Source organism: Melozone crissalis, unplaced genomic scaffold, assembly GCF_028551555.1.
Source record: "Melozone crissalis strain CALT ecotype California unplaced genomic scaffold, PUWL_Pcris_2 ptg000198l_1, whole genome shotgun sequence".
NCBI lineage: Eukaryota > Metazoa > Chordata > Aves > Passeriformes > Passerellidae > Melozone > Melozone crissalis.
In genome coordinates, this window is record NW_026535962.1 from 2,246,723 (window position 1) to 2,297,798 (window position 51,076).

The window sequence follows — 51,076 nt, forward strand, 5'->3', positions numbered from 1 at the left end:
CATTGCCAGGAGGACAAGCAGGGGTTGAGGACATGGATTCCCCCTTGCCCAGCCCTGTCCCAGTCCAGCAGGACGTGCTGGGTTTGAAGACGCCGCCGTCGCTGAGCTCTGGGGATGCTCAGGAGCCTGGATGGATCAGCACGACCTGGGAGTGCTGAGTGTGACCCTGGAGCGATGCTGTGGGACCAGAGCCCTTCCCTGCGTGCCAGGCTGGCATCCAGAGGGACGCTGGAGCCGTGGCAGAGATTTGCTGCCATCCTTGGGGATCCATCCACGCTGGGCTGGGCCGCGCCTCCCGGATTCCCCATGGAAGAGCCACAGAGGGGGATATTCCTGAAAAGAGGACATCCTAAAAAGAGGATATTCTTGGGAAGAGGACATTCCTGGGAAGAGGATGTGGTGGCTGGACGTGGCTCATCCAGGTGACACCAAGAAAGGGACCACAGTGACTTTCCGTCTTCAGCACAGAGTCCTGGTGAAAAGCGCTTCCCGCAGCCGAGGGATGCTCCTGCTTCTCCTGCTCTCTTCCCAACACCTCAAATATGAAATGCAGCCCCCACTCCCCTCCGTGGGCACCCAGCAGCATTCCTAGATCCCAGCATAGCCCTGCTGAACACGCTGCTTCCCACATTTTAGCGGAGAAATCTGCGGGGTTATTCCGGAGCCGCGTTCGTCTGCGGGGCTGGGTTTGCTCCGTGGCGGTGGCAGGTGCCCTGAGGAACCAGGAGATGCTGAGGCTGGCCGTGGAGAAGCCAGGCTGTGCAGGAATAAAATCAGGGAAGCTGTTTGGAAGTGTGGAACCGGGCTCTGGCAGGGCTGACAGACGGATCCAGCCTCGGGTCACGCTGCCTCCGATCGGGATGCGAAGAAAAATGGACTTCAGACCAGGAGTTTGAAAATGCCCAAGGACAGTTCTTGCCCCCACTGCTTTTTTCCTTCTCCCTCCTCATGAGCAGCATAATTTTTGGATGGAAACCAGGCCTCTTCCTGCATAGGAATGGGATTTGCTGTGGAAAGCATCGGGGAGTGCATTAACCAGAGCCTTTTCCAGATGAATTTTTGCGCAGACACGACGGAGTCTGGGAAAACTTGTGCCATCCGAGTTCCTCCCTCCTGCTCCATAGGTACCATGCCTGTTTTTTCCTCCCCTCTGGATTATTTGAAGGCCAGGAAAGACTTTTAGCAACTTCCAGTCTGACTCCCCACGAACTCAGCTGGAAAATTTCCCTCGGGGTAGGACGTGAGAGGCCGAGCCCGAGCCCTGACATCCAGAGTGTCCCTCACCTGCTCCAGGGCATTTCTTCCTCCCTGGCTCCATCCTTGCTGTTTTCAGCCTCTCCTGATGGGATGGGGATTGGGGAGCTCCTGGAGTTTGGGGTTTATTTTGATTTAAGATCGCTCCCCTTTTCTGGGAGCTTTCGCCTTCGCAGGGATCGAGTCGGGACATTTTCCTGTGTCCCTGCTCTTCCTCACTGCCACAGGGCACTGTCCTTGAGCCTCCATCCAAGAGGAAGATGCCTCCTCTTCCTCAGGTGTCCCAGGCTCTGGGAGGCAGGTGTGGGACCATCCTGGCTGGGAACAGAGGAGATTTTGGCCGGAGCTTTCCGTGTGCTCCGGGTGGGATGAGGGCTCTGGTGTCTGCAGCAGGAATTCCAGGTGGGATTTGCAGCAGGGGGATGTGTCCCCAGTGTGTGAATTTTACAAAAAAAGTGTGAGCTGGGCACCGGGCGTGTGGGAGAGGCTTGAAGCGAGCTGGGATTTACGGGGAGATGCTGGAAAAACCTTTGGGAAAGGTGTGGGTGATGCCGTGTTGGTTACAGCTCTATCCCACACCAGCAATGGGAGCTGCCGGCAATTATTTAAATGGGATTTTGGGGGGATTGTGCTGAAAACCTCATCCCAAATCCTAAAACCCTCATCCCATGTGCAAGCATAGAGCAATGGATGGGAGTTGTGTGTGATGGGAATCTCACTTTATCCTGTGGGTTTGGGATTTTTTTTTCCCTGGGAGTTTGGAGGGTTTTTTTTTTTTAATTTTGTTCCCTCTGAAATTTTTTCCCCGCCGTCTTCATTATCATTTTTGTTAATTAGATTGTGCTGGGAAACAGTCTCTATTGAAAAGCAAAAAGCTCTGAGATGGGTTTTTCCAAGTGCGGCTGCGTTCCGGGGCTGGGAGAAGGACGGGGAGTGGGGGAGAGCTTGAAAGAAATACAATTTTTTTAAAAAAATAATTTCTTCATAAAGCTCTTTAAAAAGAAAACCCCGGGCCCCCTTCCCCCACCACGGCCACCTCCCCTCTTCCCCCACCCTCCCCAATTAAACGATTTGAATTTCCACGTTAACCGCTTGGTGCTTCCTCGGCGCCTCAGATGATTAGAAAGGGATATTCATTTATGCCTTTTAAACGCCGCCCCGATTAAAATCAGAGAGATTTTTTCCTTCATCAAAATCTAACATCCTTGAAAAATTAATTTGATGCCTCTTGTTATCAATTAATTGAATCTCGTTGGGAGAGAGGCTCGTGCGGCGGGTGGTTGGAGCCGGCCCTTCTGTTCTTAGTTGCTTTCCCCCTCTCCGCTCCCTTCCGCTGCTTCCAAACACTGGGACATTATAAAACTCGGCCTTTTCTCTCTTTTTTTTTTTTTTTTTTATTTTAAATATATTATTTTTACTCATCTCATAAAATAAAATAAATGAATAAAACTTGCTCTCGCTCTCTCTCTCTCTCTCTCTCTGTCTCTCCCCGCCCTCATCCTCCATTCCCCCCGAGTTCCTCTCGGATGAAAGACCCTTTTTTCCCTTCCTTTCTCTCATCCCTCTTTCCTATAACTTCTGAGAAAGAAAAGTTTGGGCTTTCAGCAATTTCTCGGCGGCCAAGGTCCGTCTTTCTTCCTTTCTTTAACGGGGGATATTGGATATTTCATTTGAATCTCCTTTTTTTCAATTAAAAGTGCCCCGTTCCTTCTCTTCCAGCTGCTCCATTCTCCTGCCCTGGCTCGGCAGCCGGAGAAGCGATTTTCCTTTCTTTAATATTTCAGCTCTTCCCCTGAGACGGGCTGCCTGCCTTATTTTTTTTTTTTAATAGACTTTTTCTCCCTCTATTAAACTTTTCCAATCTTCGTCCCTTTATTTTTTTTCCCTTCCCACCTCTTTAAACAAAAAAAAGAAAAAAAGAAAAAAAAAATCTAGGAAAAGTTATAAAATGGGAAGAACTGGGTCATTCAGGAAGTTATTGAAATAACTTCAAAATTAGGCTTCACTTTCACTCTCCTTGGAGTGGTTGTGCCTTTGGATGCAGTCTCCTCCCTGGTGGCTCTGTTATTGATGTCCAGGTGGGAATTTGGGGTTGGAGGTGTTGGGGGATCACCCAGATGAGAGCAGAGAGGTTGGTTTTGGTGATTTGGCGTTTCTTTGAGGGAATGATGTGGGATTTGGTGGGGGTGTCCCATCCAAGGGCTCCTCAGGGATGGTGAGGGGATGTGTCCCCCCAGCCCGGTGCCCTAAGGGGTGATTCGGTGTCAGGACCCCGGTGTCACCTCCCCCTGTGCCCTGTCCCCTCACTCTTGTGGGTTTGGGATGTGACAGGTGAGAGGCTCTCCCAGCCCCACCTGTCCTCACTGAGGGCCTCTCCTGCTCCTCTGTGCGGTCACCAAGGATTTTGGGGCTGGGGAGAGGGTAAGGAGATAAGGAGACCCTTATCCACGTGCACAGAGGGAGTGTTTTGGGATCTTTAAATTCCCATTGGGATCGTGTTGGGCTGAAGGAAAGCAAGTTTTTAGGGGGATGAGAAATGAGGGGATGCAGGGCTGGATCTGGCACTGTGGTGGCTGATGTGGCTTCATGGGGACGTCCTGGATTTTGGGAAGTCCAGTGGGAATCCTGCAGGATTTGGGCACTGGGCCTGCATCCCAGACTGATGGGACAGAGGTGCCAGGCCTGTATCCTGGCATGATGGGACACAGGTGCTGGTCCTGCATCCCAAACTGATGGGACACAGGTACCAAACCTTTATCCTGTCCCACTGGGACACAGAAACTGGTTCTGCATCCCATCCTGATGGGACACAGGTACCAAACCTTTATCCTGTCCCACTGGGACACAGAAACTGGTTCTGCATCCCATCCTGATGGGACACAGGTACCAAATTTTATCCTGTCCCACTGGGACACAGAAACTGGTTCTGCATCCCAACCTGATGGGACACGGGTGTTGGACCTTCAGCCACACCTGATGGGGCACTGGTACCAAACCTGACCCATTGGGATGCGGGTTCTGGTTCTGCATCCCAACCCACCAGGACATGGGTACCAAACCTGCAGCCCAGCCTGGTGGGAAGCAGGTTCTGAATCTGCATCCTGACCTGATGGGACACAGGCATTGGACCTGCATCCCAACCTAATGGGGCTTTGGTACCAAACCTTCATCCTGACACATTGGGACATGGATACCAGACCTGCATCCCCACCTGATGGGACACAGGTGCTGGATCTGCATCCTAAGCTAATGGAACACAATTGTTGGACTTACAACCCCACCTGATGGGGTAGGGGTACCAGACCTGCATCCTGACCCATTGGGACACAAGTTCTGGACCTGCATCCCAACCTGACGGGGTTTGGGTGCCAAACCTTCATCCTGACCCACTGGGATGTGGATACCAGACCTGCATCCCATTGTGATGGGACACAAGTGCCGGATCTGCATCCTGACCCACTGGGGCATGGATACCAGACCTGCATCCCAGTCTAACAGGATATGGGTACCAAACCTTCATCCTGACCCCCTGGGGCATGGATACCAGACCTACATCCCAATCTAACGGGATATGGGTACCAAACCTTCATCATGGCTCAGTGGGACACAGGTACCAAACCTGCATCCCCACCTGATGGGACACAGGTGATGGATCTGCATCCTGGCCCACTGGGACCAGACCTGCATCCCAATCTAGTGGGATATTGGTACCAAACCTTCATCCTGGCTCAGTGGGACATGGATACCAGACCTGCATCCCAATCTAGTGGGACATTGGTATGAGACCTTCATCCTGACCCACTGGAACATGGATACCAGACCTTCATCCCAATCTAATGGGATATGGGTACCAAACCTTCATCCTCACCTGGTGGGACGTGGATACCAGACCTGCATCCCCACTTGATGGGACACAGGTGGTGGACCTTCATGCTGGCCCACAGGCTGCTCCATCACCCCAGCAGTGATCCAGAGACCACCAGCACCCCCCGAGGGGCTGTCCCCGGGTCCCCACGTGTGGTGGCTCCGGAGCAGCGAGGTGGGAGCCCCGTGCTCCACGTCACTATTTAATTAGACGTCCCTGATTAACAAAACTTGGCGTTAGGCTTCCTCCTGCCCTCATCTTTCCTGGCTCCGAATCAATGGCTTTGATATGCTAATTAGGGAGTAATTTAATTTCAAAAGGCCGCAATTAACAAGGGTGTTGTGGACATGCTGTAGTTAAGCGGCGTAATCTAATTTGCATTAGTAACAAGCAGGGACTAATTAGAAGCTTAATTAGACACTTAGACGGCTCTTGTGTTTACTTTCTTAATGAGATGGAGTGGGGTTCCTTTTTTTTTTTAATCTTTTCAAGAGCACAGCGAGGGAAGCAGGGATGGAGCAGGATGGGGCGGCCGGGCGCGTGCTCCGGGATGGAGCAGCAGCTCCACAGTCCCAACACCGGCCTGGCCACCTCCAGCCAGTCCCACACCCACTCTGGCAGGGGTTTTGTGTTCCTGGAAGCTTGGAAGGGAGTGGGAGAGGTGCCAGGCGGGTATTGGTGTCTCTGGGGATGTGTGGGATCTCCTGTGGGGTTGGCTGCACTTGGGGCAGCTCTGGAGAGCAAAGGATGCTCCGGGGGTGACAGGTTCTGGAGAGGCAGGTGGGGCTTGCCAGGAGCACAGGAACCATCCCAGGCTTTCCCACGTTGGAGTCCTCACAATTCCAGGTGCTCTCCAGCTCTCTGATCCAAGGATCCCCCATTTTTGGGGGGCAGGAGAACCTCGCTGTGGCTCTCAGCAAAGGCTCCTCACTGCCTGCCCGTCCCTGGTGCCCACGAGTGTGGCTGGGCTGGGCTGGCACCGAGGCAGGTGAGGAGAGCCACGGGGTGAAGGTGAAGCACCAGAGGTTGGCTCTTCCCAAAGAAGTTGCTGGGAGCGAGATGAAAGTGGGAGATGAAAGTGCCCAGAGGTGAGATCCCATTAAAGCAGTGCCTGGGCTTAGCCGGTCCCTGGTTCCTTAAATATCTTCTAATTTACAGTAATGCTCCGGATTCGTCTCAGCTCCCCCAGACTTTTATTTTAATCCCCTTTCCACATTTCCATGTGTTTATGTGTTAATTAAAGGGTAAAAAGCCACTCTTGGAGCAATCCTGAGCTGCTGCTTCTCTTCCAGCGAAGCCTTTTAGGATTAGCAGCCGCTTCCTGAAGCCTGGCGGTGCCGGAGCGGGACGGGCAGGTTGCTCAACTTTCTGTAGCTGGGAGCAGATCCAGGGCCTGGGATCCAGCTTTCCTGAGTCCTCTTCTCCTTCCAGCTGTGCAGAGGAGCATCCTGCAGATTTCTGAGGGCTTGCTGGGTCTGTGCTCCTTTGGGATCCGCTGGTACCCAGGGCCTGCTCCCCTCCTTGTCCTGGCTAGGCTGGAGAAGGGAGGAAGGCCTGGAATACTGCTTTGGGACTGGGATGACTCTGGAATACTGCTTTGGGACTGGGATGTGGTGGGAAGGGTGGAAACAGCCTCTGGAACCTCTCAGTGTCAGTTTGTGTGTCACCTGCGCTGTCCCAGCTCGTAGAAAGTTTTCCCAGTGGTATTAAATCCTCATCCCTCCCCGGTGGGTAATGGTTTAGGAGCTCTTGGAGTTTGTGGCTGGGGACACTCAGGGCAGGGTAACCCACAGTGGTTGGGGATGGGGGCTCGAGGACAGGGACAGCAGGGTGGAGGTGACACTGGGTCCGTGCGTGGCCCACGAAGGGCAGCCCAAAATTACAGAGCTGTCGAGGATAATGAAAAATAGGGAAAGCTGCTGAAATTGGTGTTGGGGCAGTGGTTTCTGAGGAGCTCGTGGTGTGGCTGTGGCTGTTCCAGCAGGTCCTGGAGGCTGGGAAGTGCCACTGAATTTTCCTGTCCTTGGAATCAGGTGGAGCAGTGGCATCGCTTGGAACGGGTCTGGATGGGCCAAAATTCCTTGTGAGTTTTTTTGGGGGGGAAAATCACTGCATCATCTGCTCTTGCTGCTCCTAAAATCCCACATCCATCGCTTCGAGCCCGTGGTTTTGGTCACCTCCATGTTCATCCTTCCCTTCTGGAGGGCTCGGTGGCAGTGCCAGGCTCCTGGCATGGCACACTCATGGTGTTCCCATGGGAATTGTGGCACAAGCAGTGGGAGCCGCATCCCCAGCCCCTCCCTCCCAGGGAAGCTCCGGGCATCCATCAGCCCGTTAATTGCGCTAATTAGAGAGTGCGGAGGTGTTAATTGGAAAACCCTGGGATCGTGCCTGTTTGCGGGAGGGATGGATGTCAATAAAGCGGAATTGATGGCTGGGATGGAGCGTGCTCCGCGCAGGTTAGCGGCGAGTCGGGGGATGTCAAGGAAATGTTACTGCTCAGATGAAGCAATTGTTAATTAAAAGCCGCGGTAATTAATACACCCTCGTTGCCATATGGTCCTGCCGAAGGCAGGGGGATTCGTTGCTCCGTTTGTAATTCTCCGTTTCCTTCCCTTTGTCCTGTGGAAGGTGCGTGGTTGGATGAAAGGGGGGAACAAAAAACGCGGAGCGGTGGTTCAGCGAGTCTGAAATGGTAATTAATGGTAATTAACGATCCATTTGTGCAGCTTCTGTTGCTGTTGCCGTTGGAGGGGGCTCCTCCCTCCCCTTTTAAGCAAACCCACCCTTTCCCTCTGGATGTGGGTGTTGTTGGATCTTCCCGCTGACTGTCTGGGCTCCGTCCCTGCCGCTGTGCCTGGGGGAAGGTCTGATCCTGCCCAGCCCCTCTGCATGCCGAGGAGGAGAATCCCTGCAGCACTGCTGGTGTTGGAACTGCGAGGGATGAGCAGCAGGAGCGGGGATGCTGCGGATCCCCCCCGGCTCTGTGCAGGGCTGCACGTGTGCTCTGGCATCGCTCAGCCCAGCTCTGCTCTTCCCACTCATCCCAGATCCGTCCTGGCTGCAAAAGTGCTTGTTGCTAATTTAAATCCACTTCATAACCTCGCAGACACCGGCTTCGGTTTTAGTTTTTCTTTTTCTTTAAGGTTTTGCGAAACTTTTTATAGGAATGGAAACATTTCCATTATTATGATGATGACTTTCTTTTATGACTTCCCTCGCAGCGTTGTTGGGATCCCAGACACTGCAGCGTCCCAGAGGGGTTTGGGAACGGGAAGTGGAGTTTTACAGGACTTGGAGAGGGAGCTCAGCTGGCCCGGTGTCCCCAGCTCCGGGAATCACCCTGGCTGCAGGAATCTGCTCCAGCATCCCGCTCTGGCAGGGGCTGGAACCACCAGAGCGAGCCCACGGCTCCTCCACCAGCAGAGATTTCCTCCTAATTCCCAACAGTTAAACTCCAGTTTATGCCCGAAGCCAGGAAAGTTTTATATCCTTTCCAAAACTGTCTTCATTTCTTTTTTTTTTTTTTTTCCCCTTTTTTAATACTTCCTGTTGTAACTCTGGATATTCCTGTTCTCCGTGTAAAAGTCAAATCCCTGCTGGAATCCTGATGAGTTTCTGACCCTGGTGATGCCGTTCGAGGGTCGGACACGAAGCGTTCCCCGTGGGGCCTCGTGGATTTCAGAGGGAAAACGGGAATAGGAACAGCAATAATTTCTTATTTCTGAACTTGAAATCCTTGAAATTCAAAGTTGGGAAGGAAATAGTGTAGTTTTAAGGAAAAAAAGTGAGGGGTTTATTCTAGATTTTTGCTGCTAAGGTTGGAGCAGCTTCCCATCGTTGTGAAGCTGCTCCAACCAAACCCAAATCTCAATAATCCCCTTAACCTTGAGCTGTCCCACAGCCACCGGTGTGTCACCCCCAGAGCCCTGGGACAGTGGGAGGGAGCCAGGAGCTCCCCTTGGGAATGGATGTCACTCATATCCCCTGCGGAAATGACTTTTGAAATGCAGATAATCTCCAACATGCAAATGAGCAGCTCGCTGCTCCCTGTTTAATATGAATGATCAGCCCCTGAATAGCGATTATTACACGCCACATTTCAGCAATTATGTTGTTCCTGGTTTGTCTCGCTGCCTTTTGGGGTGTGGAGGGGGGAAATAGGGAAGAAAAGAGGGTGGAAAGAGAAAGGGGGGGTGGCGTTTTTTCATCCCACCCCTCTGGTTTTGTTCCCGTCTTGTTCCAAACTCCGCGAGCGGCGGTGGGTGAGCGCCGAGCCCGTGCTGGTGGGATGGAGGGGTGTGGAAACAAAACTGCTTTTCCATGGAGGAAAACAAGAGTTGGGAAGGAGGGAGAGACCCTCACTCCTGGGTGGATTCTGTGCTGCCAGTTTTGTGTGTCAGGGCTGGATGTGGCAGAGAGCAGTGCTGGGTGTGCTGGTTCCGTTTCCTCCGGTGCCAGCCCAAATCCAGGAGTTTCTCCTAGAAAAAGGCACCTTCAGCTTCACAACCACCAACCTGCCACTCATCTGAGCCCACTGAGCAAAAACTGGGAGAAGGATTTTCCAGTCTCGGTTTTGCTGGGCTCTCGTTCCCACATCCCAGCTCTGCCGTTCCTCTGGGTTTCCTCAGCCTGGCACCTTCTGCCAGGTGGTTTTTCCAGCTGGGAAGTGGTGGTTTGCTGGGAGATCAAGCACTTGGAGGGAATGTTTTGACTTTGTTAGGATTTTCAGGGTGGAATACGAGGTGCAGGCTCTCTGTGTCTCGCTGGGGCTTCGGGTGTGCTCTCACCATGAAATACTTTGAGATTTGGGGAAAACAAACGGATTCCTGGATCTCTGTGTCTTGCTGGGGCTTCAGGTGTGCTCTCACCATGAAATTTGGGGAGAACAAATGAATTGCTGGAGCTCAGTGCCTTGCACCAGGCTCAGGGAAAGCTGGAATTGTGGATTTTCCTAAGGACTGGGTTGCACTTGCTTTGCCTAGGGACGTGCACCGTGTTTGCAGCAGCTCCACATTTATTTTTTGGGGTGCGAACCGAGCACAACTAAAACCCAACACAATTTGACACCCGTCCCACCGGGATCTCATCCCCCATCCTCAGCCTCTTGTCTCCCCTCTCCAGGTCCTGCTAGCGAGTCATGATGGTTGAATCTGCCTCGGAGACGATCCGCTCCACGCCCTCGGCGCAGAACGGGGTGAGCAGCCTGAGCAATCAGCCCGATGCCGGCGGCGGTGGCGGCAGCGGGGGCGGCCCCGGGGGCGGCGGCCGCGACGGAGCCGCCGGAGCCGAGGCCAACGGAGAGATGAGCCCCGTGGAGCTCCTGCACTTCCAGCAGCAGCAGGTAATGCAGGCTGACCTGTTCCTTCAAGCCCGGCTTGCACAGGCAGCGGGGTTCCGCAAGGATGCGGTTTGGGGACAGCATTGGGTTTTGCAGTGATTTGTGCTCAGGGTTGGGTTGCACCAGGTTTGGTCATTCGTGGTTGAGGCGCCCCAAAAATTCGTGGTTGAGGTGCCCCAAATATAAGGTCTGGCCATTCGTGGTTGAGGTGCCCCTGCTTGCACAGGCAGCGGGGGTCTTCAAGGATGTGGTTTGGGGATGACATTGGGTTTTGCCGTGATTTGCGGTCAGGGTTGGGTTCCATCAGGTGTGGCCATTCGTGGTTGAGCTGCCCCAAATCAGGGGTTTGTCCTTGTCCTACATGCCTTGGGAAGCGGAGTCCATCCACCCAAACCTGTTCCTTCAAAGCTGGCTTGCACAGGCAGCGGGGTCCTGCAAGGATGTGGTTTGGGGACAGCACTGGGTTTTGCTGTGATTTGTGCTCGGGGTTGGGCTGCACTAGGTTTGGCCATTCGTGGTTGAGTGCCCCAAAAATCAAGGGGTTTGTCCTTGTCCCACATGCCTTGGGAAGCAGAGCCCATCCATCCAAACCTGCTGGTTTTTTCCTGCCTGCTCTGCCCCCATCAATCCATGGGCTGAGACACCAAAAACCTTGGCTGTAACACAAGAAGCAGGTCCTGCCTGAGAGGATTTGGCTTTTCCAGGATCTGCTTTCCCATTCCCAGCACTCCTGGAGATTGAACCTCACCCACAGGACACGTGTGACAGTGACATTGTGTGTGCAGCAGCTCTGGATGTGCCCTTGGGGTAGCCCCTGCCACACACGTGTCCCCTCTCAGCCCTGAGGACGTGCCTGCAGCTTACCTTTCCAAACAAACTTTGGCGAAAAAACATCAATTTCCCTGCTCAGCTACTAAATAAGGCAATGATCCCTCTCCTCGTACGGAGATCGCCTCCCTGAGCCATAAATTCCAGCATGAAAGCTGTAAAAAATTGCTGTGTCTGATACTTTAGTAGGGAGTGCTGTAAATCCATTACCTGGATAACAGGCGTTCCGCACGCCGCTAAGCCCCTGTTCCCCGCATCCAAAGGGTAATCATGCGTGTAATGCTGCTGCCAGTGCCCCTCTGAGGAGCTCCCTGCTCTCCCTCCTGGAATTCCAGCGGATAACGGGAGATCCATGTGTCCCCCCAGCCAAAAAGATGCAAATCGTGGCTGTGAAATGGGGGATCTCCTCCAGAAAATCGGGATTTTCGTCCTTGTGGATTCTCCTGGTTCATGCTGATGTTTCATTTCACCCCAGTGTTGTTTCTCCTGGTGGGAAGCTGGCTGGCAGGTGGGATTATTAAAGCAGAGGGTTTGGTGTCACTTGGATTTTTTTTTTTCCCAAAAACACCAAGTGACACCTCCAGCGACAGCACCTGGGGAAGGAAGGGGGAGAACCCATCCCGAGGATTATCCATCTTCCTGCTTCAGGGAGCAGGCTGAGCACCAGCTGGGGTCAGGAATAAATGTCCCCACAGCGGAGTTTTGGACAATTAGGTGCTTGATGGAGGCTTTGCTCCATCCCCGGGAGCACCCAGCGTTCTCCCCGGGTGTTTGGATGGCTGGGCTGCTCCCTGTGCTCACTCCCTCACCCTGCAATGGCAGCACTGCATCCTGATTCTCACTGAGCTTTGTGAAATCCCCCCAAGAAACCTTGGGAAGCCTGCAGGGGTGGGAGTTTGATCCTGGTGTGCCCAAAGCTCTGTGTCTGTTGGGGTTTCTGTGCCCAGATTCCATTTTTGACCTTTTCCAGTGCCTGTCACCTCGCTGCTTTTACAAGCGTCAGGCCAGACAGGTCTTGGCAGGGAATTTTTGGGTTAAAGCTGCTCTCCAAGGGTGCTGCCTCGAGGTGGGTGAGATGTTGAGGCCATGGGGGTGTTTGTGGGGTGCTCAGGGCCCTTGTTGTGGGGTGTCCCTGGAGCAAGGATTGCTGAGACGGGGTCACCCAGCTCTCGACATCCCCTAATCCATCCATCCATCCATCCATCCATCCATCCATCCATCCTCATCCCTCCCAATCCGTGCCACTTCCCGGAGAGCCTGGAAGGGGAGAGCAGGGTGGAAAGGGCATCCCCTCTCCTTCCTCCCCTTCCTCCCTCCTCCTCCTCCTCTCCCTCCTCTCCCCAGCCCGGGGGGGTGTTAATTCTCTGCATTTCAATGCTCGGGACGGGGCTGAAAAGCCTCAATAGCTCCCGGCAGCTTTGTGCAGGGGCTGGCCGAGGGGAGAGGTCGCCCGGGGGCACCGGGGGCAGCCCCCGGCCCGGGACCCCTCCCCTGTCCCCGCTGTTGCTGTGGGAACGGGGAGGGACCTCCCAAAGGGATCTGCCAGCTTTCCTTCCCTTCCCTTTTTCCTGGGAAAGGAGAAGGAAAAGGGAGAAGGAAAAAGGAGAAGGAAAAAGGGAAGGGAAGGAAAGGGAAAGGGAAAGAAAGGAAAGGAAAAAGGGGAAAGGAAAGGAAAAAGGGGAAAGGAAAGGAAAGGAAAAAGGGGAGAGGAGAGGAAAGGAAAAGAGGCATGGGGTGATGGGGGTGGCACATCCCTGTGATGGGGGATCCTCTGGATTTTTAGGAGTGGGAATAAACCACTGCTCAGCCACAATTTGGGGTTTTTCAGGGTGTTTTTTTTTCTGAATTGCTGCAAAGAATTCCAGCTTTTAGCCAGCAGTTGGTGTTTGAATCCATGGGGTGCAGAGAGATGGGATCACTGCAGGTTTGGGGTGCAGGGAATGGAGGGAAAGGATGGAAAAAGATCCTTGCAGACACGGCAGATTTCCACATGAGGAACTCAAATCTGTGCAAACCTCGTGGAGCAGGGATGTCCTGGGACAAGCAAGGGGACAATCCCCGAATCTGGCACCCCACAGGAGCTCCCTGCCGCTCTAAATCCATGGAAAAGGAGCCAGCTGGAAAATCCAGCTGCTCTGGTGTTGTTTTATGGTGCAAAAAATACCCAAAAAATTGCAGCTTGCTGCAGACAGACGTCAAAGAAACGGGGAGGAATAAACAAAAATAAGACTTGTTTTGGAGAAGGAGCAAACGGGACTTTTTTGGGAGTTGGGGAAGGGTGTGGAGGGGGAGGAGAGGCACTTTGCTGCCCTGGGAGAGATACCATTCCATAAAACATGTGATCACATCTCAAATATATTGTGTAATCCTCTATTATTAGGGTATTTAAGATAAAAACGAGGCCGAAGCACTTAAGTGAAACTCATCTCTCTCTTCACTTCCCTGATTCATATTTAATATTTCACTGAGGACAAATGCAGGAGCAGTTTTTCCTTTTTTTCACCTTTTTTTCCCTCCTTTTCCCTCCTTTTTTCCTCCTTTTCCCCTATTTTTTTCCCATTTTTACCCCTTTTTCTCCCCTTTTCCCCCTCCTTTTTCTCCAATTTTTCTGCCTTTTTCCCCTTTCCCCCTTCTCCCCCTTTTCCCTCATTTTTCCCTCATTTTTCTCTCAGTTTTCCCCCTTTTTTCCCACAGGATGGGATTGTCAGGAAGGTGTTCCTTGTCCTCTTAATTACTGGGGCTGGGTTTAACCTCTTGCCTGTGAGGATTGAGGAGTCAGGAGCAGAGGAATAAAATCCAGGAGCATTGGAACAGGGCAGAACAGCTGGGGCTGGGCCACAGACACAGAGCTGGGTGTAAAAAGGGATTTTTTTTTTTCATTTTCCTGTGAGGAATTGTGTCATTTTTTTGTTCATTTGGATCTCTTGGAGCCATTTGGTTCTGGTTAAGCGAGGCCAGGGCTGGGCTGGTGGAAGTGCTCCTCAATATGGCATCATTTACTGTTAATATCCAGCTAAAAATATCCCTGTGTGTTGTTTTAATGGCTCTAATTCTGGAATGTGACGATGTCATTTTTATGAGGTTAGTGTAAAAAATCTTCCCTTTTTTTTTTTTTTTTTTTTTACCATTTTTTTTCATCCCTTCCCAACCTCTCTCCACCCTCCAAAAGGATCAGAGGGAAAAGGGAAGATAAAAATCCCCTTCCTCCTTCTTTCCATGCAAAGTTCTTGCTTTAATGGAAATTTTCAGGTTTTTATTCTTTTTGGAAGGTAAAACACGATATAAAGCTGTGATCCAGGTGGAAAATCCCTCAGATGATTTTGGGCAGCTCTTCCCTGTTGGAATTAAAAACTCCATCCTCATAAAGTGAAATATCTGGTAAATGAGGCACTTCCAAATACCCCAAGCAAGATTCTCCTTCGTCCTGGGATTATTTTGGGTTGATTTTTTTTGGGGGGGGAGGCTGTGGTTCCTCCTTTTCAAATGACCATGGATGTCTCCATGCTCTCCATTTTTTTTGGAGCTCTTGACCAATTTATTCCCAATTAGGCCTCAGAGAGGCTCTGCTGGGGCAGGTTTTGAGGAGGAAAAGGCAGGGATGAGGATTAATCCCAAATTAATCCAAGGTGTGGTGTGAGGCAGCTCTCCCTGGGCTATTCCAGGGCTGGAGCCATGTTTGGGTTTTTTGGTTTCTTTTTTGTTTTGTTTTTGGTTTTTTTGGGCTTTTTTGTTTTGTTTTGGTGGGGTTTTGGGTTGGTTTTTTTTTGTTTGTTTGTGGGGGGGTTGTTTAATTTTGTTTGTTTGTTTGTTTGTTGTTTTGTTTTCTGGTGTTTCCCCATGGCACAAAGGGGAGTTTGTGTTGTTTACCTTGGAAAAGGCAAAAATCAGCCAAAATCTCCCCTTGCTGGGGTCTGGAGAAACATCCAGCACATCCAGGGGTGGAGGGGAGAAAAATCAGGATAATCCTCAGGTAGGATGGGTGGGAGTTGGAAAATGAGGCTGCTCCCCTGCTGGAGGATGTCTGGATTTGGGGATGGTTCAGAGAATTTGGGGATTTGGGGTCTGAGGGGAGGGATGAGCATCCCTGGGGGGATCCTGGGAGCAGGGAAACCTCCGGTGCTGTGGGAGCAGGTCCTGGCAGGGTGGGATTGATCCCAGCATGGCTGGGATGGAAATTTTGGCTGTTCATGGACCCCTTCCCCTTGCCAGCACACACCCTCCAGCATCTCCCGCCTCTCCCCACAATCCCAGGTGTGTTCCACACCCCAAGGAAGTTCTGGGCCTCCCCCAGCCATGTCCAGGTCCCCATCCTCTTCCTCATCCTGGAGTGTGCTGCGTTTGGGGAGGGCAGAGCCAAACCAGCCCTATCTGTGTCTGAGACAAGCTTTTTCTGGGATCATCTGCAAAACTTTTTCTGGGATCATTTGCAGACGTTTTCTGGGATCATCTGCAAACTTTTTCTGGGATCATTTGGTGATCAGAGAGAGTTTGACACAAGGAATTCATTCCCAATTCTGGCTGGTGTGCTGGTGGATAACACCCTGGATATGTGTTGATTTTTATTTATAAATCATTTTCCCTCTGGTTCACAGAGGTAAAATCCCATCTACTCCCACAGGGAAACTCTTCCTTCTCCTTCCCACCTCCTCAGCCCCAAGGAGAGGCTCTGACTGATGGAAATCTTCATCCCCTCACCATGGGCTGCTCCTCCTGCCTTGTTTGGGCAACAAATGCAGCTGACAGGTGGCTCTGCCTCCTGAAATTTCATCCTGGGTGCTCCACATGCTCTGTCCAGGTTTCCATCCCTGTCTGAGGGACCTTGCAGCAGGTTCCATCGCTGTCTGAGGGACCTTGCAGCAGGTTCCATCCCTGTTTAAAGGACCTGCAGCAGGTTCCATCTCTGTTTGAGGGATATTGCAGCAGGTTCCATCTCTGTTTGAGGGATAAAAAGCAGGTTCCATCTCTGTTTGAGGGATATTGCAGCAGGTTCCATCCCTGTCTGCAGCTGAGCCCAGCTCAGGATGGAGAGGGGACAGAGGCAATGGAGGGAGGGGGCAGCTCCGGGCGCTCGCCAGAGAGGCCCCTGTGTGCAATTGTGAGGCCATGTCGGGTTTTTTTTCCCTGTAAATCTTTGTAATTTCGTGCTTCAGAGCACACCAAAGTGAGGGAGCCAGCGGGGAGTGAATTAAATTCCCCCCTGAGAGGCGGCGCGGTGGGGCCGAGCCGCCACCCCAGGCCAGCCAGGCCTTGGGAAGAGAAATTTGAACTTTGGGAAGAGAAATTTCAGGAGAAATCCTGTGCAGCACTTTTTGTGTGCTGGAGAAGTCTTGTGCAGCACTTTTTGTGTGCCGGAGTTCTGTTCCTGAGGCTTTTCCCCCTTTATTTTTCATCCTTGCTGCGCTGATTTTTGCTAGGCCGGAGCAGGGCCCTGCCCTCACTGGGTCTCCTCTGTGAGGTGGTGCTTGCAAAAATGGCAGGAATTGCACATGGAGAAGGCAAATCCATGGAAAACTCTGCTAAAAACACTTGGAAAAGCAGCTAAAGCTGAGGGATTTGCTGTAGGGACGTGGGATGCAGCTCCAGCACTCATCCTGGTGGGAGCCTCAGGCCTGAGCTGCCATCAAGTGGATTCCTCCACCTTGGCTTTTAACTGGAATTACTGTTTTCATTTCTAAAAGTAATTAAAATATCAGACCTTGAGCTGTCATAACTGTCACAGGGTTTTTGTGCTTGCATTACCGATGCACATCTATCCCTGGTAATAACAGGGAAAATAAAATGCCCTGGAGAAAAAAGAAAACATTGGGGCTGAGGCAGCTTCAGGATCAGGACCATGGGATTTTTCCATCCGTGATTCCCAGCGGTGAATTGTGGTGTTTGTCCTCCAGGATCTGAGTTTTGAGTTGTTTGGATAAAGGAAGTTTGGGAGGTACTGCTCAGTGGCCATGGGGCAGCTCTGGGTGCACAATCCTGGGACACAACTCTGGTAAATTCACCACAGGAATAGGAAATTAGGATCCATTTACTTATAAAATTCCTCAGGTTTTGATTTTCTTGGGGCTCTCTGGTTCATGGGACGATGACAAACACAGCCAAGGGTGCCCAGTGTTGTGTCTGGGGTGTTTGATTTGGGCCTCCTGCTATGAAATTATAATTTTTTTATAAAGTAAGGTTGGGTGTGTTAAACACTTTGCTCTCAGCCTCCAACTGGAAATTCCCTCTCATTTTCCACATGTCCTTGTAGTGCCTGTCCAGCTGCACACAGTGGGTCAGGTGGATTTTCCACCCAAAGATGTGGCACAGCTGGGGCATCCTGTGCTCATCCCAAGAGTTCCCTTGTGCACAGGAGCACAGGGAGGACCTGAAATGGGATCTAAAATGCAGGGAATTACTTTTCATGGGGGCTCCATTTGAGGAGGGACTCTGGGTTAGGGTTTTGTGGGTGCTCCTTGGTTTGGATCAACAGGTGAGGCGTGTGCTGAGCTGTGAGTGGATTTAGGGAGGGAAGGAGGGTGGAGACTTTTCAAAAACGTGTCCAGAAAACACCCAGAAGGAAGGAAAAGAATCCTTGTAAAGCAGAAATAAGGAGCAAACAGGTCTGGGAGCACTGGGTTGTTTCCTCAGAGCTTTACTCCTTTTCCTGGCTCCCAAGCTCTTTTTCTCAGCTCACGCTCGCTTCTCTCTCCTCATCTCTTCACAGGATTTTCCTTAATTTCCCATTTTCTCCAGCTGCCTATAGTGCTGGGCATGGCTCTCTTGTACCTGTGTTTTTCACAAGTGCATTTTATCCATTTCTGTTGTTTTCTCCCTATTTTTGTGGGATTCCCGGGGGGATTTTTTTTTGTGGCATTCCCTGTAAAAACTTGAAGAACTCCTCACTTTTTCTAAGCAAACCCCCCTAAAAACAATCAGGTTTCATGGTGGTCACTTGTGTGGGTTGCTGAGCACCTCTTGGATCACCATCAAATGCACTCAGACAAATTCCTGGATTGATTCAGGCTGGAATCCTACACTTGGCTTCACCTAAACCTGGCTGGAACTTTCTGACAGAAAATCCAGTTAATAAAATTAAATACCCACGGTGGCTTTGGGCACAAGGGACAGCTGTGGTGCTGGTGGCTGTGAAATAAATCAACCAGGGGACAGATCTCTGAGTGGCTGTGCCAGAGCTGGGGTTTGGGAATGACCCTTGTGAGGTGGGAATGCTGGAGCTGGTGGGGATTTTTGGGAGAGGACAGGATTGTCCCCATGGGAACTGGGAGAGTGCTGGTCTCTATTGGGATCGACTGGTGGGGATTTTTGGGAGAGGACAGGATTGTTTGTCCCCATTGGGGCTGGGAGAGTGCTGGTCTCTAATGGGATGTACTGGTGTGGCAGGAGGGAGCACTGGGGAGCGCTGCCCTCTCTGTGCATCAAACCCATCCCGTGAGGGAAATCCATGGAGAAGGAGCCAGAGCTGGAGGAGGAGGAGGAAGAGGAGGAGGGAGCCTTGCTCATGCCCACCCCTGTGTCTCTCTTGCAGGCTCTGCAGGTGGCTCGGCAGTTCCTGCTGCAGCAGGCCACGGGGCTCAGCTCCCCCAGCAGCAACGAGGGCAAGCAGCCAGCGGTGCAGGTGAGCCCCAGTGTCCCCTGTCACCCCCTCCTGGGGACAACACAAATCCCCTGTCACCTCATGGCTGGAGCACCCCAGGAGTTAAATCCTCAGGGAACCTCCAGAAGTTTCTTGGGAGGTTTATCTGTGTGTGGGAATGGTTGGGGAGGGGAGGTCACTGTGTGTCACCACTTTTTGGGACAGTGTTTTGGAGTTTCCCAGGGTTGGAGCATCCATCCCAGGATTGATGGTGGGTGCTGTGAGGGTGGCACAGGGCTGGAAAAGGGAACAATCCTTTGGGCTGGAGCCCAGGCAGGTCCTCCAGGATGGGACAGAGGCCCAGCTGGGATGGGGATTTGTGGCACTGGCAGGAAAATGGGCTTTGGGTTGGCACATCCTGCTCCTGTAGGGATGGGGAACCTCCCTTTGCTCCCCTTCTCTGCCAGAGGAAAAGGGCAGAAAATGGGCAGGAGAGGGGCGAAATCTGGAGAGAGGGGGAGGCAGGGAGAAGCAAAGCCCAGGCGATGGGAAGTGACAATTTAAATAGCTGTGCGGAGGGGCTCTCCCTTCAGGCTAATTAAATTTATCGGAGAACAGCAGGTTACCTTATTAGAGCCACGTGGGTTTAATTAACAAAGGAAAGTAATTAGCACAAGCGCTCTCAGAGCTGGAGGTCCTGCCTGTGCCAGGCTGAGCTGGGTGGCAGCAGGAGCCAGGCTGGGATGGGCAATCCCTGGATCCTCTGTGCCAGGGCATGGCTGAACCATCCAGCAGCAAATCCCAGAGCTGCCAAGGGGTCAGGAGAGCCCAGAACCCCCCGGGCTGGGAAACAGCAGCAGGGTGGGAGCAGTGGGAATTAGTCAGGGCTCCTACGGCACAAACAGGCGGCTTTTTCCAGCGGTGCCGGCAGGAAGGAAATGCAGTCACTGCATGGAAAATGTCTGCAGAGGACAAAGGCGGCGAGGGTGAAGTCAGATTCCGGTAACCGGCGCCTCGCTCCCCTCCGTGGGTGTGTGTCCCTGCACTCCTCCTCCTGCTGCTCCTTATCCCTCCTTGCTCTCCCTGCTATTCCCGGCTGGATGCAGCCGAACATCCCGCGCTGCTCCCCAGCCTCCCCTCCCTGCTGCCCATCTGGCCAGCGGCTTTCGCCGGAGCGAACTGGATCTCCTTCTTCTCCCTCCCTCCCTCCCTCCCTCCCCTCCTCCCTTTTCTCTCTCTCTCTCTCTCCGTGTTGCAAAAAGGACTTGTGAAAGTTGTAGACGTGAGTCAGAAATAGCTCATAACTCAGCAGCGCCCGGCAGTGCCTCCCCCCGCGGCCCCGCCGGCAGCTGGAGCGGGATCTGACCGAGGGGAGATAGGGGATTAAGCAGACTCCTTTGAAAGGAAGTTTATCTAAGGCACCGTGGTGTGGATGAGACTGGCCAGGACGGCTGCAAGAGGAGGAGGAGGAGGAGGAAGGCTGGGTCCCAGCACAGCCCTCCTTGGCTTGGAGGCAGCAGGAAGCGAAGCAGGGTGGGGATGTTTGAGAATTGGGGTGTCCTTGGGGTTGCTGCCTGTGGATGTGCAACCCCACAAGTTTGGGAAGGGATTTCCACATCCATGGGGAATTTTGTCTCCCCTCAGCTCTGTGCCAGATGGTTCCTGGCCCCCAGTCCTAGGGGAATGAGCAGGAGCGTCCCAGTGCTGGCAGGGAGACCCCCGTGCTTGCCCGCACTATGCACTCTCCTTGTCACCCCACTGATGGGGATGGGACGGTTTTGGGGCACCAAGCCAGCAGGATTAATGACATTCCCGACAGCCTGAGCTTAAAAACAAGCAGGGAGCTGCTGGACTCAGCAGCATCTTGGATTGGAGTTTGTTTTGGAGTAGGGACCCTCTTCCCACAGATGCCATGAGGTGTGTGTGGACAGTCTCATGTTGTCACTCCAGTTACAGCTGCAGGAAAGGGAAAAAAAACCCCAAAATCCCATCTCTGGGTGTTCTAAAACATTTTAAAATAAGTTTATTTCTTTACAACTTTAAAACTCTTGAAAACTTGGTGGGCACTGACAAAATGTTGCTTTTGGGAGCTTTTGGTGTTGCAGGACATTGTTGTTCTGGGATGGTGGGAGCAGCAGATCCCCCTGGGATCCAGGAAAACCCAGAAGGTGCTGGAAAAGCAGCACCCCAGTGCTGGCTTGGAGGCACCTGGGAATGATGGGGTGCCCTCTTTGGGTGCCCTCAGAGCTGCCTCTGCTGGGATCAAGTGGCTGGGAAGGGAGAGGGGCTGGAGGGCACCCGGGGAAGGGAGGAAAGAGGAGTTTGGAGCAAACTGCGGGAAATTGCTTTTCTTTTGTCTGCTGCAGCGGGGAGGGCAGCAGAGCGGAAAAGTGTATTTTGTTGATTTGAAACTTGAGTGAAATGGGTAATGAAGACAGATCAATACCAGCCCTTCTGCGTTCCCTCTCTGGGAAAAAAAAAAATCCAGCAGCAGAAGCAGCCTGTCCGTCCGTCTGGGCTCGCACCGAGGTTTTTCCATTTGAACTTGGAGCATCCCTGTCTGTCCCTGCTCCATCCCAAAGCCCCCAGCTCTGCCAGGCCGGTGGCACTGCCACCATCCCGCTCTGGGATTGGCGTTTTGGGTTCACAGAGGAGGAAAGTCACTTTAATCCCTGCAGAATCATCGGTGTGAGAGCTGTGCCAGCACCCCGTGCTCATGGAGGGGATATAGGGACCCTGCCCTGGTGGTGCTGGGGGACAGGGCTGGCTGAGGAGGGGGCTCAGTGCTGTCACCTCAGTGCTGCCACTGTCCCCAAGCAGCGGTTGGAGCCCAGCCAGGTGTGACTGGGGCCTCCCCAGCAGGAAGGCTGCGCTAACGAGGATGTGCTAATGAGGATGCTCTAACGAGGATACACATTGGGCTGAACATGCCGGGCATTGATTCCTCCTTTTCTTCACAGGAAGCTGAACATCAGGGCCTGGTGTCCTCCACGCTGGTGTCCCCCGCACCTGCTCACCCTGCTGCCACCCCACCCAGGGCACTCACTTGGTTCAGAGTGTTCCTAAAATTGCTCCTAAAACCACCCACGGCCTCAAAACCCAGCCTGGCACGTGGGGCTGAGCTTTATTTCTCCTCTGACCCTGAGCAGATTTTGTCTCATGCCAGCCTGGTGAGGTCTAGAGGTGGCACAGCAGCGTTTGGGTGGCCCTGTGCCACCCCTCAGGGTTTATAAGCCATGGCTGGGGTCACCTCGGTGTCAGTGGCATCACTGCCTGGCACTGGGAGCACTCCCAGACTGTCTGAGCCAGCTGGATCTTGGAGCTCACCCAGGGATGCTGAGTGCAGGAAGGGAGGCCAGGATGTGCCAGGAAGGTTGGGGTTGCTCTGGTCCTGTGAGAATTGGGTGCTCTGGGGTGGGATTTGCTCATCCCCTGCCCTTAAAACAGCACGACTTGAAGCTGCTTTTGGTGGTTGTTCCCTCCCTTCTGTTCCGAGTCTCCTCAATTTGTTTCTGTTTGGTTTGGATTTGAAAAGAGTGGTTAAAATTAGAAAAAACAGCACAAATATGTTCCCTGCTGTTTCTAACTGGGAGTTAAACCCCAAGATTGGATCAGAGCAGGGATGCGCATCCCTGAGCTCTGTGGAAAACCAGGAGAGAGCGAGGGGTGCTCATCCCCGTGATCCCAGAGGCAGCAGGGATGGGGCGACGAGGTCTGGGCCGTGTGGTTGAGGCGTGGAGCAGGCGCTGTCCCTTCCCGTAGTGGCAGTGACGCGCGGCCCTTGGGGACACGGTGGCTCCTGCAGTGACCTCCCAGCCCGGGTGACAGCAGAGCAGGGATGTTTGGATGCTGATGGAGGATGTCCCCAGGCCGTGCCAAGCCAGCTGTCCCCAGGGTCAGGAGGGCACTGTCCCTCTGATGACAACACTGTGGCACTGAAGCCAAGGCTGCCGGGCTGTGGCTTCCCCCGCTCTGCCTTGTGCCTGGGAGTTCAACCCGCTTCCCGTAAAAACAACCCAAAAAAATCCAGGAAAAATTTCTCAACAGCCTCGCTCCCCATCCTGCCTCGTTCCACACGGCCAAGTCCTGCTTCCCTCAGCTGGCTTTGGCTCGGGGAGGGAATATTCCCTGGAATACCTGTGCCTGCTTTTCCACCCACTGCCTCTGGCACGGGGATTCCAGCCGGGCCCGCCTGGAAAAGCAGCCCCTGGAGATGCTGCTGGCCGGCCCGAGCAGCGCCGGCTGTTTCTGGGAGCAGCCAGAGCTGTTAGTAAGCACTTTCTGCGGGGTGGCAGCCGGCCAAGGCGTGAGTCAAACCCTTCCTGACTCGGTGTCTGGCAGATGCCAGCTCGTGACGCGTCGGGCTGGTCCCCAGCCACTGCTGCTGCTGCTGCTGCCGGGACCTGCTTCCCCAGGGATGTGCTGGCTGCAGGGACATTTCCTGGCTGCTCCCGTGCCTGGGGGTGGGGGCAGCTGGGTGGCACTAACCCCTCACAGCCCCTGTGCTGCTCTGGTGTCCTGGGCTGGTGGCAGCTGGGTGGCACTCACCCCTCAGCTGGGTGGCACTCACCCCTCACAGCCCCTGTGCTGCTCTGGTGTCCTGGGCTGGTGGCAGCTGGGTGGCACTCACCCCTCAGCTGGGTGGCACTCACCCCTCACAGCCCCTGTGCTGCTCTGGTGTCCTGGGCTGGTGGCAGCTGGGTGGCACTCACTCCTCACAGCCCCTGTGCTGCTCTGCCTGGCACCCTTCAGCTCTCATGTATCCCAGATTTTGAAGCAGTTGCTGCCCAGATCCCACTGTTATGTCCCGGGATGCCAGGCTGGACTCATATCCTGCCACAGGGAATCTTGTCACTGAGGGCCATGGGTGCAGGTGAAGGGGTGTCGCATCCCTGTGGGGCTTTTGGCCAGGTTGGGATGGACATTTCCATCCCCATTTCCATTCCCATCTTGTTTTGCCAGAGCAGCAGCTTTCCCTGTCCCCACCAGAGGCAGCTGGCACTGTCACCAGAGCTTGGGACAGAAACCCCCCAGCACTGGGGTTTGCTGGCCCACATTGGGGTCAAGGCAGTGCTGGAACATTCCCAGCACTGAGGCGTGGGATGAATGGGAGCAAAACCGCCTGTAAGTGGGAATTTCCTCTTTTACTAAAAGTTGCTGCTTTCCCTGGAAACCTTAACTGGGAGAGGAACGTTTTCCATGCTGTGGGGAAATTCTTCACAGCAACCAAGGAAGCAGCAGAGCTCAGATGCCCCTCTCAAGTTCACCCCATCCCCACCTCACCCCCACACGGATCCGCCACCATTTCTCCGTGTCAGCTCCGCATCCGAGCGGGGGGGAAGGAAAAAAAAAGCCATTTAATGCAGACAAAGGTTGTATGAAAATATAATTCTGCTTTTGTTAGCAGCCATCAAACTCTAAAAAGCGTCACTTTTGTTTTCTTGTAACATTGTGAAAACCTCGTGTCGGATCGAGAGCTGGGGCCCTCTCGACTAATCGCCTCTCCTTTGTGTTTTTAGATTATAGGGGCAATTAGTGTTGTCAAAACCTCTGGCAATTCTCTTTGCTCTTGACAGGGTGTCAGTCCGCTGGGCGAGAAATGGAAGGTGTTATAACTCTCCGGTAATTAGGATGCCTCCGATTTGAAAATGCCAGCAAACGTGTTCGAGGGGCCGCGGGAGGGGGCGGGGAGCCCGCCCGGGCTTGGGGGGGATGTGGAGGAGCAATTAATTAGGGGCTCTCATTCCGAGCACGTTGCTGGCTGATGAATTGGCAGAGGGAAATTAGCGGCGCTCCTGGGCGCGCATCTCGCTCTCCTTGCCAGCTTCCCAGATGTTCACCCAAGGCTTGGCACAGCTGGCTGTGAGCACCTGGGTGCTCAAACAGCAGCTCTGCACTGGGCGCTGGTGCTCGGGGCTCTCTGGTGGGTGCTGGAGATGATGAATTGGCAGTGGGAAATTAGCAGTGCTGCTGGGCACGCACCTTGCTCTTCTTGCCAGCTTCCCTCCTGCCCAGATGTTCACCAGAGCTTGGCACAGCTGGCTGTGAGCACCTGGGTGCCCAAACAGCAGCTCTGCACTGGGTGCTGGTGCTTGGGGCTCTCTGGTGGGTGCTGGAGTTGATGAATTGGCAGAGGGAAATTAGCAGTGCTGCTGGGCGCACATCTCGCTCTCCTTGCCAGCTTCCCAGATGTTCACCCAAGGCTTGGCACAGCTGGCTTCGGCCACCTGGGTGCCCAAACAGCAGCTCTGCGCTGGGTGCTGGTGCTCGGGGCTCTCTGGTGGGTGCTGGAGCCTTGCAGGGTGTACTAGGGCTCATTCCTGAGCTCCAGCCCTCGCTCTCCTCGCCAGCTTCCATCCTGCCCAGATGTTCACCCAGGGCTTGGCACAGCTGGCTGCGAGCACCTGGGTGCCCAAACAGCATTTCTGCACTGGGTGCTGGTGCTCGGGGCTCTCTGGTGGGTGTGGAGCCTTGCAGGGTGCCGAGTTCCAGCCCTTGGGTGGGAAGTCAGAGGAGTTTAATCGATAGCTCAGCTGGAGGGGGAAACGCTGGTGACACAAACAGAGCTCGCCCCGTGCCCGACGCCTCCCTGCAGCAGAATGCCTGAGTAAATAGATAAGGCCTTGCAATCTCCCTTGAAGGTCACCTGGACACCCATCACAGATGGGAGGGACTGCACGGGGCCACCCTGTGGTGCCATCCCTGCCGGAGTGGCTGCAGGGGCTCCAGGCTGGCATCACTGGGAGGGCTGGCAGGAACCAGGCTCTCCATGGGACTTTGCTGGGTTTCTCTGCTCTTTGAGGTCCTGAGATGCTGAGGAGCTGTTTAGTTTGAGTCAGAACCGGCTCCTTGGCGTGCAGCTGGATCCTGGCTCGTGCTCTGCCCCATCCCACGTGCCAAGGAGCTGCTGCTTCTTCCTGGGATCCCCTGGAAGAGCTCGTGGCTGCTGGTGGCTCCTGACCAGCAATTCTTATTTGCTTTCCCAGGAATATGAGGCATCCAGGAGGGTCATTCAATTACAATGAAGCCCTAACCCTGCCCAGAGCCTCGGGACGGGCTTTGGGCTGGTGGGATTGGTGGGAGGCCAGGACAAGGCAGCTCCTGATGGCTCCATCCGGGCATTGCTCCACCTGGGCAGGACCCAGCAGGGCTGGGATCCATCACTGACACCTTCCCAGCAGCTTTGCCCGGGGTGTGGAGCCGTGTTTTGATAACCAAAGGCAGGGGCTGGCAGGTTCCCTCGGCCCTCCCTCCTCTTGGCACAGGAATTACAGGAGTTACTGGTGTCAGCTGGAGGTAAAGCTTTGATGTGCCTGGAGAACCCCGTAACCTCTTCCTCAGTGCTCTGCTCTGCTGAGTTATTTGGGTGATCAGTATCTTCCCACTTCCCTGGCGTTTCCCTGCACCCTTCCCATGCTCTCAGCAGGGGAGGGAGCTGTGGTTTGATGCCCAGTTCCCCCAGCTAAATTGCAATTAAAGAAGAGCTCTCAGCTTGTTCAGAGCTCTCGTGGTTCAGGGAGCTTCATTTGGTGCCAGCAGCACCATGGGACATCCAGAGGTGACAGAGACATGGGGGACATGGAGGATGTTCTGGGAGAGGCACTGCTGCTGTTTGGGGAGGTCGGGGTTGGGAGTGGTGACGTGTCCTTGCCGTCGCAGGTCCCCGTGTCCGTGGCCATGATGTCCCCACAGATGATCACGCCGCAGCAGATGCAGCAGATCCTGTCCCCACCCCAGCTCCAGGCCCTCCTGCAGCAGCAGCAGGCAATAATGCTGCAACAGGTAACACTGAATCCAGCCAGGCAATTCCCACCGGGCTCTGGGAGTGCTGGGCTTGGTTGAAGGCACAAAAATGGGTCCTTTCCTCCTTCTGCTTTCCACATATTTCCCTTGGGATTCCCAGCACGTCCAGGGATGGAAAGAGCTGCAGGTGCTGACAGTGCTGCCACCCTCAGCCAGGGTCTCAAAACCTGCAAAATTCCTGCTCAAGGCTGATTTGGGGCTGCCCAGCTCCTGGGAGAAGCCGGGCTCAGGGTCGATGCCCTTGGTTCAGTGTGCCCCAAGCAGAGCCCCCGTGGCCACTGCTGTGTGCCTGTGTCCAGCTCCAGAGCTGAGCTTTGTTTCTCATGGCCCTGCTCGGCTTTTCCAGAGATTTTGGTCAGATGGGGAGGGAAGAAAAAGGAGGAGAAGAAAAAGAAAAAAAAAAAAAGCAGATTTCCACTCTGAAACAAAATCTGTCTGCTTGGGTAAACAGCTCCCGGCAGCGGGAAGGAGGGAGAGAGGGAGAAACCCCACAAGCATCCTCCACACCCTTCCTCCTGCCTCCAGTACCTGTTTACTCCAAACAGCCCGATAAGGATTCAAGGTTGGCCCCGGGGAAAGAACAAAGGGTAAACACTACCCTGGGTGGGTCCTTCCACAAGCCTCTTTGGAGCCGGATAAAGAAACACGTTTGACTGCAAATTAAACAACCCAGGCCGGAATAGCTCACATTCTCCACCGGCAGCAAACCAAACATCACACCTCTCACCTCTGACCCAATGTTCCTGCTCCCAGCCCGGCCACTCTGCAGCTCCCTGGCTCGGGGGTAAACACCCAGCCCCTCCAAACCTGTTCTCAGACACAAACAGCCGCTGGCTGCTGCCAGCCCTGGGGCTGATAAAGGCATCCCAGCATCCCCAGGGACATTCCTGAGCCCCTGAAGGGGCTGGGGGGGGGGGGGTCTCGCTGACCTCCCCGTGCCTTCCTCCCCCTCCCTGCACGCAGCAAATCCATCACCCACAGTTTATTCAGGGGCCAGGGTGGGAGCTGGTGGCAATGCTGGCAGGTCCCAGCACTGCCTGTGGGCACTGGGACCCTCTCTGGTGGCTCCCTGGGGATCCAGGGGTTTTTAAACAGCTCTGTTTTGATTTGTGGGGCTGCCCCCAGCTCTCACAGGCCAGGGGTAGTGGCTGCTCCTGGTCCTCCCCAGCTGGGACTCTCACAGCACTTGTCAGGGGGGTTTTGGGGTCCCACCACACCAAAACTGAGGTTTCCCCACCCTGAAGTGCCCTGTGATGTGCCAGAGCACCCCAGCCTGCTTTTCTGTCGAGGTTGGCATTAAAATAAACATCAGGGTGGGCATTGGGGGGGGTTCAGGGACCATGGGCATCCAGAGCCCTTGGCAATGCATGCCTAGGGTTCCTCTGCTGCTTTCCCTCCTGCCCTGCACCGGGTGACACAGGGAGCCCTGGTGACAGTGCCAGGAGCTGGAGTGGCTGTGGCAAAGCCTTGGCACTGGGGTGGTGAGGTGGCACAGGGTGGTGAGGTGACACAGGGATGGTGAGGTGACACAGGGGTGGTGAGGTGGCACAGGGTGGTGAGGTGGCACAGGGTGATGAGATGGGCACAGGGGGGTGAGGTGGGCACGGGGTGGTGAGGTGGGCACGGGGTGCTTCCCCTGCTGATCCCATTGCTCTCTCCCCTCCCCAGCTGCAGGAATACTACAAGAAGCAGCAGGAGCAGCTCCACCTGCAGCTGCTGACCCAGCAGCAAGCCGGAAAGCAGCAACCCAAAGAGGTGAGCTCACCTGGAGGGGACCAGCACACAACAAGGTGTGGGACAGCCCCCAGGGGGCCCATGGCAATGGGACATGGGACATGCTGCTCTGATGTCTCCCAGTCCAGTCACTGGGAGTTGTTCTTCCTCTTTTTCCTCCTCCTCTTCCTCCTCTCTGTGATCTGGTGTGGATGTGGGGAGTGTGGGGCAGCACTGGAGGGGCGCTGGACCCTCCCTGGTGACAGGGACAGGAGCCATGCCCCAGCACAGAGTGAGGGCTCCCCAAATCCCCCCGTGGTGGGATCAGAGAAGGCTCAGCCCAGCCCAGCCAGGCTCAGCTTGGGCAGCCCAGTCCTGGCACAGCGGTGCCCTGGGGAGTGGGCAGGGCTGGGCAGGTGGCAACAGAGCTGGGCTATTCCCACCAGGAAGGAAAAGGGTGGCTCTCCAAAGCCCAGGGAATGTGGCAAGCAGCAGTGATCCCAGGAAAGGGCTTTTCCAGCAGGAGGCTGAGGTGGGCAGGGCACTCAGCCCCCCAGAATCACACTGGCAGTGCCTGCTCGAGGCTCATTTTGTGCCCCTGTGGTTGCAGCAATCTTGCAGAACCCCCTTTACACAGCAGGTTTTGCCCCAAGGGCACAGGGATGCTCCCCAAGGGGTTGTGGCTGTGTTTTGGGGTCACACAGAGGCTGGGCCAGCAGACAGCACTGCTCCCTTCCTTTAACTTGGGTACTTTTACCCCTCTCTCATGCTAGAATGCCCCTCTCTCTTGCCAAAATGCTTCACATGGGGTTTTTTGCTGTGCAGTTTTGCAGAATTCACGTCTGGCGTTGCTGCCCCTCCCCTGAGTGTCCTTCCATGGGCTCCAAGTGACAAGGGACCTGTTCCTGAGCCACTCCCTCCACGTCCCTGCAACACTGGGGCTCTTTGTGGCCATCACTCCTCCCAAAATCCAGCACCCTGGTGCACACCCAGCACTTGAAACTCAGTTTTTTGGCAAGGAGGGAAGATTTTAAGGCCCAGGCTGTGTGTTGGGGTGGCACAACTGGCAAAGCCACGCTGGCATCAGGGGACCAGGGTGGCTGCAGAGGCTCAGGGTCCCCTGCTCCAGGCTCTCACCGTGGCTGTGGGTGAATTTCCAGGTCAGGGTTATCAGAACCATCTCCGGGAGCTGCTGGTGCTCGGGGAAATGGGGGAGGTGTAAATGTGAGCTTCCTCAAGGACTTTCCTGCTGGCCCTGGTGATGTTCTCTTGCAGCACCGAGCAGGGATATAATTAAGCTCTAACAAAGCGCTTGCTTAGCGGGCTCTGCTTTAAAAAGCTCGTGTTAACTTTTAATTAAATGGTACAGAGGAGATGGGAAATTTATCCAACAAGAAAGGGTGTAGCGGGGGGGGAAGGGGTGTTGGATGCTGCTGGAGGGGTGTGTGTCCAGCTTTCCTGCTGGGAAAAGCACTGAGGGGATCTCAGCAAGGGCATGTCAGTGTTTCCCTTCCTCAAAATCCTTGGATAAGCTTTGGTTTCACCTCAAAAATTTGTGTGGGTGGTGTTCCTAAAGTCTGTGTTGATGTTTGCCTGCTGGGAATGGTGATGCTGTGGCTTCCCTGACACTCAGGGAAGAGCTGGAGTGCCTGGGATGCCTCCACAGAGCCGCCCTTGGATCTTTCCTGGAAACCCATGGCTGGATTTAATCCCGGTCCTGCTTCAGGATTTGTAAACCAAACACCTTCTGCTTGCCCTCTGCCTGATTCCAGGGGCTCCTCTCCGTGAGCCAGCAGCTCGGAGTGGGATCTGCAGGTGGGAAGGGCACCAGGAAGGAGCTGGGAGCAGGGGCAGCATCTCCAGGGAGAGCAGCTCTGATATCCCTGGGGGCAGGGGCAGCATCTCTGGGAGGAACAGCTCTGATATCCCTGGGGGCAGGGGCAGAATTTCCAGGAGGAACAACTCTGATGTTCCTGGGAACAGAGGCAGCATGTCCAGGGGGAGCAGCTCTGATATCCCCGAGAGCAGGGGCAGCATCTCGGGAGGAGCAGCTCTGGTCTCACCACGATCAGGGGCAGAATCTCTGGGAGGAACAGCTCGATTCTCCCCAGGAGCAGGGGCAGAATCTCTGAGGGGAGCAGCTCTGATATCCCCAGGAGCAGGGGCAGAATCTCTGGGAGGAGCAGCTCTGATATTCCCTGGGGAGTGCCCCAGAGAAGGGAAGGACAGACAAGAGGATGGAAATGTGTGGGAAGAGCCTGTCAGCAGCATCCTGTCCCTAAGGATGCTCCGTGCCCATGGGTGCTGTGCCACACTGGGGCCATGAGGAAGGGCCAGAGCAGCTGATCCATGAATCCACGCATCCCACCAGGATGGGGCTGAGCTCTGGCACATCCCAGCCCTTCCTGGAGCATTTTCCTGTGCTGGGGTGTGAGGGCCACCCCCCATGCTCCAGCAGCATCCTGGAGTGTGGGATAAACAAGGAGCTGTGCTCATGTCTCCCATCCTGCTCCTCCCAGGATGCTTGGAGGAGCCACGGGGTGCAGAGACCCCCAAAATCCCCTGGGAAGCTCCCAGTGTGTCCCCAGAGCTGCCGAGGGCAGGGGTTATCCCTTTGCTGAGGCAGGCGGGGCGGGGAGGGGGAGCTGCTGCCTCCTAACCCCGGTGTCAGCTTAATGAAGTGCTGCTGTCAGTCCCGCGTGTCACGGCGCAAACTCCTCCTGATGTGCTCATAAATCAAAGTGACGGCGCCTCCTGCCCCGCTGGCTGCGCCCGCTCAGCTGCGGCTAATGCACGGGGAGGCTGCAGACCCCCACCCCATGCCAGGAATGGGCTGGGAATGGGCTGGGAGAGCCAGGCCTTGGATTTGAATGGGCTGGGAATGAACTGGGAATGAGCTGGGAGAGCCAGGCCTTGGATTCGAATGGGCTGGGAATGGGCTGGGAATGAACTGGGAATGGGCTGGGAGAGCCAGGCCTTGGATTCGAATGGGCTGGGAATGAGCTGGGGGAGCCAAGCCTCAGTGATGCTGCAGACCCCCAGCCCCACGCCAGGAATGGGCTGGGAGAGCCAAGACTTGGATTTGAATGGGCTGGGAATGGGCTGGGAATGAGCTGGGGGAGCCAAGCCTTGGTGATGCTGCAGACCCCCAGCCCCACCCAGGAGTGTGTTGGAAATGGGCTGGGAATGGGCTGGGAAAGGGCTGGAAATGAGCTGGGGGAGCCAAGCCCAGGATTTGGCCCCAGCTCCTCTAGGAGTGGGTTTTCCAATAGGAAATGGGAGTAGTGAGGACCAGCAGAGTGTGAGGTTTTTGGGAGTGCTGGCGCTGTCACCCAGGCTCTCCCCAGCCTGGTTTCTCCAGGGAAAGCTTGGCTTGGAGCCCATGGGCTGGTGGATGGCTCTGCATCCCTTCACCCATCACTCAGGGCTTTAGGGGTGTGTGGTGCTCCCTAGGGGTGGCAGATTGGCTTCCCCTTGGATCAGCCCTTGCTTTGGCTTGGATTTGTGTTCCTGGGGCTGCTCCTCCTGTTCCTGGTCTGTGGAAGCTGGAGGGACGTGGATTTGAGGCACGTGAAGGTTCAATCTTCACATCACCAGGTTCAACAACGTCCCTGCCAGAGCCAGGAGTGGCTCAGGGGGTCTGAATCCAGCCAGGCCAGGTCAGAGAAGCCTGGCTGGGCTGTGGGATGCAGGCAGCGTGCCCAGGGATCCTCCTGACCTCATCCACTCCCAGCAGCTCAGCCTGGAAGTGACGTGGGTGAGGCTGTGCTGGAGCAGAGCTCGGGCTTGCCCCGGGGCCCTCGGGGAGGGCGGTGGTGGAGCCGGGAAGAGGAGGAGAATCCTGTCCCATCCCATCCCATGCCTTTCCATCCCAGCTGCTGTTCCTGAGCAAGACAAGCACAGTGTGTCCATCCCACACTGTGGCAGAGCTCCCCCTCGCCAGGAGGGGACACCCTGGGGGGACAGAGAAGCTGTTAAAGCTCTCGGGCTGCAGCCTGGCCCTGCCCTTCTCCCTCCATCCTGCTGATCCCATGGCCTGCAGCCCTCGTGGCTCAGCAGTCAGGGATTTCTCTTCGCTGAGCAGGAATTGCTTTGATTTGTGCCTTGATCTTTAAGCCTCAGAGGTGCAGGGCTGAGACAGAGCCAGGGAGGATCCAGGTCTGACTCTGGGGAGGCAATTCCACCGTGGCCAAGAGGTGGAGAGGACAGGGAGAGCCCACACATCTCCCTGAGGCTGAGAAACTGGAATTAAAGTCAGCCTGTGCCCTAGACAGGACTGGTGGTGGTGCCTGATGTTGCAGAGAGGGGTTTGGCTCAGCCTTGGATTCACAAATCCCAGGCTGAGCATCAACAACATCCACAGGGATCCACCTGCATGCAGTGAGACCCTGGATGTGACCCCAAACTCACTCAGGGACTGGGATGGTCTCAAACTCAGGGACTGGGATGGCCCCAAACTCACTCAGGGACTGGGATGGCCCCAAATTCAGTCATGGACTGGGATGGGCCTAAATTCACTCAGGGACTGGGATGGCTCCAAATTCAGGGACTGGGATTGCCCTGAACTCAGTCAGGGACTGGGATGGCCCCAAACTCACTCAGGGACTGGGCTGGCCTCAAACTCAGGGACTGGGATGGCCCCAAACTCAGGAACTGGGATGGCCCCAAACTCACTCAGGGACTGGGATTGCCACAGAGAGTCTGGCTGCTGTGGATGCAGCCTCAGGGATCACCAGTTCCCCGGAATTCCCAGTGCCTGGGGGGCCTGAATCCCCTGGTGCTCACAAAACAAGGCCAGTCCTGCCTGCAGAGCTCTCTGTGCTGCTCAGTCAGAGCACGAACATGGAAATGCTGCTTTGGGGGGTGCGGAGTGCAGCGAGGGGGGGACGTGCCCCAGCCTGGCTCCCCGCCGGCACCGTCTGCCCAAGCAGGGGGGTTTGGGGGGGTTCACGGGGTCAGGGAGCCGCCTGCCCCACTAATGAGGCCGGGCAGCCCCGGGGCAGCTCCCCTCTCCCGGCCAGCTCGGATTAGCAGCTGCCTGTCCCCAGCCCTAATTGAATTCTCTCCCCTTCACTTAATTCTCATGGATTTCTCGGCGCCTCCCCAGGGACCCATCCTGCCTAACTAGTTTAGGGCCAGCGCTGCTGGTCAGAGCCTGGCCAGCTCTGGGGGGTGAGGGAGGGTCACCTCCTTAGGGGGTGGCTGTGGCTGGGGTGGGGGCACCAGTGCTGCCACTGGGCACCCCCTTCCCTGCACCAGTTCCAGCCCCTCGCCAAGAAAGGACTCACAACAGTCATTTTTGACAAACAGGGCTAAATTTCTGCCTTACAGGAGGGTTCTGTGCCTGTTGCCTGCTGTGACCCCCCCCTTTTTTTACACCAACCCCACAGCTGAGCCTCCCCCTTGGGGACCCCCCAGCCGAGCTTTGTGCATTCCTCCGAGCAAACCCCCAGCTCCTCTCTCTCCTTTTCCTTCCAGCGCTTTATTTTTCCCTTCCCCTTTTCCCTTTCCTTCCCCTCCTCTTCCGATAGATCAAAGCCTCTGAGCCGAGCAGGCCCCGCAGCAGGATGGAGGCACGGCCGGGCTCGGCGTCCCCAGCGCTGCCACCCCTCGCTGCCAGCGCCCCTCGCCGCCACCTCCAGCCCCCTCCTGCCCTGCCAGGCCGCGAATAAAGCTCGGATTTGTCCCTCCTTTTGTCTCAGCAGCCGTTGGGGAACAAGCAGCTGGCCTTCCAGCAGCAGCTCCTGCAGATGCAGCAGCTCCAGCAGCAGCACCTGTTAAACCTGCAGCGCCAGGGCCTGGTGAGCCTCCCGCCGGGGCAGGGCACGGTGCCCCTGCAGAGCCTGCCCCAAGGTAAGCACCACGGCCTGGGGGGGTCCTGGGCTGGAGCTTGCCCAGATCTGGGTGAGGGGGGCTGGGGAGGGGCGCTGGTGTTGGGTTTTGTGGTGCTCCCAAAGTTTGGGGGGTGGTGGTGTCAGCGGTTGGAGATGTGCGGGGTTGGGGTGTGGGTTCCAGAGGGGTGCAGGGTTGGGGCACCTCTTCTCTAGCAGAGGAATGTCAAGATTTGGGGTGCCTTTTCCTCTGGCAGGGAAGTGTCAGGATTTGGGACAGGATTTGGGTATCTCTTCCTCTGGCAGGGGGGTGCTGGGATTTGGGGTAGCTCTCTTGAGGAGTGTCAGGATTTGGGACACCTTTTCCTCTGGCAGAGAAGTGTCAGGATTTGGGGTACCCTGGCAAGGGGGTGCCAGGATTTGGGACACCTTTTCCTCTGGCAGAGGATTGTCAGGATTTGGGGTACCTCTTCCTTTGGCAGAAGGATGCCAGGATTTGGGACACCTTTTCCTCTGGCAGGGAGGTGCCAGGATTTGGGACACTTCTTCCTTTGGCAGAGGGGTGCCAGGATTTGGAAAATCAGGCTCTTCTCCCTTCTGAGAACAGCTCTGTGAGTGCTGCAGGTGCCTTGATCTGTGTTTCCCAATGGGGCCCTGCAGCCTCTCCTTGCTGTGCCCAGCTCCAGGTGACGCTCTCCCAGTGCTGGCTGAGATTTGGGGAGTCAGGGGAGCAGGAAGGAAGCCCTGGGTGCTGTCTCATGTCCCTGCTGACATTGCTCACTCTCTCCTGTGCCTCAGCTGTTTGTCCCTCGGACCTCCAGCAGCTCTGGAAGGAGGTCACGGCCACCCAGCCCGTGGAGGACAGCATTAAGCAGGAAGGTCTTGACCTCACCACCAACACCTCCAACTCTACCTCGTTTTCGGCCGCCAAGGTCTCGCCTCCCATTTCCCACCACCCTCTGCCCAATGGACAGAGCACCATGCACACGCCCAGAAGGGACAGGTAGAGCCGGGTCGGGCCCTGGCACTTGGTGGTTTTATTCCTGGAAGGGGCTGGGATCCATCACCCACAGGGCTGGGAGGGACGGGGGGTTCTGCCCACCCCATAAAAGAGGCCTGGCACTGTTTTGCTGCACCCACAGAGGACAGGGAGCTGTCACTGTGGGGTGTCCCATGGGTGCCCCGGGAATGCTGGAGCGTCCCAGCTGCCCCACCTGAAGGCCCCTTTCCCTCTTGTGCAGCTCTTCCCACGAAGAGACCCCCGGCTCCCACCCGCTCTACGGCCACGGAGAGTGCAAGTGGCCTGGCTGCGAAACCCTCTGTGAGGACTTGGGGCAGTTTGTCAAGTAAGTGTCACCTCTTTGGGGCAGGTTTTTCTGTCCCAGCTGGGATAAAATGCACCTGATGGAGGGGAAGAACCTAGGAGTTGATCCAGGCGTCCCAAAGTGTGTGCCCTGAGCTGGGTGACCTCGTGGAGAAGGAGAAAACAGGAGACCAAGCATCCCAAAGAGGATGATTCTGTCCCTGCATTCCAGCAGGGATGGAGGGGAAGATCTTGGGAGTTGATCCATGCATCCTAAAATGTGCACCCTGAGCTAGGTGACCACAGGGAGAAGGAGAAAACAGGAGAACAGGCATCCCAGAGTGTGTGCCCTGAGCTAGGTGACCACATGGAGGAGGAGAAGACAGGAGAGCAGGCATCCTAAAATGTGCACTCTGAGCTTGGTGACCTCATGGAGGAGGAGAAGACAGACCAGGCATCCCAAAGAGGATGATTCTGTCCCTGCATTCCATCAGGGATGGAATTGATGGAGGGGAAGATCTTGGGAGTTGACCCATGCATCCCAAAGTGTGTACCCTTAGCTAGGTGACCACATGGAGAAGGAGAAAACAGGAAACAAGGCATCCCAAAGAGGATGATTCTGTCCCTGCATTCCATCCAGGACAGAATGCACCTGATGGAGGGGAAGATCTTGGGAGTTGATCCATGCATCCCAGAGTGTGTACCCTGAGCTAGGTGACCTCATGGAGAAGGAGAAAGCAGGAGAACAGGCATCCTAAAATGTGTACCCTGAGCTAGGTGTCCTCATGGAGGAGGAGAAGACAGACCAGGCATCCCAAAGAGGATGATTCTGTCCCTGCATTCCTCCATTCCATGGAGGGGAAGATCTTGGGAGTTGATCCAGGCATCCCAAAGTGTGTACCCTGAGCTGAGTGACCTCATGGAGAAGGAGAAAACCCAGCAGGAATTGCTGCTGGTGTTGTCCCATCCTTGGAAATATCCAAGGCCAGGCTGGCTGGGAGTGGAAGGTGACCCTGCCCGTGGCAAAGGTGCCATGGGATGAGCTTTATGAGCACTTCCAAGCCAAGCCATGGGATGAGTGAATGATGTGGAGGAGGCCAGAGCCCGGCAGCAGGCGAGGGGGGCTGGCAGCCCTGCTGGGGACATGGGGGGGAGGCGGCAGATGGCACCGCTGACACCGCTTGTGGGCTCCGGCGCTGACTGATTAACTCTGCTGTCTGAGAGCCCTCTGCTAGCGTCAGGGTCAAACAAATTGTTTTCACGCTTCGTCAGAGGTTTACTTAATTAGTTCATTTGCAATTAGATCTCTTTGTAGCCGGGATTTTTAGCAAAGACATCAGAAGGAGCTGACGGGGCTCCTTCCCCCGCCTCCCCGGCTGTCTGCTCGCCGAGCACCGCGCTCTGCAGCGGGCAGGATTTGGGGCTTTCCACACTCCCCCTCTGTCCTCTGCCACCCTCTGAGGGCTGGCTCTGGGTGGGAACATCCCTTGGACTGTGCCAAGCCAGCAGAGGCCTTGCCCAGGAGGATGAGGAGGTGTGAAGGCAGCCGGGGGATGAGTGAAGGATGATTCAGCCTCCTGTGTCCTCCTTCCTCTGAGTCATGGGGTGAACCCAGATAAGGCATCTCCTCCTGCCTGGCAGGGCATGTTCCAGTGGCACGGGCCAGATGAGCAAGCTCCGGGTTGGGAGGTGGAGCTGGAGCTGGCAGGGAATGCCCAGAGCTGGGTCAGGGGGCTGGCAGAGCTGTGCTGTGCCAGGCAAGGTCCCCTCCTTGCCAAGATGGGCAAGAGGGAAGGAGCTCTGTCCCTTTTTGCCACCGTGGGCACCAGGGCAGCCCCCCAGCAGCACTGGGGAAGGGGTTCTGTCCCCTCCTCACCAACATGGGCATGTGTTGAGGTGTGGGACAGACAGACAGAAAATTTGCAGCTCCCAAAGGCCGAGCCCAACTGGAGCTGGAGCCTGCCTTGAGTCTGGGTATCCCCTGGGCATCCCCTGGGTATCCCCTGGGTATCCCCTCTGTGGGCAGCTGTGCTGGGCTGGAGGGGCAGCGTGGCCTTGGAGCTGTGCTGGGTAAGGGTTGGGGTCAGTGGGAATTGGCTCCATTCCCTCCTGGCTTTGTTGCCCTGCAGAAGCAGCCGTGCCCTGGCAGTGCCAGGCAGGCAGAGGGGCAGGGCTGGGGCTCTGGGGGCTTTGCTCAGGGATGGGTTTGGCAGCAGGGCCTGGCTCCCTGACGTGTCTGTGCACGCTGGGGCTGGGAGGCTCCCACAGGCAGCAGGGTGAGACTCCTCTGTGCTCCAGAGCCAACCTGGGGAGGCTGAGGCGCCTCCTCGGGGGTGTCTCAGCCTTAATCCTGGGGAACATCTGGCACACGGCCCCTGGGACCCCCCAGCATCACCTTTTGGGGTGTTCCCAGGGTGGCATTTCCCCAGAATCCCTCTTCAAACCATCCCGCTTCTCCAGTGAGGCCCTCCCGGGTTTGTGCCCCCCCCAGCAAGGACAGGACCTGGCCTTGTGACATCCCCAGGGCTGGCTGTGTCCCCAGGCTGCTGCTTTGGGGGGTTTGGGGTGAGGTGATGCCAGGCTGTGTCCCCAGGCTGCTGCTTTGGGGGGTTTGGGGTGAGGTGATGCCAGGCTGTGTCCCCAGGCTGCTGCTTTGGGGGGTTTGGGGTGAGGTGATGCCAGGATGTCCCTGGCCCTGTCACTCTGTCACCAGGAGCCTTCTTCTCCCTGAGGAGGAGGAGGAAGGGCAGCGAGGACCAAAGGTGCTGGTGCTTCCTAAAGGAAGCACCCCATAAACATGAAGCAGGAAGGGGAGCAGCCTGGAAATGGCACCTGGTGCCCTCAGGGCTTTCCTCAGAGCGTGGAAGGCACCCTGCCATGGGAACCTGCTCCTCAGGTCCTGCTGGCACCTCCTGCCTGCTCCAGGAGCCTCCACGGGGCTTCCCCTGTGCCAGAGGCTGCTCCTGAACCCCCTGGGGCTGCCTGGGGTAGGGCTGAGCATCCTCCAGCCCGGGTTTGTTTGGGGTGCTGCCACAGCCCGCGTTGCTCAGTCACCTCCGTGCCTCAGTTTCCCTGGTGCTCACCCCGCTTTGGAGCATCCCTGAGCAATTTGCAGGTCAGGGCTGATCCCAGGTGTGGCCCCAGCAGAGGGGCTGAGCTTTGGGCACGCCCAGGCCTAACCAAACCTCCGTGTTCTCCTCACAGACACCTCAACACAGAACATGCACTTGATGACCGGAGCACGGCCCAGTGTCGAGTCCAGATGCAAGTGGTACAGCAGCTGGAGATACAGGTGGGTGTCCCCATGGAAACAGGGACAAAAAGCCACCTCTCTGTCACCCGGTGCTCCCCTCAGGAGAGGGTGACAGGGCTGGGGACTGTAACTTGTTTTAAACACCCTTCCCAAAGAAGAATTCTGCATCCAGGTGAAATTCAAGCCCTCAAACTCGTTCCCGTCTCATCCCAAAGTGTCCCAGGTGAAATTCAAGCCCTCAAACTCGTTCCCCTCTCATCCCAAAGTGTCCTGTGGGTAACAGGAGGTGCCACAGATGTGGAAAATGGGAGGGTTTGTCCCCACATGGGCTGTGCCACCTCTTTGTCACCCTATGCTCCCCTCAGGAGAGGGTGACAGGGTTGGGGACTGTAACCCTCAGGGTTGGGTGACAGGGTTTGGGACCCTTCCCAAAGAGGAATCCTGCATCCAGGTGGAAATCAAGCCCTCAAACTCGTTCCCCTCTCATCCCAAAGTGTCCTGTGGGTAACAGGAGGTGCCACACATGTGGAAAATGGGAGGGTTTGTCTCCACATGGGCTGTGCCACCTCCCTGGGAGCCACGGGGCTGCACGAAAACCAGGCCACTTATTTTTTGTGGTCTTTGGAGCCCAACTTTGGGCTGCTATTTTTGGCCAGGCAATTCTTTAAATAGTGCCTTTGCCAGCCTCTCTGAGCCCCCAGCGTGCTCTGCATAATTCTGTTAATGGAGAAGGGAGGGGGGGAAAAAGGGGGAGGAAATGGGGGGCTTGGAAAATGGGATGGGGCAGCGGGGTCACCCCCATGGTGGGACAATGCTTGGGGTGGCTGTGTGTGACAACACAGGGGTCACACTGGTGACAGGACACAGCAGGACAAGTGCAGCACCCTTGGGACCCCCCCACCCAGAATTAGGGGCCTGACAGGGAAAAGGGGAGGAGAAAATGGGGGAGGTTGGAAAATGGGATGGGGCAGGGGGTCACCCCCATGGTGTGACAATGCTTGGAGTGGCAGGGGCTCAGCGTGGTGTGTGTGACAACACAGGGGACACACTGTCCCAGGACACATCACGACAAGATCTGCAGCACCCTTGGGAGCTCCCCACCCAGAATTAGGCGTTGTGGGATGGGGCAGGGGGGTCACCCCCATGGTGTGACAGTGCTGGGGGTGGCAGAGGCTCAGTATGGTGTGTGTGACACCACAGGGGTCACATCACGACAAGATCTGCAGCACCCTTGGGACCCCCCCACCCAGAATTAGGGGCCTGACAGGGTCATGTGGGATGGGGGGACACAGCCAGACCTGGGTGGCTCTGGAGGCTGTGTCCTCCCAGGCCATCCCCGCCATCCATCCCGCTCCCCACGCCTCGCCAAAGCTTGAAAGCAATTACTGGGGCTTAAAGAGGGGAGGGAAAGGAAAAGGGGAGGAGGGAAAAAATAATAATAATATAAAAAAAAAAAGAAGCTGAAGGGTGAGAGCAGAGCTGTGTGTGTGCAGAGAGGAACCTGCCACGGAGCCACCAATTAGAAAGTTTGGAGCGCGGAGCTCCCGCTGTGCCGGCTGCATCACGAGGGGAGAGCTGTCAGCTCTAATGAGCGCCGCGGCACAGAAAGCACCGAGCTGCTCCAAACTTGCTGCAAACTCCTGCTTTTAACCCCTTCCTCGCCCAGCTCTGCCAGGGGGCCTGGCTGGAGCGTGGGGACTCCCCCTGAGCTTGAGGGGTCCCCGTGGAAAGGGAAGGTGACGGGAGGGGAGTGGGGTGTCAGATCCCATCGGCTGCGCCGGGCTCAAAATCTCTCCTGGTGCCACAGTGAATATTTCAGCCTCTGCTCAGTGCCAGGGAGTAAACAGGCAGGGAGAGCAATTACAGCGATGTGGGAAGGCTGGGGGATGGATGGACCGATGGACAGGGAGCTGCTGGGGAGGCAGAGGGGACAGGACAGTGACACAGGCACGGGGACAAGAGCACCCAGGGCTGCTGTGGGTGGCCCTGCTGGTGGGTGGCAGCTTGGGGGCTCTGGGAATGGCTCTGTGGATCTTTCCCCCAGTGCGCACACAGAGCTGGAGTGGCCCCTGTGCCCTCCATGGTGGCTGCAGCAGCTCCCACAGGCCTCAGCCCCACTGGGGCTCTCGGGAGGTGGCACCTGGGGGACACCCTGGGGGTTGCTGCACGTCCAGATCAGGTTTGGGGGCTCATGGCAGCTCCTTTATGGTGACTTTGGCACTGTGTGACCGTCCCTGTCCTGCTTCCTGCCTCCCCCAGCTGGCCAAGGAGAGCGAGCGTCTCCAAGCAATGATGGCCCATCTCCACATGAGACCTTCAGAGCCAAAGCCTTTCAGCCAGCCTGTAAGCGTGAGTCCCTTCCTGCCCTCTTTGTCCCCTCCCCGATGGCTGCTGTCCCCTCCCTGCCCTGTGCACGCTCACCTGGGTGGGCTCTGGGGGAAGGATGTGCCCTGGCCACCCTCTGGGAAATGCAGCTGCTCCACCAGCTCTGGCATGGAGTGGGTGCATCCCCATCCCATGGGTTCATCCCTGTCCCACGGGTTCATCCCCTTCCCATTAATTCACCCCCATCCCGTGGGTTCATCCTCATTCCGTGGGTTCATCCTCATTCCATGGGCTCATCCCCATCCCATGGGTTAATTCCCATCCCATGAATTCATCCACATTGCATAAATTCATCCCCATCCCATGGGTTCATCCCATGGGTTAGTTCCCATCCCAGGGAGTCACCCCCGTTCCACAGGTTTATCCCAATCCCACTCTTGCACCCCCATCCCACAAATTCACCCCTATCCCATGAGTTAATTCCCATCCCACGAATTCACCCCCATCCCACAAATTCACCCCCATCCCATGAGTTAATTGTTAATTCCCATCCCAAAATTCACCCCCATCCCACAGATTCATCCCCATCCCATGAGTTAATTCCCATCCCATCGGTCCATCCCCATCTCATGGGGTCCATCCCCATCCCACGAATTCACCCCAATCCCACAGATTCATCCCAATCACATGGGCTAATTGTTAATTCCCATCCCAAAAATTCATCCCCATCCCATGGGTTAATTCCCATCTCACAAATTCACCCTCATCCCAAAAATTCATCCCTATCCCACGGGTTAATTCTCATAACATGAATTCACCCCCATCCCATGGGTTAATTCCCATCCCATGGGCTAATCCCCAATCTCATGGGTTAATTCCCATCCCATGAATTCACCCCCATCCCCTGGGTCCATCCCCATCCCCTGGGTCCATCCCCATCCCATGGGTTAATCCCCAATCCCATGGGTTAATTCCCATCCCATGGGTCCATCCCAATCCCATGGGTTAATCCCCAATCCCATGGGTTAATCCCCCATCCCATAGGTCCATCCCCATCCCATGGGTTAATCCCCAATCCCATGGGTTAATCCCCCATCCCATAGGTCCATTCCCATCCCATGGGTCCATCCCAATCCCATGGGTTAATTCCCATCCCCTGGGTCCATCCCCACCCCCTGGCTGCATCCCACCCTTTCCAAGCCCACCAAGCCCCCCCCGCCATCCCCTCCCCACCTCCTCTGGCACCGCCGCCGCCGTTCCCGATGCTCTCCCAGCCTTCCCAACCCCTTCCCTCCCTGCCTGTCCGTGCAGCTGAACCTGGTCTCCAGCGCCAGCCTCTCCAAGAGCACTTCTGACACGTTTCCTGACGGTTTACCTCATCCCCCCACCTCGGCCACGGCGCCCATCACCCCCCTGCGGCAGGGCCCCTCCGTCATCAGCTCTTCCACTTTACACAACGTGGGGCCCATCCGCAGGAGGAACTCGGACAAGTTCTGCACCCCAATCTCTTCAGGTGAGCTCTGGGCTGGGGCTCAGCGCCCTCCTGAGGGGCTCAGAGGGTTCCTTCACTGCAGCCCTCCCCTCTGTTTGTTGTCTCTTTGCAGAGCTTGCACAGAACCACGAGTTTTACAAAAACGCCGACGTCCGGCCGCCCTTCACGTACGCCTCGCTCATCCGGCAGGTGAGAGCCCCAGGGACCAGCTCTGCACCCCAAAACCCTCCCTCAGCCCCCTCCCCACCTGCTGAACCCCTTGGGGTGGGTGTCCAACCCCACAAGTGACAGCCTTGTCCCCTCTCTGGCTGCCCAGGCCATCCTGGAGACCCCCGACAGGCAGCTAACGTTGAATGAAATCTATAACTGGTTCACGCGGATGTTCGCCTACTTCCGGAGGAACACGGCCACCTGGAAGGTGAGAGCAGCTCTGCCTGGCACCCTGGGCTCTCCCTGACCCAGTTTGGGCTCACCCCATTAACCCCAGGCTCACCCCATTAACCCCAGACTCACCCCATCCCAGCTCAGGCTCACTCCATCCTATCCTGGCTCATCCAGTCCCACCTTGGGCTCACCCCAGCTCACCTAGACCTCACCTCAACCCACCCTGGGCTTACTTCAACCCACCCCAGGCTCTCCCCAGCCCAGTCTGGGCTCCCCCCATTAACCCCAGGTTCACCCCATTTCCCCTAGGCTCACCCCAACCCATTCTGAGCTCACCCCATCCCAGCTCAGGCTCACTCCATCCTATCCTGGCTCACCCCAACGCACCCAAACCTCACCTCAACCCACCTTGGGCTCTCCCCAACCCACCTTGGGCTCTCCCCAACCCACCTTGGGTTCACCCCAACCCACCCAGGCTCACCCCATCCCACTCTGGGCTCACCTCACCCCACCCAGGCCTGGCTGCTGCAGGAGATGCTCCTGTGCTAAAGGACCACTTCATTGCCCAGCTCTAAAATGCTGTAAGAAATTATTTTAGGACCAAATCCCCCTTTTTTTGCCCCCCAAAACGCCTCGCTGGGCTCTGGGGACGCATCATCCCTGCAGTGGGATACAGCAAAGGGCTGTGTGATAAAATCCAGTATTTTCTGTAGAGAACAAGGGCAGAGGCAGGAGAGAGACTGGAAACAGCAAATGAGGTTAATGATAACCTGGGGGCAGGTGACACTGCTGGTTTGGGGAGTGAATTCTCCCCAAAATTGACGTGAATTTTGGGGTGAATTCACTGCTGGAGTGGATTTTGGGGCAGCACACGAGTGCTGGGGCTGCTCCCTCTTTGTTTTTTTTAGAAATTAAAGCTGAGAAAAGCCATCTGAGAGGAGCAGGGGGGTGTGGAAGGAGCAGTTCTGTGATTCTGTGATTCACTTCTTGCCTCAACCAAGAGGGGAGATTTATTTATTTATTGTTTCCTGCTGCCCATATTTACTGAGAGGCAGCTTCAGCTCCCTCCTGCTCAGGGCAGCAAGGAGTGAAGTGGCACAGGGAAACCTGCTAGTTTGAATAAAAATAATTAAAATCAGCAAGGTGCAAGTGAGATGGAGCTTTTGGAGAGGCTTGGGGAGGAGGAATCCATTCTCCAGGAGTTCAGGGCCCCCGTGTGTCGCTGCTGCAGAGCCAGGCTTTGCTTCCATGGGATGCTTTTGGGTGGAAATCAGGGATTTGGGCAAAGCCCTGGAATGGGGACAGGGTGGCAGCAATGGGGCAGAGCCCTCTGTGGCATCACTGTCCCCAGAGCCTCAGTTTCCCCCTCTGCAATGAGGTGAAATTGCCTTTTTCCTGCCTTTTTGTGGCTGAAAGGAATAAATATTTTGGGGTTTTTTTGCAGTTTCCACATAACCTGTGTTAACAAGGGCAGAGCTGGAAAAGGGCATCCCTCAGTTTTCTGCTTCTCTTTTTTTTATTCTTTTTTTTTTCCTGTTCTACCCCCAAAAAGGGATTAAAAAGAGCTTGAGGTGGGGAAGGACAATTCCCTTCACAACTTGCAGTGCCCAAGGCCAGGCTTCTTCTGGAGAGGGATACACAGGAAAAAACAACATATTTCCTCTCCTTGAAAACCACTTTTCTGGGGTTTTTCCCTCCTTTCCTGCAGCTCCCCCCTGGGATGGGACAGGAGTGCTGGGACCAAGGTGGGGAAGCCACGGGGAGACCCCAGCAGGGCCCAGGGAGCGGGTGGGGGGTGCAGAGCAAACATCATTAGAGGAGAGAGATGAGAAGCAAACAGAGCAGCTGGGCCTGGCTCTGAGCAAACACTGCCTGGAAACACAAAACCACCCCAGGCTCAGGCAGGGGACACGTCCCCTCTGTCCCCAAACCAGGGGCTGGCCTGGGACCTCCTCTGTGACCGGGGAGCAGCACAGGGATGGGGCATGCCAGGCTCCAGGGGTGCAGGATCACATTTTATTTTATTTTATTTTATTTTATTTTATTTTATTTTATTTTATTTTATTTTATTTTTAAATTTTATTGTATTTACTTTACTTTATTGTATTAATTTTCGTTAATTTGTTATTTTATTTTATTTTTCTATATTTTATTTTATTTACTTTATTTTACTTTATTTAATTTATTTAATTCATTAAATTTATTTAATTTATTTTATATTTTATTTTACTTTATTTTATTGTATTAATTTTCTTTATTTTATTTTATTTTATTTTATTTTATTTTATATTTTATTTTATTTTATATTTTATTTTATTTTATAATTTATTTTATTTTATCCCCCCCCCCCCCGAGCCTTTCCAGGCGCATCCTCACCGTGCCTCAGAGCAGGGGGAGTCACCAGGGCAAAAAGGGGACACTGGGCAGGGGGGGTTCTGGCTTTGCCACACTCCTGGCTGCAGTTTGCTGGAGTTTGGCAAATCCAGGGATTTGTTTGGGCAAAAGGAAGGAGGGTGGGGGCAGGACCCAGCCTGGCAGGGAGGGACACCCTGTGTGTGCTCACAGGGACAGTGACAGTGACAGGACAGCCCTGGGGTGAGGACAGAGTGGGGGACGAGGGCTTGTCCTGCTCCCTGAGGTCCCTCTTGGAATTCCAGGGATGTCCCTCTGGGTGATGGCAGAGCAGAGTTTGGGGCCGAGGGGTGCCGCAGCCCTGTGCCAGGGCATGGCCCAAACGGAGCACGTCCCTCCAGTGACAGTGACAGTGGCCTGGCTTCAGCCACACCAGGTGTCCCCTGAGGAGCTGAATCAGGGCTGGCCCAGGGGTTCCCCCAAAATCCCATCAGGCAGCCTGGAGCTCCCTCCCCAGGGACCCTGGGAGATGCTCACAAAGTGTCCCCAAAGGGTCAGAGGAGCCTGTCCGTGCTGGGTGGGTGGGTGGATGGATGGATGGATGGATGGATGGATGGATGGATGGATGGATGGATTGGTGGACGATGGATCCATGGATGGATGGAGGGATGGATGGATCTATGGAGATGGATCCATGGATGGATGGATCTGTGGAGGGATCCAACGATGGATGGATTCAAGGATGGATCCAAGGATGGATCCAAGGATGGATGGATCCATGGAGGGATGGATCCATGGAGGGATGGATCCATGAAGGGATGGACGGACAAATGGATGACAAGGGACGATCCCAGCTTTGTTTTCTCCTCAAATTCCAATCCAAAGGGGCGATGCTGGTGCCATTGCTGAGTTCTGGGCACTCTGGCACTCGAAGGCACGGGGGGTGCTCAGTCCTTGTGTCTCCTTTTGCCTTGTTGTGCTGGCCAGGCTCCTTTGTTTATACAGCCCCCGTTCGACCTTTTAAATTGCTGTTAATGTTTTAGCGTAACGAATTAGTCTCTCATCACGAATCAGGACTCGAAATAAAAAAAAAAAAGGAGAGAAAAAAAACCCCTCCGAGGCCAACTTCCTGAAATTGGGGTCATTCTCATTTGCAAGGCAGAGAATCTGAGAACCTTAATGCAAGGAAATTTATTCAAAGGCAGAGCCCCGGCGTGATTAGGCCCTTTGTAATTATAGCTCGGAGAGATTCCACTCCAGCCTCCTGCCTCCCTCATGGATTAGCAAGTGAGTCGGAAAAATACACAGGATTTAATTAGAGGCAAATTAAAATTGGTAATGAAATAGGGGCAGTAGCAAATGGCAGGGAGTTGGAAGGGGAAAAGGGAGCTGGTATCTCTCGGGGCTGCGCTGTCTGCCTACGTGTGTGTCTCTTTATTTTACATTTAGAAATGTAAAGATGGTCGATGTAAAGAAGAAAGGGAGGGAAAGGACCAAAACGATAGGGGAGGGGTTGGTGGGGGGGAAAGAAAAAGGAAAGGAAAGAGGAGCTGGCTTTGCTGAGCATCACCAGAGCTGCAGTGGAGCTGCTGTCCCTTGTCCCACCCTGTCCCCACCTTCCTCAGCATCCTCCGAGCCAGGTCGTGACCACGCGGCGCCAATGGGGTCAGGGAGCACCCAGGGGGGTTTTGGGGGGCAGGACACCCCCGGGAGGTGTGGGGCTGGGCAGGGGGAGGCTGGCAAGGCTGTGGCACCGAGGCCATGCCCGTGTGCCCGCAGAACGCCGTGCGCCACAACCTGAGCCTGCACAAGTGCTTCGTGCGCGTGGAGAACGTCAAGGGCGCCGTGTGGACCGTGGACGAGCACGAGTACCAAAAGAGAAGGCCACCAAAGATGACAGGGTGGGTGCTCCTTCCCCCGTGGGACACAGCCCCAGAGCTGCCACCAGCCCCGTGCCCAGGCTGGGAATGCTCAGCCCTGCATCATCCCTCTGTTTTCTCCCTGTTTCCTGCAGGAGTCCCACCTTAGTCAAAAATATGATTTCAGGACTCGGTTATGGAGCACTTAATGCAAGTTACCAGGTAAGGACCCAGCCCTGGCCCTGACAGGGACACACTCAACCCTCCACAGTCCTGTTTGCCACTGGGGCCTTGCATCTCATCAGGAAATGAGGGGCAAGGGGGATGGGTTCAAGTTGAAAGAGGGGTAATTTAGGTTTGATGTATGGAAGAGATGATTCCCTGTGAGGGTGGGCAGGCCCTGGCACAGACTCCATCCCTGGCAGTCTCCAAGGCCAGGCTGGAACAACCTGGGACAGCGGATGGTGTCCCTGCCCACAACAGGGGGTGGGATGAGATGTGATTTAAGGCCCTTCCAACCCAAATTCCACATCCCTCCATGCTCCCTGTCACAGGCTGCACTGGCAGAGAGCAGCTTCCCCCTGCTCAACAGCCCCACCATGATCAACACCAGCTCGGCCAGTGCCATGCTGCACGTGGGCCACGACGACGTCAGCAGCACCGTGGAGCAGGTCAACAGCAACGGCAGCAACAGCCCCCGCCTGTCCCCGCAGCAGTACAGGTCAGCCTGGCCCTGCCCGGGCACGGGGGTGCCCAGGGAGGCTGGCACGTGGGGCACTGGCAGCCCCTGCCACCAGCGTGAGGGGGTTTGGGCTCCCATCCCCACAGGGTGAGGGGGTTTGGGCTCCTGTCCCCACAGCGTGAGGGGGTTTGGGCTCCTTTCCCCACAGGGTGAGGGGGTTTGGGCTCCCATCCCCACACGGTGAGGGGGTTTGGGCTCCCATCCCCACGGGGTGAGGGGGTTTGGGCTCCCATCCCCACAGGGTGAGGGGGTTTGGGCTCCTTTCCCCACAGGGTGAGGGGGTTTGGGCTCCCATCCCCACGGGGTGAGGGGGTTTGGGCTCCTGGCACCAGGGTGAGGGGGTTTGGGCTCCTTTCCCCACAGGGTGAGGGGGTTTGGGCTCCTTTCCCCACACGGTGAGGGGGTTTGGGCTCCCATCCCCACGGGGTGAGGGGGTTTGGGCTCCTTTCCCCACACGGTGAGGGGGTTTGGGCTCCCATCCCCACGGGGTGAGGGGGTTCTGGACCAAAAAACTCAGAGAGTTTTGGGTTATGGGATCAGCTCCCTGAGGCTGAAGGCTCCCCTTCCCCAAAACCACCAGGAGCTGCTTGTGGGCAGCTCTCAGAGTAAAAGGGGTTTTGGCTCCCACTCCAAGGGTGAGGGGGTTCTGGACCAAAAAATTTGGGGAGTTTTGGGTGGTGGGACACAATCCCTGAGGCTGAAGGCTCCCCCTCCCCACAGCCACCAGGAGATGCTTGTGAGCTCCCATTCCCAGCAGGGCAAAGGGGGTTTTGGCTCCTGTTCTCAGAGCTAGGAGGGGTTTGGCTCCCATCCCCAGGGTGAGGGGGCTTCTGTACCAGAAACTTGGAGTGATTTTTGGGTGGTGGGACCCACTCCCTGAGGCTGAAGGCTCCCCCTCCTCACAGCCACCAGGAGCTGCTTGGGGGCAGCTCTCAGAGCAAATGGGATTTTGGCTCCCTCTCCAAGGGTGAGGGGGTTCTGGACCAGAAAATTAGGGGGATTTTGGGTTGTGGCACCCACTCCCCGAGGCTGAAGGCTCCTGCTCCCCACAGCCACCCCGTGCACGTGAAGGAGGAGCCAGCTGAGGCCGAGGAGGACAGCAGACCCGTGTCACTGATGGCCACCACCAACCAGAATGTGACGATCGCCGACGACAGGGACCTGGAGGAGGAGCTGCCGGTGGAGGACTTGTCCTAAGGACTCCTTCCTCCTCCCCCAGCCCGGGGCAGACCCTTCCCACCCTCCTGGACGGAGACCACGCCACGCTCCCACCTCCCCAAGGTGACCTTGGCGCTATCCTGGTTCTTTCAAGGCACTTCCACAAAGCAAAAGGGTTTTCCTTGGGACGATGACAATGACAATGGCACCGACCTGTTGCTGCTGGCGTGTCCCTCACGCTGCCACTGCCTGGGGACGGACTGGCCCCACCACGACATGGAAGCAAAACCCCAAGAGCTGGACTTTTCCTGCCCTCCTCCCTTGGTTAGTGACTGGTGGACGAGGATGGTGGGTTGGTTGTTCCTGTCCAAAGTGGTCCCTCCTTCCTTCCTTCCTGCAGGGAAGGCACCTCTGTCCCCTGAGCCCTGGGGAGCCATGGCAGGGCCCTGCTGTCACCTCTGTGTCCCCCAGTGGGCTTTGCACTACGGAGGGATCGTGGACCCTGCCCACGTGCTGCCTCCACCCAGCTTTGGGGGAAGAAACAGCAGAAACGGGGCTGAGTCCCGTGCAGGGTGTGGGGTTTGGCACGGAGCTGGGATGGACACCAAGCAGCGCGGTGCTGGGACCGTGTCCCCTTGTCACCTCTGCGGGGCAAGCAGAGCAGCCTCCAGGCTTGGCCACCCTCCCTGAGCCCCAGCTGGAAGGGGGCTGCTGGCCACAGCCATGCTGACCACCCCAATAGTGCTGACCAGCAGTGCTGACCATTGCCATCAGTGCTGACCAGCAGTGCTGACCATCCCCAGGAGCACTGCCCATCAGTACTGACCACCCCCAGCAGTGCTGACCATTCCCAGCAGTTCTGACCATCACTGCTGACCATCCCCAGCAGTTCTGATCATGCCCAGCAGCACTGATCATCAGCGCTGGCCACCTCAGCAGTGCTGACCATTCCCATCACTGCTGACCACCCTGTCAGTGCTGACCATCCCCAGGAGCACTGACCATCAGTGCTGACCATCAGTGCTGACCATCCCCAGGAGCACTGACCATCAGTGCTGACCATCAGTGCTGACCATCCCCAGGAGCACTGACCATCAGTGCTGACCATCAGTGCTGACCATCAGTGCTGACCATCCCCAGGAGCACTGACCATCAGTGCTGACCATCAGTGCTGACCATTCCCATCACTGCTGACCATCCCCAGCAGCACTGACCATCCCCAGCAGCACTGACCGTCAGTGCTGACCACCCCAGCAGTGCTGGCAGCAAGGTCACAGCTCCCTTTGTCCTGCTGGCCATCAGCCACAGGTGCCACCTCCCAGCCAGCAGGGATGGCCACTGCTCCCACGTCACTTCAGGCACTCCCAGTGCCCCCCATTGCACCCCCAAAGCTGGGCCAGGGCAGCAAAGGGGCACCATCCCCACAGCTGAGCACCTGCAGGGGGCCTGGGGGTCATCAGAGCTGGCCCTGGAGGATCCCTGTGGTGGCCAAATCCTGCTGCTGCTGGTGGGGTGTGGGGGGAGGAAATTCTGCTTTTCATCTTTTCTTTTCCTCATCCTTTTGTTTGCGTCCAGATGGGAAGATACCAAAAGATTTCTTAGAGACAGAAGGTCCGTAGTTCAGGTGAACAGATGGTATTCATGCCAAAAAAAAAAAAAACAACAAAAACCGCAAAAAAATATTAATAATAACGAGAACAACACAACCAAACACCCCTCTTCTCCCTGCTCTTTCTTTCTGGGGTGGTGATGTGGGCACCCAGTGCCAGGGAGGCAGGGTGGCATTCCCAGTGTCCAGTGGTGGCTTTGGGGAGCATCCCCTTCCTTGGAATCCTCACCTTCCCCTGGTAATCATCCCCTTTTCTGGGAATCCTCCCTTTCCCTGGGAATCCTCCCCTTTCCCTGGAAATCCTCCCCTTCCCCTGGAATGCTCCCCTTCCCTGGCACAGCCAGGCTGGCTCTGGCTGTCCTGGCACCCAGCAGGATCTGCTGTGATGGACCTG

The 51,076-nt window shown here is 55.8% G+C and overlaps 1 protein-coding gene across 7 annotated transcripts; it reads left to right on the forward strand.

The window, feature by feature from the left end:
* Positions 1-10,259: 10,259 nt before the first annotated feature.
* Positions 10,260-49,112, forward strand: FOXP4 (forkhead box P4). Of its 7 annotated transcripts, none has more exons than XM_054293939.1 (16): positions 10,260-10,463; positions 18,811-18,900; positions 26,518-26,640; positions 28,330-28,416; positions 34,077-34,227; positions 35,004-35,208; positions 35,447-35,551; positions 38,713-38,800; positions 41,021-41,104; positions 42,398-42,599; positions 42,691-42,767; positions 42,895-42,996; positions 47,094-47,215; positions 47,329-47,395; positions 47,728-47,894; positions 48,968-49,112. In XM_054293939.1, exons 1-16 carry the CDS (start codon positions 10,260-10,262, stop codon positions 49,110-49,112), a joined length of 2,019 nt encoding a protein of 672 aa, XP_054149914.1. The 7 variants fall into 7 exon arrangements, with proteins under 7 accessions (XP_054149914.1, XP_054149916.1, XP_054149918.1 ...); XM_054293941.1 differs by having other exon boundaries at positions 34,080-34,227; positions 41,021-41,133; positions 42,415-42,599; XM_054293943.1 differs by having other exon boundaries at positions 34,080-34,227; positions 41,021-41,110; positions 42,431-42,599.
* The last annotated feature ends 1,964 nt before the right edge of the window (positions 49,113-51,076 follow it).

Bases quoted from the DNA above. Each gene is read 5' to 3' on its own strand.
- FOXP4 (XM_054293941.1), top strand. From the start codon at position 10,260: ATGATGGTTGAATCTGCCTCGGAGACGATCCGCTCCACGCCCTCGGCG. The intron at 26,641-28,329 runs GTAACACTGAAT...TCCCCTCCCCAG, and splicing joins AGGCAATAATGCTGCAACAG to CTGCAGGAATACTACAAGAA. The intron at 42,768-42,894 runs GTGAGAGCCCCA...CTGGCTGCCCAG, and splicing joins ACGCCTCGCTCATCCGGCAG to GCCATCCTGGAGACCCCCGA.